Source organism: Heterocephalus glaber, unplaced genomic scaffold (genome assembly GCF_053883595.1).
Source record: "Heterocephalus glaber isolate CG9 unplaced genomic scaffold, H.glaber_assembly_v1.0 deba00001662, whole genome shotgun sequence".
NCBI lineage: Eukaryota > Metazoa > Chordata > Mammalia > Rodentia > Bathyergidae > Heterocephalus > Heterocephalus glaber.
The window spans coordinates 8,402,188-8,474,276 of NW_028258403.1; the positions used below are offsets into that span (position 1 = coordinate 8,402,188).

Consider the following 72,089-nt stretch of genomic DNA (forward strand, 5'->3'; position numbering starts at 1 on the left):
CTTTTTCAAACTTTGGTGACTCCATATTTTGAGAGGTAAACAAACTGCATTTACAAGTTCAGCAACTGATGTACTCTTCATGGAAGATGCTCAAAAGTTGGCAGTGTTGAGTCACATGATGGTATTTTCTACCTAAATATAAAAACAATCCAATTATTTAAACAAAACCATTTGATTCTATGTAACCCAGTACAAAATGCTGCTATATATTCCAACTGTAATATTAATCTACTTTGAATTCACCAAAATGTTATAATAGCTATATGTTAAATATAAAATTTATAACACTGTATTTACTAGTCAGAGTTGTACTCAATTTAATATACTAAATGAAAGGTCACAGAGCCAGTCCCAGCACCCGGAAGGAAGCTCCCCTGCTGCCATCCCAACCTCCTAGGGCACAGAAGGTGGGCCGCATGGGCACCAGAAGCACCCGCCCACCCCGTGGAAATGAGAAGACACAAAAACAAGCCTCAAAAACAGATTTCCAGATCACCTACAGCAACCCCAAAGGGAAATGAGATGACTCTCTGAACTGGCAACAAAAGAGGATCTGGGAAAAATTGAATCAGAAATTATTACTCAAATAACAACAAAGATTGTGCTCATGGTACAAGACATGATTAATAAATCTAGAGAGGACATAGATAAAAAAAAATAGAGGATCTGAGGAACAGGATGGAATCCCAACATAGGAAACAGATGGAATCCATAAAACAGATACAAACAGATTTCCAAGAGATTAAAAACTCCATCAAAAGTCTGCAGGGCAGAATGAACCAATGTGAGGACAGAATTTCTCATGTAGAAGATAAGATTGCAATTAGTGAGGAGGAAAAGAAAAATTGCTTTAAAATTGCAAGGGAACATGAGAAATCAAACCAGCAGCTGCTAGACAATGCAAAGAAGAATAACATAAGACTGATTGGAGTCAATGAAGAAACAAGAGAGAGTGCAGATGACATCAAAAAACTGTTCACAGAAGTGATGGCAGAAAACTTCCCAAGGAGGGGGAAAAGAACTTGACATACAGATAAGTGAGGCATATAGGACTCCAGCTAACTTTAATAAAAAAAAAATGTACACATAGGCATATAATAGTTAGGATTCCAGAAATCCAATAGAAGAACAAAATTCTACAAGCAGTGAGAGAAAAGAAACAAATCACATACAAAGGAAAGCCCATCAGAATCACAGCAGACTTCTCAATGCAAACCTTCAAGGCAAGAAGAGCTTGGAGTGATGTATTTCAAACCCTAAAGGAAAACAGCCTCCAACCCAGATTGATGTACCCTGCAAAACTGTCTTTCACAATTGATGGAGAAATAAGATGCTTTCATGATAAAGAACACCTCAGGACCTTCATGAATACCAAACTGGCACTCCAAAATATTTTAAACAATACCCTAGGAAAAGACAATGAGGATCACAACCCCAGGAAGCCCAGCAGAATGAATCCACTGGGCATGACAAATTAAATGCAAAGGGGGAGAATCCAACAAAAAGAAAAAGGCACAACAAGGCTTTTAAAACTTTTGACTTCATCTCCCTAATGAGTGTATATTTCAATCTTATTATTGTACTGATTAGAATTTTTCTGATTCTAGAGTTGCACACCATTCCTTGTGCTCTACTGGCTATTTATCATCTTCTTATGTCTACATTTTAATTGGGTTGTCTATTAATGAGCTCTAAGAATTCTTTATATATTCTGGTCATAGGTTATATGCATTGTAAATATGGTCTGTTTAAGGACTACTTTTCATTTTAATGATGTCATTTAAAGCTCTAAATTTTGATGGAATCTCATTTATCAATTTTTTTCTTTTATACATCATGTCTTTTGTATCCTAGGTAGTTCTTGCCTACCCTGAATTCATAAATATTTTCCCTTATAATTTCTTCTTAACGTTTTATACTTTTAGGCTTTCAGATTTAGGTTCATAGATCCCTTCAAGTTATTTCCATGTATGGAAATAAAAGTTGAGTTTAATTTTTTATATACAGATACCAGGTGTTCTAGTGCCATTTGCTACAAACACTATCTCTTCCTTGGATCTTGAATTGAGTTTATATTCTATAAAATGCTAATGTTAAATAATCTTTCAAAACTCAGGGGACCATATATATGTGGTTCTATTTCTAGATTCTCTGTTTTATTCAAATGATCTATATGTCCTTCCTTACACCAACACTGTCTTGATTACTGTAGGTTTAGAAGAAGTCTTAAAATTGGGTGCTAAACATCTTCCAACACTTTTTTTGTTTTTGTTTTTGTCTTTTCTGGGTCCTTTGTACTCCTACATAACTTTTAAATTTCAATATCCAGTTCTTCATTTATAGCAAGTATACACAGACCTGAATTTTCATATATATCTTGTGTTTTTTAATCCTCCTAAATTCAAGTACAAGTTCTAAGGGCTCCTAGAGATTTCTTAGTATTTTCTCTGTACATGATCATTTCATCTACATATAAAGATTTTGCTTCTGCTGTTTCAATCCTATCCTAGTTGTGTCATTTAATTGCCAGACTATTTGGGTTTAGACCTATGTTTCAAAGTCTAATGGACAGATGGAGAGTAGGTATATATGCCCTTGTTCCCCACTTTAGGGAGAAAGCATTGTATTGTCTCCATTCATAGAATGAGTTTTTTTTGGAAGTATGGAGTACATGTCTTTGATCTGTTGAGAAGGTTCTGTTCTACTTCTAGTCTCCTGATAGCTTTTACCATGAACAGCTGTAGAATTTAGTCCAATACTCTTTCTCCAACTAGTGACAGGATCATATGGCTTTTTCCTTTCCTCTGTTACAATGATTACTTTTGGGGGTGGATCTTCCAATCCTGCACCAACACTGCCATCCCTATAACAAAACCACTTTCTACATGCTGCCAGATCTGACTTCTAAGAGTTTGTTTTGTTAAACAAATTTCTATCTATGTTCATACTTTTTTCTTCTATTTTCTTTATCCAGTTTTAGGATTAGCACAATGTTGTTTTCCTAAAATGAGGGGAGAAGTGTTCCGTCTTTTTTGTTCTTTAATTGTTTGATATAATTATCAGTTAAAATGTTTATGAGCCTGCTGTTGTCATATAGGTAGGTTTTCAAGCTAGGAATATACTTTCTTTAATAGGTGCTATTCAAATTTTATATGTCCTCCAGAGTTAGTTTCATTAATTTGTCTTCTAAGTTGCTTCTTAGAAGTTGTCAAATTTATTTCAAAAAAGATTTTTGTAATATGCTTTCTATATCCTTTTAAATTTTGTAAAATCTGTGGTAATGTCTCCTAGATCTTAATATTGTAATTTTAAAAATATATAACTGATTTTGTGTAACAGGAATAAAAGGTCTAAAAGAGCAGGGGAATTGGGAGGGGTAGGGGAAGGGAAAAAAGGGAAAGGAAAAAATATGAGAAGAGGAAAAAAATGGAAACAAGGTCTTTGCAAATAGGGAAGGGTGGAGGAGGTGAAGGGAGAGCAAGGGATGGGGAAAAAAAATAAGAACCAAGAGACTCGTAATGGTACAAGATCCCAATCATGAATATAACTGTATTGTATACCTAAAATGTACCATAAAGTTAATGGGATAAAAAAAAGAAGTTCACAGATTATTGACTGTGCTGTGAAACTCACTGTAGGTCTCCAGTGGGCCGTGCAATATTGGAGATACCATAATTTTATGCAGGTGAAACTATTAATTCAATCTGCATTAAAACTGTTGTAAAGATGTGCAACATTTTCAGAAATAATGTGCAGACTATTAGAGTGATATAATATATAAGGTGCAATTTCTGAAAATATTTTGTCAAGATCATTTTCTATGTCTTAGCCACAAGCTTCTTCAGTTATATCCAATGATCAGAAATCAAATCACCATCTCAGATTTTGCATGAACCTGAAAGGAAGATTCAAACTCAACACATTCAGAAAGACAAGAGATTTCCATTTTATTCTGTTTTGATTTGTATTCCCGCTAAGAGTAAAATGTCATTTTCCTGTGTACTATTCTTATCCCCATCTTAAAATTTACTAATGCTTTTGCAAGTTATAAGAAAGGCAAAAAGGATAAAATCAGCAAATTTGTCATTTAAAACTGAAGTTTATTTCTATAATTTGCCTATGATAAAAATCCACCCACTTTTACTATACAGTTCAATTAATTTGGATACAATATGAACACACTTGTAACTATCAGCTCGGTCTATATATCTAGATAATTTCCATCATCCCCAAATCTTCATGTTGTCTCTGAACTGTTTTTCTAAACCCTTTCTCCCACTGTCATTTACCTTAGGTGACTATTCATTTGATTTCTATCATCATTAATTTTTTGGCCTATTCTAGACAGTAAAAGAAATGGAATCACAATTTTGTGATTTGTATCTAGCTCCTTTTGCTTAGCAAGGCATTTTGAAGATTCATCCATTATTCTGTAGGTACTGAATATTTGTTTGTTCCTTTGAATTGTTGAATATTTTAAATGTATCACAATGTGGTTGTTCAACCTTGTCATCTACTGTTTCATATAAATATAATCTTGTTATCTCTTAATCTTTCTTTCCCTTTCTACCAGCATGAGTTTTGAAGGAAAAAAAATCCTTTCTTTGCAGTCTTTTAAAAACTTTTTTTAAATAATGGGAATAAAGTGTGCTTAGTCTAGTTACATTAGTCTAGTGGATCAATCTTTCCTCAATAAACTTTAGCTTCAATTCTTTCTCTCAATAATTTCCTTATTGAGAGACTTCAAAAGTTCCCTTTTTTGTGTGGACATGGCTTCTTTGTCAAATTTTAGCTAAAAATCGTATTTCTTGAATTTAATGTTTAACTTTTTTGTTGTTGTTTTTTAGATGGAGTCTCACTATGTAGTCCAGGCTGGCCTTGAACTCACTATGTAGCTTAGGATGACCTCAAACTCATGGCAATTCTCCTGCCTCAGCCTCCTGGGTGCTGAATTACAAGCCTATGTGGTGATGCCAATGAATTTACTCTTTAATGATCTTCTCTTGTCAAAATTCACCTATTATCCTGTATCCTGCTTTTTACTCATCCCACCTTTTGACCATCATGTGATTATTAATGCATTCCCTTAATGTCAATATTTTCCATACAAATATGTCTATCATTAAGGGAAATCAGTATGTTCGTGTCACTCATTACTAAACTCATTGCACTTAGTAAGGTACTGACATTTATGGGCCAGCAACTGTTGAATTAACTATGATAGAGAAGAGTATTTGCAATTGGGTTGTTTGCAATTGGATACAATCAGTCAAATGAGTATTGCAATCAGTGATCTGAGGACAACATGGAGAGAGAGAAAGAAATTAAGAAAGAGAGAAATACATAGAACATAATGTGCAAAGATAGAGCTCCTGCTCCAAAAGAAAACAAAATCACACCCATTTGTTGCACTCATTAAAGGAGGAATGATCCAAAGGACCAATGTGAAAGCACCCCCAAGCCCTGTTATACTAACAATGAAAGGCAAAAGTAATGCTTTTAGTGATTTTTAAAGGATAATGATGTAGTACTTTCTAATTAAAGCATATAAGATAGAAATTCATTCTCTAAGTAGATCATAGACATTATTTTATTTTGAACTATAAAATCAGAAGAGATGAGCATCTGGTTTATTTAAACCATAGCTTTGGTAAATAGATCAGCTTATGCAACATCTTAGATCTGGTACTTACTAGCTATGTGATCTATCACCATTATTTTACTATTCACTAAGTTTATTGGTCCATTTTAGGTATAAAATATGATGACATTCATCATTGGGAATTTCTACCTTTACATGATATATCTTGGTTCTTATTTTTCCCCGTTCCCCTGCCCTCCCATCAACTCCTCCACCCCTCCCTATTTACAGACTTTTTTTCCTTTTTTTCTTTTTCCCATATTTTTTCTTTGCCCTTCTTTCCTTTCCCAAACCCCTACCACTTCCCCTTCACCACTGCCCCTTTTCTTCTTATTTCACATTATCTCTTATACCTTTTACTCCTTATTTATACTTTCAGTTTCTCAAATCAGAGGAACTATTTGGTATTTACACATGTGTGTCCTATTTGTTTCACATAACATTATGGTCTAAATGTGCATCCATTTAGCTATAAATGTCTCTAATTTCTCATTCTTTATGGCAGAGTAGTACTGCATTTTACATTAAAAAAAACACATCTTCTTTGTTCAGTCTCCAGTTGATAGCCAATTGGGGTTTCCATCTTTTAGCTATTACAAACTGTGCCTCCATAAACATGGGTGTACATATGTCACTGTGTAAGATTCTTTTGGGAAGATATCCAGCAGAGGAAAAGCTGGATCAAATGAGACATCTAATCTTTTTTGAGATATCTACACACTGATTTCCATTTTCCACAGTGGTTGCACCAGTCTACACTCCCACCAGCAGTGGAGAGGGGTTCTTCTTTCCCCACAACCCCACCAGCATTTGTTATTGGTTGATTTTTTGATAGCAGCCATTCTTTCTGGAGCAGGTGGAATCTCAGCATTGTTTTCATTTTCATCTCTCAAAGGACCAGTGATGTTGAACATTTTTTCATATGTTTATTTGCTTTCTCTTATCTTGTCTGAGAAGTGTCTGTTCATTTCAGATGTCCATTTTTGGATTGGGTGTTTAAATTTGGAAGACCTGATTTTTTTTAGTTCTTTATATATTCTAGATAGTACAGATTTGTCTGAGGAACAGCTGGTAAAAATTTTTTTCCCCACATTGAGGGCTGTCTCTTCACACTGTTGGTGGTTACTCTTGCTGTTCAGAAACTTTTTAATAGGAAGAGATCCCACTTGTTGATTATGCTAGTTCATGGGCAACTGAGATTTTGTTCATAAAATCTTTTCCTATATCAATGTCTTCAAGAGTTCTACTTAATCTCTCTTCCAGGCATTTTAGAGTTTCTGTTTTAATATTTAGATCTTTGACCCATTTTGATTTTAGTTTAGTGCATGATGAGAGATATAGGTCTACTGTTAATCTTTGGGAAGTTGAAACCCATTTTTTCCAGCACCATTTATGAAAGAGGCTGTCTTTTCTCCAGTGAGGATGTTTGGCTCCTTTGTCAAAGATGAGGTGGCTGTATGTGTCTGGAGTTGTTCTGCATCTTCTAACCTGTTCCACTGATTCTCAGATCTGTTTCTTTGATAGTACCATGCTGTTTTTATCACAGTAGCTTTGTATTACACTTTCAAGTTGGGGATTGTGATACCACCTGCCTTGTCTTTGTTGCCTAGAATTGCTTTTGCTGTTCTTGGTCTCTTCATGCTCTAAGTGAATTTTTGGATTGTTTTCTCAAGCTCTTTGAAGCATGCTTTTGGAATCTCAACTGGGATTTCATTGAATCTATATAGCAGTTTTGGAAGAATGGTCATTTTCACTATATTTGTTCTTCCTACCCAGAAGCAAGGGATGTTTTTCCATTTTCTGATATCCTCTTTGATCGCTTTTTCAGAGTGCTGTAGTTTTCAGGGTGAAAGTCTTTAATTTCTTTCATTAGGTTGATTCCAAGGTATTTCATTATTTTTTTGGATGCAATTGTAAAGGGAGTTGTTTCTCCAGTTCTTCTGTTTTTCATGTACAGGAATGCTATTGATTTTTGTGTGTTGACCTTGTATCCAGCTACTTTACTGAATTTGGTTATTAAGTCTAGAAGACTTTCGGTGGAGTTTTGGGGGTCCTTTATTTAGAGTATCATGTTATCTCCAAAGAATGACAATTTGACTTCTTCATTTCCTGTCTTTATTCCTTTTATTTCTTTCTCTTGTCTGATGCTATGGCTAATGTTTCCAGAACTATATTGAACAGGAGTGGTGATAGTGCACATCCTTGTCTTGTTCCTAATTTTAGTGTGAAGGATTTCAGTTTTTGACCACTTAGTACGATGTTGTCTGTTGGTCTTGCATAGATGGTTTTAATCAGGTTGAGATAAAGACTGTCTACTCCAATTTTCTGTAGGGGTTTTATCATGAATGTATGTTGGAGTTTGTCAAATGCTTTTTCTGCATCTACTGAGATGATCATGTGGTTTTGTCCATGGCTCTGTTAATATAGTGCATTACACTTATTGATTTGCATATATTGAACCATTCCTGCATCCCTGGAATGAATTCCATTTGGTCAGTTTGTATGATATTCTTGATGATCTTCTGCATTCTGTTTACTGGTATCTCATTGAGGATTTTTGCATCTATGTTCATTAGTGAGATTGGCCTGTAGTTCTCTTTTGGGTTGGGTCTTTCTCTGCTTTGGGTTCAAGTTGATGCTTCCTTGCAGGAATGAATGTGAGAGTATTGTTTCACTTTCAATTTCATTGAAGAGTTTAAACAGTAGTGGCAGTAGTTCTTCTCTAAATGTCTTTTAGAATTCAGCAGCAAAGCCATCAGGACCTGGGCTTTACTTACATGGTATGTTTTTAATTACACTTTCAATTTTATTGATTGATATTGGGTTGTTAAGAATTTTTAGGTCTTCTTCGTTCAACTTTGGTACTTCATATGTATCTAGAAATCTGAGCATTTCCTCTATACTTTCCATCTTATTGGCATATATGTTCTCAAAGTAGGTATTAATTATCCTCTGCATTTCTGCAGGGTCCATTATAATGTCACCCTTTTTGTTCCTAATTGCATATATTTGGGTCTTATTTTATTTGATAAGGTTGGCTAAGGTCTGTCAATTTTTTTTTATTCTTTCGAAGAACAAACTCTCTGCTTCATTAATTTTTTGAATGGTTCTCTTAGTCTCCATTGCATTGATTTCTGCTCTGATCTTTATAATTTCCTTCCTTTTATGAGCTTTGGTTTCATCCTGCTCTTCTTTTTCTAGAAGCTTGAGGTTCAGCATCAGATTGTTTAATTGGGCTAACTCTATTTTCCTAATATTAGTATTTACTGCAATGCCTTCCCCTTGTAAGATTGCTTTCATTGTGTCCCATAAATTCCAATATGTTGTGTTGGGGTTGTCATTTAGTTGTAGAAACTGTCTGATTTCTTCTTTAATCATCTCTGTGACTCATTGGTTGTTCCAGAGTTTGTGGTTCAATTTCCATGTGTTTATGAAATTCTTGTAGCTTCTTTTGCTATGATCTCCAATTTGATCACACTATGATCTAATAATATACAGGGGATAAGTTCAGTTCGCTTGCATTTACTTAAACATGTTCTATAAGCAAGTATGTGTTCGATTTTGGAGAATGACACATGTGTAGCTGAAAAGAATGTGTATTCTGATTTTGAGGGTGAACACTCTCTAAATATCTGTTAAAGTCATTTGTCCAAGAGTTTGGTTGGTTTCTAGTATTTTGTTGTTTATTTTTTTGTCTAGTTGATCTATCTTTTGTGACGTTGGGGTATTGAGGTCCCACACTACTACTGTATTAGTACTTATTTGATTTTTCATGTCTGTTAATATTTGTTTTATATAGTTGGGTACACTAGTATTTGATGCATATATATTCATGATTGTCATCTCTTCCTCTTCCTTTACAGGGATATAGGGACCTTCTTTGTCTCTCTTAATCAGTGTTGATTTGAAATCCATTTTATCTGCAAATAGGATAGCCACTCCTGCTTTTTTTTGGGTACCTGCCACATGGCATATTGTTTTCCACTCTTTAACTTGCAATCTGTGAGTTTCTTTTGAATTAGGTATGTCTTGTAAGTAGCATATTGTTGGACCTTGCTTCTTGACCCATTCTTCCAGTCTATTTCTTTTGATTGATGAATTGACCATTAATATTAATGGTTGTAATTGACATGTGTTGACTTATCCTTCTCATGACTTATTCCTGTTGCTGGATTCTCTCCCTTTACATTTAGTTTATTGTCTTACCTGATGGATTCTGCTGGGCTTTGTGGGGTTGACCCTCATTGTCTTTTCCTAGGACATTGTTTAAAATATTTGGAGTGCTTTCTTGGTATTCATGAAGTTTCTCAGTTGTTTTTTGTCATGAAATTATTTTATTTCTCCAACACTTTTGAAAGACAGTTTTGTAGGGTACATCATTCTGGGTTGGAGTTTGTTTTCTTTTAGGGCTTGAAATACTTCACTCCAGGCTCTTCTTGACTTGATAGTTTGTGTTGAGAAGTCTGGTGTGATTCTGATAGGCTTTCCATTGTACGTGATTTTTTTCTTTTATCTCACTGCTTGTAGAATTTTATTCTTCTGTTGAATTTCTGGAATCTTGTCTACTATATGCCTGGGTGTAGATTTTTTTTTTTTTATCATGGCTAGTTCAAGTCCTATCTGCCTCACTTATCTGTATGTGAGGTTCTTTTCACGTCCTTGTGAAGTTTTCTGCCACTACTTCTGTGAACAGTTTTTTATGTGGTTTGCACTATCTCCTATATCTTAATTGACTCCAATCTGTCTTATGTTATTCTTCTTTGCATTGTCTAGCAGCTGCTGGATTGATTTCTCATGGTCCCTTATTATATTAAAGAAATTTCTCTTTTCCTGGTCACTAATTGCGGTCTTATCTTCTGTATCTGAAATTCTGTCCTCACATTGGCTCATTCTGCCTTATAAACTTTCAGTGGAGTTTTTAATCTCCTGGAAATCTGTTTGCAACTGTTTTATGGATTACATTTGTTTCCTATGCTGGGATTCTATCATGTTCCTAAGCTCCTCTATTGTTTTTTTAATCTGTGTCTGCTCTAGAGTTATTAATCATGTCTTTCACTATGGACACAATCTCTTTAGTTATCTGAGAAATTATTTCTTGTTGGGAGCAATGCTACATAATTCTAGGGAAAAATCATTTGAGTAGGCCTAGTTCTCCTGCCTATAGCCCAGCTAGGACATTCCAGACATAATTGCATTTTGGCCTAGGGTCACAACTGAAACCTCAGTGATCCCTGGATGCTGTAATGCTCCAGGACAAGACCACACCTGTGGGAGATGCCAGAGAGGAACCAAATCTTCATCTGCATAGTTCCTCATTGTTCTTAGATTTCCACTGCCCCCACCCAGTCTTCTGTTACACCTTGTTTATCCCAATGTGAAGTACTGAAACCTACATATTCATTTGTTACATCTGTTTCCCCATGTATTAAATAAAAGGTTCTGCAAGCTAGGGGTTCTTGTCTTTGGCGCCCAGAGCAGCACTGATCAGACCCAAAGCTCAGCTTCTTCTCAGTCTCATTTGTCTACCTTTCCTGTAATTTGCCTTGTGCTGCCATGGCTTGCAGGAGACTAGGACTTACTGCAGAGGTTCTGGTAACATCCCCTTCCCCTGTTCCCTACAATTTCTGATTTCATTTTTTCCAGATCGTCTTTCATTGCCATTTCAGGGAGTCCAGGTTGTTGAGTTTCTGATTGTTGCATCTCATTGTCCCTTGGAGTTGCCTTTGGTGATCTGGTTTTGAGACTTGTTTAAGTGTCTTCTCATTTCAACCAATGCAGTCTGCTCCACATTTATTGAGATGACTCTTTGCTCTCCCAGTGGGCTTCAATTCTCAAGAAGCCTCAGAGAGACCTTCTCTCTGCTGCTCACCACTGCACCAATATCTAGGTTCAGAATGATGGCCTTCTTGATTACCATGTTGGGCTGTTCCCTGGTTGGGCTTCTGGCTGATGTCTGCATGTACTTACTGATGTTATCGGGCAGGCCTCTAGCTGGGGCCTGCACTCCTGCTCAAATGTTTTCCAGGTCAGGCGTTCGCTGGGGCATGCATGCAAAAGCTGCTGGTGTCTGGGCAGAGCCCTGGCTGGGGCCTGTGTACCCATGCTGCTGTTGTATGGGCGGGCTTCTGGGTAGAGTCTGTGTGGACTTACCAATGGTCTCTGGGCAGGCATTGATCTATCAACATTATTAAACTTAGATGCAGTTTAAAGATTTGTGTAAAATGTTATTTATTTGATAACATTGCTTACAAGGCTTACGTAAAGTAATATACACATACTAAGACAACAACATGGAGATTTTCACACATGTACTTATAAACACAGGATTACTGATGCACCTGCTGTCATCCCTGGTATTATTATGGATACTGTATTATGTCATCACTAGAAGAACACTTAGCTAAGGGTTAAGTTGTCCTTTCTTAAAAATGGAAGAAAGAATTCTTGGGTAAATGCATAGATCTCAAATTCATGATTATATTTGCCAAAAATAAAAATTAAAAAGAAATAGTGATATCTGCCTTGTCAATATAATTCTTGTGAAAACCCAATTAGTAAATGAATAGAAACATAATTTGAATGTTGTACCTTGTCATCATTAGGATCAACCCACAGCTTGGATCACTAATTTGAAGCCAAGTTTCACTAAGTACATGTTTATACACTTAAATCATTTTATCTGTCTGAATGGGTATTCTTTTTTTAATTATTATTACTTAAATTCTTCTATTGATACATTTTAGGTATACAACACATTTACATTTCTCATTGGGAACTTGTACCTTTATGTGATGCTTCTTGGTTCTTATTTTTTCCCCAGTCCTAGCCCTCCCTTCACCCCCTCCACCCTTCCCTATTTACAAAGACTTTGTTTCCATTTCTCATCATTTTTCCTTTCCCTTCTTTCCTTTCCCCTGCCCCTCCCACTACCCCTACCCTTTTGGACCTTTTCTTCCTATTTTGGATTATCAACTATTCATTCTAATCACTGGTACATTTTAGGTATACAATATAATGGCATTCATCATTTGAAATTTGCACCTTTACATAATCTCTCTTGGTTCTTATTTTGAATGGGTATTCTTGATGGGTAAGTTGCCAATGTGCATGATTTTCTAGATCATATAGTGAAGGTGTTTTTAGAAATGTGCTTCATGATTGGCCTAATCTACAACTGTTTTGAGCAATAAAAAGTGTTATCATGGAGTGCCTTTATTTTTTTTGGCTTTAGGATGCTATCAATGACCTACATTATTTTCTATGATGATTTTCATATTCAGTGTATAAGCCTTCCTCAAGGATGTGCATGTCAACCTCAGTCTCTGTCTATTGCCTGGTCACCTTTCTGACATCTTTGAAAACTTGTTAACAACTTTTGTATTTTCCATTTTAACATAGTGCCATGAATAGTGCAACATTTATACAGTTTGTACATGGAGATTTTTATAGAAAGGAAAAAAGTAATCTAATGTAGTTAAGGCTATTACAGAATTTAATCAGTTTTACATACAACCGCTTTACTTATTCATGAGAGACATTGTAATACAGTAGAAAAATATAGACCTTGAAGTCCATGGAACCTGGGTGTGAATACTAGCTTTGCCACTTAATGGTTTTGTGACCTTGGGGTGATTATTTATACTTTAAAAGCTTCTGTCTTTGTGCTTGCTTCAGCAGCACATATACTAAAAAGCTTCTGTCCTTTTACTAGTACATAATAACCACATTACATTTAGATACAGTATTATAGATATAAATGAGATACTGTGACACATTGAAACATGAGTGCCACAGGAAGTGAGAAGACTCAGGATACAAGAGAGGTAGATTCCATTTTATCCTTGCTTTATAGTATATGCCTTGAGAAATTAATGGTGGACATAATCTTTTTATCCCTATTTACTTATAGTATAATTAAATGTAAGCACAGTGAGCACTGGCTCTTTTGTACTGAGGATGAGGAAATGAAACTTCACTTTACCCAGCAAAGCTGAGTCCACAGTGCAGGGGCAGAGAAAAAGGTGTTCTCTGACATACATACAAGTTATCTGAATGCAAGACAGATAGTAGGGCTGCTTGATCTAGCTAAATCAATATTTGTATAAAGATTAGGAGCAGATACATTAGGTGTTATAGTTTCAGTCTGCAGTTTATAATTTCACATATATTGTCAACTTACTATTTCTAAGTGGGAAGGAGGTCTATGGTAAAATGTTTTATAGTAGTACCCAGTTATTAGGACAAGTCCCACCTGTTCTTTGCAGCTATGCAGGTGTTTAAAATATCTGTCTGCTTTAAAAGTGGGAAGGGAAAAGGAACCCATCTTGTGGATAGACTTTGGTTAGTTTAGGGCAGTGGATACTATTGGAAATTAGATTTTCACCTTCATATGTGGTGACGATTTTACTTTGTATCCCAGAAGGTTTCTAGAAGTAAAGGACATTGGTGTCCATACTATTTTGTTAATGGAGCACTTCCGCTATGCCAGGAACAGTGCTAATTTTAATGAATTTTATTAATTCATGAAGCTTATACAATATTGTTGTATATTTTTATATACATATAAACTGAGGCTTATATGAAACAGTTTTTCACCCAAAATTCACATGGTGAAATTCAGAGAAGTCAAAAATTTGCACTTGAACAGCTTGGGATGAAATTCAGTTTTCTTATGCATGACTTCTGCGGTAGGTCTCAAATGGCTCTGAGAAATTCAGTCTAAGGTAGAAAGGAACTGAACTGGGATCAACATCAGGGGTTTGCTGTCTTTGGATACATTAAGTGACAATTTAAATAAATTATAGAATGTATATATAGTTGTATGACATAATACCTGTGTATGTATTGATTTTGGTTAATAGAGAAACTATTTTTTAAGAAAAAATAGAAGATGCAATTTCTTGTTAAAATTTCTATGAAGCAATATTTATGTGTTTGTGTGCTATTTATGGAAGTTTATGTAACTTATATTGTTACTTGTTGAACTTTACTGTGTGTAGAGTAGAGGGGCAGGGAGAGGGTGCAGATATTTTTATCTCAGTTTATTTTTATATATAAGACAGTTTAGCCTAAAATAGTTTTAATAAAGAAAACTATATCTTAAGATTGAGAGAGCACTCTAAACCTTATCTCAAAGTGTTCTACTTTTTCAAAAACTTTTGTGTTTTTTGCCTGAAAGAAGATTAGTAATATGGGTAGAGACAGTATTGATTTATGCATACTGCTATCCGTTAGTATTCTAGGTAATCTCTTGTTTTATTCTATCTCTGTCAGCAGAAAGTGTGATTAGCATTTAGTCAAGGTATTATTTTTCATCTAGAAATTGAAAATGTGAATTCTTTTTAAGAAGGAAAGGAGAAAGCACGCACCTATTTTACCCAAGCAATTTACACTTTCAAAGTGCTGAACAGGCCAGATTGATGGCACTGAACTTGTACATCAAAATAATTAAGCTTTAATCTCCTATTCAAAGACTGCAGTTTAGGGGTCACAAAAATTCAAGAAAACTTTTTCTTTTTAATCAATCTTGGATGATTAGCAACTTTGTGGAATGATCATTTTCCAACACCAGTGTTAAAGTAAAATTGGGGGAAAAGATTAAGAAGTTTAATTTACTTGACATGTTATTATTATGTTTATTAAAATACTAAGAATTACAGCAAAACTTTATCATTTGTTAATATTACTTTTGCCTCACTGGGGGTTATATTGAAAAAGCAATATTCTAGACATAAAGGCCACTGCCAAGCAATATTTTAAATGTGTTTTTATTCTTCTTTGTAAAATTACTTCCTGGGTACTTAAAAAGAATCTATTTCTTTGTTGAAATGTAATTTTTCTCCCACCCTTAATAAGTTTTCAATTTCTTTCTATTATTACAGTGTTGTTTAAAATAAAAAGACATGTTTAGTATACTGATATACTAATCAGCATATTTCATAATATAATAAATGGGATAAAGTGAACTGTGTTTTATATCAAAAGGTATTGTATTTGTAGAACTCCACAATGTGGGCTCCTCCTTCTGGATTTATCATGAAATTAATTGAATTTATGGTATACAAAAACTGTTTATTTAATATAAATTATAAATGTTAAATACAGAGAAAAAATAGCCCCCTCAAAATAGAATTTGAGCTTTGCTCAAGAGATTGATGGTTGTTAACTTACCAGGGCTCTTATGTTTGTCTTTCTAATAATCGGTGCTGTCTTTTTCATAATCAATAAGTAATCTTATGATTGGAGATATGAAACTTGGTAGAAAGTTGGTTGTCACAAGGATGGAATATAAATTCCAAGGAAATTCAGGCAGTTTTCTAAGTCTTTGTCATGATGGTGTATTATTTAATAATATCTAATGATGGAAACTCTCTTTGCTATGAAAAACACTGTATTGTACTTAGAAAGGACAAGTACATATTTATCAGGGTCAAAATAATGCTTGGTGGGACTTTTTGAAAGTTAAAAAAAAGTACTAAACAATTCAGATGAAGATATATTCTGTGCTTCCAAGCAGCAGCTTATCTTACCAGCCTCCTGAGATCTATGCCCTGTGTACTAATATCCATAATGTTTTTGCTGTATTGAGAATTTCATGTTATGTCCTAAAACTATGAGACATACATCTTTTAGTGGATTAATTACCGTTGGAATTCTTAGAATCTCCCAAAGTACCCACAAAGACAGTTTGCACACTGCAAAAAAAATCATATTGCACAAACTGACAAAAGTAACACTAAAATATAGGACCTTAAGGACTGCTACTTAAATTGTCTGTTGCTTTATTCACAATACTCATAAAATAATCATGGTATGAACTGTAAAGGATCCAGAAATCATTTTTAAACAAACCTAAGATGACTTCTGTATCTTCACACACTATGAAGGCACAAGAAATATTATGTAAAAATTACTGAGCTCACATCATTAAATAAGATCAGAATATGTATTATCTACCTTTAGGTTAACTCAATATAATTCTCACAAACATACTTATATGTACAACATAAACACTTCACAGTTAATTTGTACCAAAACATATATGCACATGTTAAAAATTCAATCACAATCCAAAAATAAGTACATACTTCTCTCCATAACTCAACAGAGAAAACCATTTCCCCTTCTCTTTCTCTTAATCACTTCAACTTCTCTAAATTATATAGGTGTATTATTGTTTCTCTATTATGTATAAACATCTATTGGCATTAATATTCTATTTTCCCATATATTTTCCTACTTTCTAATTTATTATCAAAAGTTTAATAATTTAAGTATTGCATGTTTGAATTCTACCATGCATATTATTTCTTTATAATTTAAATTTTCATATAGTGAAATTCACTGTTTTTTGATACGGAGTTTGTCCATGAGTTCTAACAAATGCAGAGAGCCACGTGCCTGCCATATTCAGGGAGGTATCGGGCAGTATCATAAAGCAGAACATTTTCTAATCTTACTGCATTGAAATCAAATTGTCCCTCAGACCTAAAACCTGGCATTTACTATCTGTTCTCATTCTCTATAGTTTCATTTTTTTCAATGGTACGTAAAATTGGGATTATGCAACATGTGGGCCTTTAAGCCAGGCTTCTTTCACCTATTTAATATATTTTAAATTTATCCACATTACTATTTGTATAATAATTTGTTCCTTTTTATTACTGAGTAGCAGTCCACTGAATGGATTCACCATGGTCTATATGTTCACTAGGTAAAAGGCATTTAGGGGCTGGGGATTTAGCTCAGTGGTTTCTCTGCCTGCTGCTCAAGAGCAAGGACCCAAGTTTGATCCCCGGTACCAAAAAAAGAAAGTTATTTAAGTTGTTTCCAGTTTTTGGAGCTTGTAAGAACTTTTGAAGCTACTTTAAAAATTCATTTACAGAATCTACTATGAACAAATTAAACATCTGGGAGATGGATTGTTGTATCATAAGATAGGTGCATGATTACTTTTATAAAAACAATGCCAAATTCTTGGGTGTAGCATTTTTGTATTCTCACCAGCAATATAATAATATTTCTGATTACTTTCCAAGCTTGCCAGCACATGAAGCCTTGTCATGTTTTAGTTGCTGTTTGCTAATCTAATGGACATCTAGTGGTATCTCTTCATGGTTTATGACTAATGATCATGAATATCTTTTCACATGCTGCTTTGATGCACATTCATCATCTTGGGAGAAATATCCACTCTAATCTTTTGCTCATTTTTTTTTCAGTGCTGGGGATCGAACTCGGGACCTTGCATTTGCCAGGCAGATGCATGCCATCGAACTAAATCCTTGCCCTTTTTGCTCATTTTTTAATTGAGTTGTTTTCTTATTTTTGAGAATTCTTTTTACATTATGGATACACATCCTCTGAAAGAAACTACCTTTGTAAATGTATTTTTATAACAATATCTTGTGTTTTAATTATATTAAATGTTTTCCAAAAAATAAACATTTTAATTTTTTCAAGTACAATCTATCAACATTTTTCTTGAGGATCATACTTTGATATTATGTTTATGAACATTTTAGTAATCCAAGATTAACTAAAATTGTTTCTTCTGTTTCCTTTACATTTAGAGTTTTACATTTTAGGTAAGTATATGATCTGTTTTAATGTAATTATTATATAAAATGAGAAGTCTGATCTGAGCTTTATAATTTTAATTTTTAAAATATTCACATGGATATCCAAATGTTTCAGCAACATTTGGTGAAATGACTAGCTTTTCCATTGCCTTTCCTTTGCACATTTGATCAAAATTAATTGGTATAATGGTGTTTCTCTATTTCCTCTACTTCACTGATCTCTGTCAGTTCTTTTAAAGTATCTTGCTGTTTTGATTCTTGCAGGTTTATATCAGATAGCATGAGTTCATCAACTTCACTTTTCAAAATTGTTATTCTGATTTCTTTTTTTCCATTCCAAATTTAGAATCAGATTGTCAATGTTTTCAATAATCCTCTGGTTTTTAGTTTTATAATAAATTCAGGTATCAATTTAAAAGAATATATACCGGGGATCGAACTTAGGACCTTGCACTTGGAGGCAGGTGACAGAACCACTGAGTTAAATCCTCGGCCCTATTGAAATCTTAATATTGGGTGTTCTGATCAATGAACACTATTTATCTCTTAATTTTGTATGTATATATTTTCATTTTTTTGTGTGATTTTTAACATACACATCCTATACATATTTCTAATTATAGGCTTTAGTATTTTATGCTATTGTAAACTAAACTGTTTTAAACTTCAGAATTATACTTTATTATTATTAGTGTATATAAATACAACTAATTTTTCTATACTGACTTTGCATCTTATAACAATGTTATACTCATTTATTAATTCTGAGAGATTTTATTGTACAGTCTAAAGTATTTATAACATAGATTGGCATGTGGCTTGAGAATACAGAAAATTGAAAACTGACACTGGAGAAAAATGTATTGCACAGAAACTACAAGCCTATGCTCAAAACCAAAACAATGGCTATAAAACAGTCTTCAAGGCTGCAAAAGTGCATAGAAAAGCAGTTGGTAGCAAAAGGTGAACAAGGCTAGCAGAGTACCCTACATGTGCCTTAGATATAGCTATGCAGGTTAAGGTAAAAGTTAACAACCATATAAAATGAGATGCTAGATCATCATAGGGATTTTTTTGTTTTTTTGGTCAAAGAGAAAATTTACCCAAAGTCTTTCTAATCAGTCAGGGTAGATGGAAGGCTCAATGGCCCTCTTGTAAGATTTTCTTATGCTCTGGTCTGGTCTTGCTCTTTATTCCGCTTATTATTTTCTTGTGTAAATAAAAATCTATGTTGGAGATACCTCTTAATTATAAGTTTTTATTGTATTTTTCTTTCATCATGATGACTAAGCAGAGTTCTTCATTGAAAACTGAAGAACTGACCCTGGCTCATAAAAACTTGAATAGAAATATTGGGCAGATATAACTTGGAAAATTAACTGAATGATAAGATATTTGTAGTGTGAAACTACACTAATTGTAGAGGGATTCAGCAGCTAGAAACGATGTCACTAGCATCCATTGATTACTGTACATTTGTATTGGCCCACCCACCACTGAAAACATGGATCATGGCAATGGTAATTGATACTATACTGCTCCAGTGATGACTTGTAGGGTGCCTGAAGTTACTACATTACCCCAAGTGTCATATATTAAAAGATTTCCCACGAAAAGGTGGTTCAGAGTAACCAGTATCTCTGTAAAGACAGGCATTGCATATGGTGAGTGTAGGATGCCTTGTTGAAAGCCTACTTGCATAGAAAGGTTTACATTACTAAAATGATTTCTGTCCCATTCAGAATCCCAGACCATGGAGCCACTGTTACTGAGGTTGGGTTGTTTGGAGTTCTTGTTCTTTTATGGAACAGAATTGTTCTTTAATACCTTTTGTTGCCTCTCTTGCTACTGGTGAGTGTGTGTGTGTGTGTGTGTGTGTGTGTGTATTTGTTCATCCTGTTCCATCTATTATTATGATCATATCTACCAGTCTTTGTTTTCGTCATCCAGATATGTGTTTGTTTTATGTTTAAAATGTTTATCTGCTATTTCAATAGGCTTTAGGTAAGGAGGGGGGGAATATATTGCTAAGTTCAGTATCTTATGCCAGAAATATAAAGATGAGTTTTGCTATCAACTTTTAATCACTCCTTAATAAGGAATTAGTAGAAATCTTTGGCTGAGTGTGACAAATGAACCATTTCTAGTGGGGAATGTTCCTAAATTTTCATACTACATTAATTTTTTCTGTGTCTCATTTTCATGCTTCCTACCTGTTGTTACAAGTATAGATTACATTATATCATTCTATCAGCACTTGTCTTTCCATTTCTAATTACAGAAATTTCTAATGATCACTCCCAATAATTCCTTTTTCACTGACTTAATCACTTTTTTAAAATTTTATTGCTACATTTTAAGTATACAATACAGGTACATTCATCATTGGAAATTTGCACCTTTACACAATCTCTCTTGGTTCTTATATTTTCCCCATTCCCCTGCCCTCCCTTCAACCCCTCAAACTATCCCTATTTACAAAGACTTTGTTTCCAGTTTTTCAATTTCTCATATGAATTCCATTCCCTTCTTTCCTTTCCTCTACTCCTCTCACTTCCCCTTCCCCTTTGCCCCTTTTCTTCCTAATAGATATAATTATCTATTATACCTTTTAGTCCTTATTTACACTTTCAGTTTCTCACACTAGAGAAACTATTCAGTATTTACACGTGTGTCCTATTTATTTCACTTATGAGTATCGCCTCAATGTGCATCCATTTAGCTATATGTGTCTCTAACTTCTCATTTTTTATGGCTGAGTAGTAAGTACTCCATTTTATAAAAAAAACAAAACAAAAAAAACCACATTTTCTTTATCCAGTCTCCAGTTGATGGGCAATAGGGCTGCTTCCAAGTTTCAACTATTACAAACTGCACTGCTATGAACATGGATGCACATATATCACTGTGATATGATTCTTTCAATTCTTTAGGGAAGATCCCCAGCAGCTGGGTCAAATGGGACTTCCAGTCCTAGTTCTTTGAGGTTTCTCCATACTGATTTCCACAGTGGTTGCCCCAGTCTACACTCCCACCAGCAGTGGAGCAGGGTTCCTCTTTCCCCACAGCCCCGCCAGCATTTGTTATTGGTTGATTTCATGATAGCAGCCATTCTTTCTGGATGAGGTGGAATCTCAGTGTTGTTTTCATTTGCATGTCACTAATGACCAGTGAAGTTGAACATTTTTTCATATGTTTATTTGATATTTCTACTTCTTTGTCTGAGAAATGTCTGCTCATTTCAGATGCCCATTTTTGTATTGGGTTTTATATTTGGGAGGTTAGATTTTTTTAAGTTCTTTATAGAATCTAGATAGTAGACCTTTGTCTGAGAAACAGCAGGTGAAAATTTTTTCCCACATTGTGGGTTGTCTCTTCACACTGTTGGTGGTTTCACTTGCTGTGCAGAAGCTTTTTAATAGGAAGAGATCCCACTTGTTGTTTGTTCATTCTGGTTCATGGGCAACTGAGGTTTTGTTCATAAAATCTTTTCCTACACCAATGTCTTAAAGAGTTCTACTTACCTCTCTTCCAGCTGGTTCAGCATTTCTGTTTTAATATTTATATCTTTAATCCATTTTGATTTTAGTTTAGGGCTTGATGAGAGATATAGATCTATTTTTAATCTTTGTCAAGTTGAAACCCAGTTTTCCCAGCACCATTTATGAAAAAGGCTATCTTTCCTTCAGTGCGGGTGTTTGGCTCCTTTGTCAAAGATGAGGTGGCTGAGTGTGTCTGGAGTTGTTTCTGCATCTTCTAATCTGTGCCACTGATCCTTAGGTCTATTTCTTTGCCAGTACCATGCTGTTTTTTTCACAGTAGATTTGTAGTATGGTTTCAAGTTGGGGGCTGTGATATCCCCTGCCATGTCTCTGTTGCCTAGGATTGCTTTTGCCATTCTAGGTCTCTTGTTGTTCCAAATGAATTTTTGGGTTGTTTTCCCAATGTCAGTGTAGTATGCTTTTGGAATTTCAATTGGGATTTTGTTGAATCTATATAGCAGTTTTGGAAGTATGACCATTTTCACTATGTCGATTCTTCCTACTCAGGAGCAAGGAATGTCTTTCCATTTTCTTCTTCTTCTTCTTCTTTTTTTTTTTTTTTTTTTTTGCTTAAATTCTTTTATTGGTACATTTTAGGTATACAATACGTTTACATTTATCATTGGGTACTTGCACCTGTACATGATGTATCTTGGTTCTTATTTTTTCCCCATTCCCTGCCCTCCCTTCACCCTCTCCACCCTTCCCTATTTACAAAGGCTTTGTTTCCATTTTTTCCTTTTCCTATAATTTTTTCTTTCCCTTCTTTCCTTTCCCCTTCACCTCCCAATTCCCCTAAACTTTTGGACCTTTTCTTCCTATTTCAAATGATCAATTATTCATTTTAATCCGTATTTATACTTTCAGTTTCTCACATCAGAGAAACTATTTGGTATTTCCACACATGTGTCCTATTTTTTTCACTTTAGTGTATGGCCTCAAAATGCATCCATTTAGTTATAAATGTCTCTAGTTTCTAATTCTTTATGGCCAAGTAGTACTCCATTTTATATAAAAAAAACCACATCTTCTTTATCCAGTTTCCAGTTGATGGGCAATTGGGCTGTTTCCAAGCTTTTGGTAGTACAAACTGTGCCGCTGTAAATGTGGGTGACCATATTTCACTGTGGTATGATTGTTTTAATTCTCTTGGGAAGATACCAAGCAGGGGAATAGCTGTGTCAAATGGCACCTCTAGTCATTTTTCTTGGAGGTATCTCCATACTGATATCCACAGAGGTTGCTGATATTCCCTTTTTTCTCTTTTTTCAGAGTGCTGTAGTTTTCAGAGTGAAGGTCTTTCATTTCTTTCATTAGGTTGATTCCTCAGTATTTCATTAGTTTGTGGATGCGATTTTGAAGGGAGTTGTTTTGCCAGTTCCTCTGTCAGTGAGTCTGGTGTTCATGTACAGGAAGGTTATTGATTTTTGTGTGTTGACCTTGTATCCAGCTACGTTACTGAAGTTGGTTATTAAGACTAGAAGATTTTTGGTGGAGTTCTTGGGGTCTCTATACACTATCATGTCATCTGCAAATAATTACAATTTGACTTCCAGATTTCCTTTTATTTCTTTCTCTTGTCTCATTGCTGTGGCTAATGTTTCCAAAAACTATATTGAATAGGACTGGTGACAGTGGATATCCTTGTCTTATTCTTGATTTTGGTGTGAAGGTTTTCAGTTCATTGATTTTTTGTTTCATTCTCTTAGTCTCCATTGCATTGATTTCTGTTCTGAACTTTATAATTTCCTCCCTTGTATGAGCTTTGACTTTTTCCTGGTCTTCTTTTTCTAGAAGCTTGAGGTTCAGCATTAGGTTTTGTAATTCAGCTCACACTGTTTTCCTCATGGGAGTATTCACTGCGATGAATTTCCCTTGTAAGACTGCTTTCATTGTGTCCCATAGATTCTGATATGTTGTATTGTCATTGTCATTTAGTTGTAAGAACTGTCTGATTTCTTCTTTAAATTCCTCTGTGAACCTGTGGTTATTCAGAAGTGTGTTCAGTTTCCATGTGTTCATGAAATTCTTGTGGTTTCTTTTGCTATTGATCCCCAATTTCATTGCACTATGGTCTGATAGTATACAGGGGATAGCTATTCTTTTGCACTTACTTAAACATGTTCTATGAGTGAGTGTGTGGTCTGTTTTGGAGAACAACCCATGTGCAGCTGCAAAGAATGTGTATTCTGATTTTGTGGGCTGGAACACTCTGTAAACATCTGTTAAGTTCATTTGTTCAAGAGTTTGATTGAGTTCTAGTATTTCATTATTTTTCATCTAGTTGATCTATCTATATATGACAGTGGGTTACTGAATTTCCTCACTACTGTTGTATTAGTGCTTATATGATTTTTCATGTCCATTATTTTTTTTATATAGTTGGGTGCACTAGTGTTTATATATATTAATTATTGCATATATATTAATGATTGTCATCTCTTCCTGTTGGATTGTTCCCTCTACAAGGTTGTAGTTTCCTTCTTTGTCTCTCTTGATCAGTGTTGGTTTGAAATCCACCTGATCTGCAAAGAGGATAGCTACTCCTGTTTTGTGTGTATGTGTGTGGGGGGAGTTTGTGTCACATGGAGTATTGTTTTTCACCTTTTAACTTTCAGTCTATGAGTTTCTTTTTGAATTAAGCATGTTTTTGTATGCAGCATATTGTTTGATCTTGCTTTTTTTTTTTTTTTTTGACAGCAGGGATTGAACTCAGGACCTTGTGCTTGCAAGGCAGGCAGCAGAACTACTGAGCTAAATCCCCAGCCTGGCTCTTGCTTCTTGGCCCATTCTGCCAGTCTATTTCTTTTTATTGGTGTATTGAGACCATTAACATTGATGGTTATAACTGATATGTACTGACTTATCATTGTCATGACTTTTTTCTGTTATATTCCCCCCTTTCCATTTAGTTTCTTGTTGTGCCTGATGGATTCATTCTGCTGGGCTTCCTGGGCTTGTGATCCTTATTGATTTCTTCTAGGATATTGCCTAAAAATTTTTGGAGTGCTGGTTTGGTATTCATGAACTTCCCAAGGTGCTCTTTTACATGAAAGTATCTTATTTCTCCATTAATTTTCAAAGATAGTTTTGCAGTGTCCATGAATCTGGGTTGGAGGCTGTTTTCCTTTAGGGTTTGAAATACATCCCTTCAAGCTCCTCTTGCCTTGATGGTTTGTGTTGAGAAGTCTGCTGTGATTCTGATGGGCTTTCCTTTGTATGTGATTTTTTTCTTTTCTCTAACTGCTTGTAGAATTTCGTTCTTCTGTTGGGTTTCTGGAATCTTACCTATTATATACCTATGGGTAGATTTTTTTTTTTTTATCACAAGTAGTTGCTGTCCTATATGCATCACTTATCTGTATGTCAAGTTCTTTTCCCTTCTTGGGTTATTTTCTGCCATTACTTCTGTGAAGTGTTTTTATGTCATCTGCACCCTCAGCTGTTTCTTGATTGACTCTTATCAGTCTTATGTAATTCTTCTTTGTATCATTTAGCAGCTGCTGAATTGATTTCTGTGGTCCCTTAGTATTTTAAAGAATTTTTTTTGGTCACTATTTGCAATCTTTTCTTTTATGTCTGAATTTCTGTCCTCATTTTGGCTCTTTCTGCTGTGTAAACTTTCCGTGGAGTTTTTAATCTCCGGGAAATGTTTGCATCTATTTTATGGATTCCATTTGTTTCCTCTGTTGGGATTCCATCATGTTCCTCAGCTTCTCTATTTTTTTATCTGTGTCTTGTCTAGATTTATTAATCATGTCTTCCACTATGGGCACAATCTGCTGTTATCTAAGAAATTATTTCTGATTTCATTTTTTCCAGATCCTCTTTTGGTGCCAATTCAGGTAGTCTAGGTGGTTGAGTATCAGATTGCTCCATCTTGTTTCCCTTTGGGGTTGCTTTAGGTGATCTGGAATTCTAGTTTTGAGACTTGTCTTCATTTCTTCTCATTTCAGTGGAGGGGAGGGGTGTGTTCTGCTGGTGCCTGCACAGCTCACCGGCACTGGAGGGGATTCTGCTCCTCTATCCTGGGAGCAGTGGTTTGGCCTCCCAAAAGGCTCAGCTACTCAGCACTGGGGGCCTCTGCTCCTCTGCTTTGGTGGAGGTGGTATGGCGGCCCATGTGGCTCACTTCCTCAGAGGTGGGGCCAGCTCTTGTCTTAATCAATTATATTTGATCCAGCTGATAAATAAATAAACACAAGAAAATTTTTTTGTGAAACCACTAGCAATATAGTAAACTTTAAAGAATTTATTTCAACTTCACTCATTTATATTTCTTGAAATGGAGGTATACATGTTATTCAGCAATAAATGCTTAATGGTTTATATTCACATTTGCTTTCTTTGCTGATACCTGAAATTCGCCCCAATGAAATGAAGAAAATATGTAGAAAAATTTTTCGTTTTGTTCTTACAATTCAAAATATATTAAAATAACATTTTTACATCACCAAAAACCTTTAACAAAAAATTCACAACTATACTTCTCTAAGAGTAATAAGATGGCCACATTTAATTATCTTGATTATTAACACTGAAAAACATATGGTGACTCCTAAAAAATGTAAATTAGTAACTGGGAGAGTTTTCCTTCTAGGCGCTCAAAGTGCTGCCCTGATTATTATTTTTTATGTCATCTTCAAACAGAAACTTTCATTTTAAATAACAAATTTGATTATTATCTCAAATTCCCACTATATGGAATGAATCTTTGAACAGTAACATTGATGAGGCAATTTTGGGAAGAAATTTAACACCTTACTAGCTCATATATACTAAAATTTTTTCATGTGCTGGGCATTACTTAATTACATAGCCAAAAGTCAAATACCAGAAATTGATATATGAAGCTTTCATTCTTTTTTATTTTATGAAAAAATAAAACACATTTTCTTAACCAAATAATAAGAGAATAACAACAGAACCTTGTGTTTTTAACTATTATAATTTAAGGTTTTGCTTCAAATAATTTTGACATATGAAACAGTCAATGAAGTGACTGTTAATTTTATGAGTTTAATTTTATGAAGTCAATTTTATGAAGTGTGATCAAGAAATACAATGGATGGTGCTGCCCAAGTGCCCTGCTATGTAAAGGCAGGGATATTTGATGTGAGAGATGGTGTACTGGACTTTAGTATCAATGTGTGAGAAGTTTCAACTTATTTCGTACAGTTAGTTGGTTGTGAGTATGGTTGAGAAAGGTTGTGTTTAAAAGGTGACATGAATCGTGGATCACAAATAATAAATTAAAATAAAATATTGTCAATTTCACTGGAGCTGTGCAATTGTGGTTCCAGCTTTTTAAGAAATGTCCTTGTAGGAGATGAAGCTTGGATGTATGGTTGTGTACCTGAGATCAAGTTTCAGAGTTCTCAGCGCAATTCACCCAGTACTCCTCTTGCAAAAAAAGTGTGTCAATCAACATTCAGTATCAAGATAATGCTGAATTCTTTTTTTTAAAACTTGGTGGAATTGTGTAAGCTAATTTTGTACCTTGAACACTCTCTTGACCTTTGCATACTATAAAGACTTATTAATGCATTTATGAAATGCTGTGCATAGAAAATGGCCTGAGAAAGGGATAAATAGTTTCTTCCCCCATCATGGCAACACTGTCTGTCACACATCACTTCTAGTTTGGCAATCTCTATTAAAATATTACATTGTATTCTCATCTACCATATTCACTGCATCTAGCACCAGGAAACTTCCAACTTCTACAAGTGCAAACCACCATGAAAGGCAAACATTTAAGGCATCAAGCAGCCACAACAGCGCAACTAAAGACACTCATGAAAAAGGTCTTCTACAACTTCTTCAGAAAATGGTAAGCATGATTTGATAAGTGTGTTTAAGTAAGGGTGAGTATTTTGAGGGGGATTAATAACAATGTATCATTTATTGTGATAAAATTTAAAAAATACATTTATTTCATTGGTTGATAATGCCTCTGATGCATCAGCCTAACACACAGAAACCTGCTAAAGCTTTACATCTGGGTGTGTATCAGTCATCTTTCTTATCACTTGGAAAAAATACTGAAAGCCTGCAACTTAAGGGAAATATATTTTTGCTGATGGTTTGAGTGGGGTAAGTCCATGATTGGCTCCCAAGCAGAAAAGGTGTGGGAGAAGTGCAGGCAGAGAAAAGCTACTCAACCCATGGAAGCCAAAAAGCAAAGAAAGAAAAGTGGGAAGGTAGGGACAGGTATACACCCTTCCAGGTCATGCCTCAGTGACTTACATCTTTTGATCAGACCTCACCTCCTAATACCACATCCACACAAGAACTCAGCAGCGGCTCAATCTACTGGTGAGTATAGTGCTCCATGATCAAATCATCTGCCAGATGCCTTATGTCTGAACACATGAGACTTTGCAGGGACACTATAGATCTAAACCATAGTGTTTCATACCTGGCCCCCAAGAAGGCTCAGGTCAGTCTCACTGTGTAAAATGCATTCATCATCTCTAAGAGTTGCTAAAGTCTTAGCAGTTCTAGCACTGCTCAAAAGTCCAAATCCAAAATGTCCTTTGCGGTTCAAGGCACACTTCCAGCTGTAAGTGCCTTATCAGTGTGTTGACTCACTGATCAATATTGCATCTCCATGGTCCCATCACCTTCCAAAACCCCCATATCTGAACACATGAGACTTTTGGAGAACATTTTATATTAAATCCTAATGGTATTTCCAGAAGACACTAGGATTTGAATTGAGAGACCACATGTAAGAGATTGCCTTTTCTCATGCAGGTAAGCATTATCCAATCTGTTGAAGGCACAAGTAGAACAAAAGGAAAAGGAAGGGAAAATTCACTCTTCTTGCTTGGAGTGAGATATCAACCTTCTGCCCTTGAACATCATCACTCCTGACTCCTAGGTCTTTGACTTTATGCTAGAATACATACATTCTTTGCCCGTGCCTCAGCTTACAAACAGAAGATAATGGTATATCTCAGTTTCCAATAACTCAAGCCAACCAAAATCTTCTGATAACCTCTTTCTATACATCTACACATATCATATTGATTATTTGATGACAGAACCTTGCCTAATGCAGTAAATCAGTCTTCTAAACTTCCTACCTTACTATTCAGTAATAGCTTAAGGACAAGGAGAAAGCATATAAATATATGAACTCCTGGGGACTAGAAAGTACCATGGTGCAGCTCCAGCTCAGTCTTGCTTTGCACACATGCTGATCATAATTCTAGACATTATATGATGTGTTTAAATGCTTTATACATAGAAGAACTATAAATAGGACCCATTTTCCTCATTCTCATCCCCAATGTTTTTCTAAGACCTCTGCTTTTTATTTTGCTCCTAAAAAAAAGAAACCTAAGAAAAAATTACTATACCATACAATTTTAGCTTCACCTGTCTATTGCTGCGTTATCTATTGATGTGCAAAGAAACTAATTCCTAGCAGTGTGAGGAAAGGTGACTAAATTCAGTCTCCTTTTGACCAGGAATGTGTAAATGGTAATATTCTTTTTATATAAAGTATTTCTCATCTAGTGGGTTTCTGAGCAGATCTAGAATCTGTGTTATGTTTACATGTTTTAGATTTTATGAATATACTATTTGAAAATGTTTAAGTAATTAAATAATAAAATGATAAAATACCTTCTGTCAGGATACCCAAAGCACTATGTTACTGTTATACTGAGTTACTATATTACAACATTATACAAATGAAATATGTTAGCATCTATTAAGATAAATTTAGAAAGGAAAAGTTTAGTATTGTGTTATATAAATGTAAAGAGGATTAATTGTAATTCAAAAAATGACTGCAAACATGATTAAATCCAAAGACAAACACACATCATGTTAATCACATTTGTCTTTGGAAAAGGAGTTATTAAAACCTTAGACAATAAAATGAAACTACTTAGGGCCAGGGATTTAGCTCAGTGGTTCCAGCGCCTGTTTCCCAACTGCAAGGTCCTGAGTTTGATCCCTGGTACCAGAAAAAAAAACCAAAACCAAAAAGAAACTGCTTATAAGTCATTTCAAAATAATGACACAACCATGCATGATTTTACTGGTTTTGAAGCTGTGGCCCAGTGCCGTGTATGTGCTTTCTTGTAATGTTATAACCTAATTATGAAGTGACCAAATATGAAAGTGCTGCTGAGAATCTGTTGCAGCCTCCAAATATTACCTCTGATGTTTAAAACTCTTATAATGAAAATTTCATACACTAACTATCAATAGAAAAAGATTAGATACTGTGATGAGGTGAAGTGAAATAGAAATTGGTTTAACTCCCCATTAAGTCTATGATTGGATTATCATGGACTCAGTGCTTCACTGAAAGAAAATTATTTCTTTCTTTAAACATGTAACACAATAATTGAATAGAAAAGGTTATTCCTGGCAGTTAAGTCATATTTTGGAACCACTAGAAATAGTTACATATTATAGCCTTCCTTCTGTTAAATGCTCCTTTACCTCAATACCTCAACCCTCAATTCTTTTTTTATTTAAGAATAGGAAATATTTATTGAAAGATAGCTTCTGTCTAAGAGAGACAGAAGGGGGACTGGAAAGTGGGTTTTCCCAACTCTCAATTCTTTATGAAGATATTTAAAGTGCTCCAGGAGAAATAAACAGATATATTGGTGTGAATGAGTGTGCGTGTGCATGCATGTGCTTGTGTGTGTGCTGTGTATGCACACCTCTGAAGTACTATATTTGTGTAATTAACAAATAAATGAGATATCTGGGATCTAGTTATTCTGTCTGGCGCATTGTGCTTCCCAGCCCATAGGAAAGCTGTTTTCCAGTTTGTTATCCTCTCTACCACTCATTCTCCTCCTTTCCAGTGCCCCTTTCCAGAGTACTGCACTTTACTCTTCCACCCAGCACTCTCCTTAGGTTCGCACTGGGAAGTCCTTGTCCACATTATAAAATTATAGCATCATCATCTCATCTTTTGACCACCACAATTCTTAAGAGCAAAAACGTTAATAGTGATTATCATGGTAAATTTAGGTACATAGTTATCTAATGAAAGGATATAATTACATAGTCAAATAGATTTATCTTAAGTGATGAAATTTCAGATGTTACATATGGAAGGTCAATCATGGCTCTCAAGAAGATTCAATAACCTAATCCCTAGACTGTGAGTACATCATTTTATGTTTACAGAAACTCTGAAAACGCAATTAAACTTGGTAATTCCTTTAACTTAAAACAGGATTATCTTCATTCATCCAGGAGTGGAGCCTCAACGTGATCATTTATACCTTAGAAGAGCAAGGCAAGAATAGAAGTAAGGAATGATTCAGTGCTCCATTGCTTGACTATGAACAGGGCTATATGTCAAGAAAACAGGTGTCTCAATCTTACAGCCATGAGAAAACAAGTTTTACTAACAGATAGGAACCTACAAAGCTGGTATAGAGCCCCAGGTGAGAAATGCTGTTCTGACCAATAGTTTAACACCACAGCTTCTTTCATTCATTTAAAAATGTTTCTTATTAAGATATTGCCATTTAAAAAGTAAATTAGATAAAGTTCCTACCCTTAAGAAATTTCTGTAGGAATGAAAGCAAAAAGTACAAACAATTATATGGAATGCTTGAGTGACTTTTTTCATAAAATGTATGAATAAATTGCTTTGAGACTTCAGAAAAACACAATATTACCAATAGCTGAGGACATGTAAGGTTTCTTGGAAGAATTGGCAACTAAACTGAGTTGATTCAATTTTACTCTTTTAATTTCATAGTAATTAAAAGTGAATTGCTGTATCATTGGTTCATTCAAGATCATATTTATACTTGATGATAGTTTAATAGTGGCAGTTGTTATTTTTCTTTGTTGTACATATTGATCTTCTATTTCTGTCCAAATATGTGAACCTAAAGCTATTTTTCTTACTCGTGTATACTTGTGTTTCAATAGTACAGACAGTACAAGTATTCTAGGGCTAAGTGAATATCCAAGATGGTTCCCACCTGTATCTCTAACTTCCATGTTGTATCCCAATAGCTCACTCTTGACACCTCTGCTTATCTTTTCTGAATTTGTCTCTAACATCTTTTTCTTGTGCCTCATTCCATATTGTGTCTTTTGTTGTTTAATATTATCTTGATCATTACATTTACTCAATTCAAAAATATATAATGAAAGGTCTAAATGTAGAATATTTTAGATAGTTCATGAGAACTAATCTATTTATTTCCCAGTATCATCTTTACATGTACTTTTGGAACTTTGTCACTTTGCTGTTTAGCTGGGAAGATATAAACAAGATCTGAAGCAAAGTGTGTTTACAGAATATAGAGTTTTCATGCTGTCTGTCTCTCTTCACTACATATTTTCAAATCTTATGCCCCATCTACTAAAATCTCTCTCAACACAAACCTCTACTGTGCAGCTGTGTAAATCATGTGTTCCTGTGACCAGATGTGCCAAGGGTGACTGTGGAGACAGCACTGTTAAGACATCCTCCCACTACAAGACATACTGATAGCATTGATTTTCAGATGTTGGCAGACTTGCTAGATTAGGAGCTAGTCAGGCTTAAGACTGTTCCAAAATGTTTTCATTTGAAGCATGAGAGCTAACAGTGTGCTGTAAGCTTTGGGAACAGTGGGAACACCTCCTTGTGCAAGAAGTTAATGTTACTGGGAGGCATTTCCCTCTGCAGAGTTCAGGAATTTTTAGCAGGTGGGCAGCTCTTACCTTGCCAATACTTTCCTGGTTTATTACTGCTGTTGAAAAAGAAAGAAACCAAATTATAGATTTTGTCTAAAAAAGCACCAGTTACTCAGCATAATCAAAGAAAAATACTGATTAATTAATTGATTGATTATGGGGCTGCTCTGAATTTATTGGTCTTTATGGAAGGTGTTGTTGTTTGTATTTTTTGGTTTAGTTTTACAATATGACTCAAATGATAGCTAGCTGTTATAACCACACTGAAGGGAAGAAATAACACCTAGAGTTGAAAGAAAATCACCGGCTTTTATTATTAAAAAGAGCTATTTATGTCGGTGTCTTCTTTCTCTGAAGATCTAATAGGAAACATGGTGTTAGAGCTATATTTTAAATCAGTGCAGCAGATAACTATGTATTATTTCATCAATTTGATGTTCAGACATATATTACATACTTACTTTTCAAATGAGTAGGGAAGTGATGAATGTCTTTTCTTTTATTTTCTGGATATGGTAATAACACATTTTCTCCTGCATTCTTTGTAATAGTGTTTACTTTGAAATATTAAGAAGTTAAAAAGAAATAATGTTTTACATGGCCTCCTTCAAAAATAGCAAATTGACACCAAAAAGTGAAGAGTTTGGACTGGTCAACTATGGAAAGAAATCTAAAACATTAGTTTTGTATTGGTAACAAAGTTTAGGAAATTAAAACGTGTGATTGCTTATATTGCTTATTTTACTTAAGTAAATTCTTATTGGTGAATTTACTGAAAAGTCAATTTATTATGACTTTTAGCAACTCTTAGCAACTACTTTTTTAAAATATTATTTTATGGGTACATTTTAAGTATTCAATATAATGACATTCATCATTGGAAATTTGCACCTTTACATAATCTCTCTTGGTTCTTATTTTTCCCCCTTCCTCTGCCCTCCCTTCCTTTCAGCCCCTCCATCCCTCCCTATTTACAAAGACTTTGTTTCCATTTTTTCATTTTCTCATATTAATTTCATTCCCTTCTTTCCTTTCCCCTACCCTTTCCACTTCCCCTTCCCCTTTGCCCCTTTTCTTCCTATTTCACATTATCTATTAGAGCTTTTAGTCCTTATTTACACTTTTAGTTTCTCACACTTAGAGAAACTATTTGGTATTTTGCCCATGTGTCTTATTTATTTCACTTAAGAGTATGGCCTCAATGTGCATCCATTTAGCTATAAATGTCTCTAATTTCTCATTTTTTATGGTTGAGTAGTACTCCATTTTATAAAAATCCCACATTTTCTTTATCCAGTCTTCAGTTGATGGGCAATTGGTCTGCTTCCAAGTTTTAGCTATTACAAATTGTGCTGCTATGAGCATAGGTGCATATATATCACTATGGTATGATTCTTTTAATTCTTTGGTGAAGATACCCAACAGGGGAATAGCTGGGTCAAATGGGACATTTCTCAGACAAAGAAGTAGAAATAGCAAACAAACATATGAAAAAATGTTCAACATCACTGGTCTTTAGAGAGATGCAAATGAAAACAACGCTGAGATTCCACCTCACTCCAGAAAGATTGGCTGTTATCATGAAATCAACCAATAACAAATGCTGGCGGGGCTGAGGGAAAGAGAAACCCTGCTCCACTGCTGGTCAGAGTGTAGACTGGTGCAACCACTGTGGAAATCAGTATGGAGATATCTCTTAGCAATTACTAATACCTATTATCAGACACACAATGTTGTGAGAGTTAATGAAATTATTTCTACCAAGTCATTTGGTTTACATAAAATGGGCTGGGTTAATACAAGGAAATGTTATTGTTGGTCATGACAGAGATTTTTATTTGGGTTTTCCTTGTTTTTGTCCTAGTTTTGTTCAATTTTTCAAAAATATCTGTGCTCTCATTTTTTTCTTAGTATTAGTTTTTTATGGTCACCACAAATCAGGGTTAGACTAGATTCTTGTCTTATAACTCTATATCTGTTTTTGTACTTATCATTTCCTATTGATATTTTCTCATCGTATAGGCATCAAAATGTTGTACAAAGGGGCTTGGAAAAATATTTTCCTGTGGTCCTATTACAACTACAAGTGTGTGGAATTTCACTCAACTTCTACAACACGATACATGGAAAACTAGAATTAAGTTTGTAGAAATGGTAATTTTTAATGACAAAATTTCTCTTGACTTTTATTTTGTGAAATAATCATACAATAAATAGCTAAGTCATGTACTTCCCAATTCATATTTACCAATCTGTATCTTAATTTGTCTTTTTATAGTCTTGGTTGTAATTCATGTTGAGAAATGATGATATTTTTGTTTTAATGATTTGTTTTCAATGTTTATTTAATTAAAATTAAAAATTACAATGTACTTTTGGGGAAAACTAGGATCTTTGTAATTACAAGAATTTGTAATTGTAAGAATATCAACCATTTTATTATTTGTATATTTCTTTATTCACTTTTTTGGAGTTGGGAAATTGAATGTACTGTGTAAGTTCTTTCATTGAAAACCTTAGAAGTAAACTCCATCCATTCTTTCAAACATATTTATCAAGTTCTTTTTATCTATATTTTAGGTGTAAAAAACAACCTTTTAATATACAAACTGATATTTGTAATTTATGAGTATTTGTTATAGTAACCAGTTGCCTGTGATCCTTTATCTAAAGACAGGAGATTGCTTGTTGGGCTAATTCTAAAGAAATATATTGTTCATGTGGATCCCCATCTGTATCATAAAGAATTTCTTTGTAATTTTTTAAAAGTCATAGTTCTCCCATGTCTCCCCATTGTCTCTTTTCACAAGAGCTGTAAATGCACATCTGTAAAGGATGTGATTGTTGTGGTGGTGCAAATTCTGGTAGTGTTCCCTGCAATAGCATGAGGAGAAATTAGGAGCAGGTACTCAGATATGACATTTGCTTTTGTTCATGAGCACCATTGTATTAAACTAGATGACAACCATGTCTTGCTGAAATGTGTGTCACGGAAATATCTCACGTTATCTAGGCTTTATATAAAAGTCAAGGGCAACTCATTTTGCCGTCTTTTTTCTCCACAAAAGCACTAACTTTAATAATGGCCTTTTTTGCTTATCAAGTGCATAATTAGACAGGAATATAGAAAAACAGTACATTGAGGCATTTAAAGTTATCTACTGCCAAATAGCTTATTCTGAGACTATCAAAAAAAATCTAATTTGAGATTTCTGCCTAATCTGATATGCATTAATCTTAACGTGGACATGGCATAGATTAAATGTTCTTCCATATGATAATAAGGATCACAATGCAGATGATGATCTGTTCACATTTAGTGGTGTTGATTTTTTTGTTTTGTTTTGTTTTGTTTTCAGTACCAAGGATCAGTAAACTGAAATTTAGAAAACTTCATTATTTGTACAAAAATAATTTATAGCAAACAGAGGAACCAACTTGATTTACTGATCTTCATTTCAGTAATCTTTCCACACTGGGTTTAAAGTCCTTAGCAATCACTGGTCTTCAACAATCTGTTGATAAACACTGGATGGTGGAAAAGGGAGGTAAGTTAGGAAAAAAGAAAGTAAGTAGGGTCAAGAATATATATTATATATGTATATATATATTATATATAATTGGACATATTATATATATAATTGCAAACATATACTAATAAAATAGGAAGAAATAAAAACAAAGACATAAGCTTTGACACTTATTAATTCATTTTATCCTTTCAGTATCCTAGCAGGACTTTTGTTATCATCTCCTATATACATACATTAAAGTAATATTCCCAAAGTCATATAAGCAATACGGAATGAAATGTGAATTTGAGGTTTCACTTTTGCTTGATTTCTAATCTCAACTACATTTAAATCATTATGTTAACTTCTTAAGTTTTATTGAGAAGGTTTCATAACCTTCTGCAGGGCACCTTCTTTAAGTCTTTGACATTGTCTATACCAGAGTTGGCAATAAAGATCATTATAATTTAGGGTTATTTTCTGATACTGCTCCAACATGTCATGAACTGTGATTCACACTAAGCTATATGCAATAATAAATGCTTGGGCCATATATACATATAGATAAATTAAGTTTTGTACGATTGATTACTTCAGAATCAACTGACACGTTATTTCATCCATTGAGCTCAGTTTTATAAAATCTCTGTGCATGCACACACAGGAGAATTGTACTGATCACCTTTTTACCCTATCAAGAAAGTCTGAAATGCTGATCCAAGGCCAAATGAACAACTTTTTCTGGAATCTTATCATCAACTTTCAGAGTAAAAAGTTGTCACTAGAGGTTTCTCAATGCCTATCTATTGCATTTCTGAATTAACAACAAATGCAGATTTGTCTTTGATGGCTCTTTTATAGCTGCATGCAGCTGGAGAAAAACCAACCGCCAAGGGAACTCAATTTTCTTTATCATCAATTTGACATTGGTTAACAGATGGTTTCTGGATACCATGGTAGTCTTAATTTGTCTCTTTATATAGTGCTGCAAACATCCTTGGTTAATTGCCTGATTGTTACATTTAATTCCTTGTCAACAATATACATCCTTCTTTTGGAACATATCCTAAGAGATATGTCATAAAAGGCAAGGATTTGAGGATAGAACTGCTATCATGCCTTTGCAACATAAAGGGGCATACCTGAGGGTAGGCAAATACGTCGAAATTTCCCTGGCCTTGAAATTCAGTAGGCTTTCTCTGAAGCACAACATTTTCACAGAATACAATGGATTATGAAGAGCTAATGTAATGTTATACAAAGGACAGAAGAAAGAATATAAATAAATGAATAAAACATTAAAAGTAAATTATGTTTCCTGTTGGGCATTTATTTTAGACTAAACACAATCGGTCTTTTTTTTTTTTTCAAGTACGATTTAAATATAAAATCAAGGAGAGTGAATATTTTTTCCAGTTATTTCAAGGAAACATAAACACACAATTTCTAATTTATTGCATCTCCCTTGAACTCCTTTCTCTGCTTTGGAAATCCAAAGAAATGAATAAACTTTTAAAGTCTATAGTTGGAGAGATAAGAGTCATTCACAACAAAATATATAGTACTACATGTAAAATTACACACACATATACTTTCATATATACAAAAAGGAGTTATCATTACTATGAAATCACCCCATGTTGTCTGTATTATATTGATTGGTCAAACATATCAATTAAGATGAGTATTAATCTTGATTTTTAATCTTAGTTTTTATTTTCACTTTTTCATTGTTAGATGATAAGGCTGTCAAAACTCATGTAAAATCATGGTCATATTTCTTACCAAAATAAATTATTCATTCTTTTGCTGTCTTGACTGTTTTAAATAAATTCAAAAGACAGATTCAATGGAGTCAGAAAACTCTGAGAATAATATTTTGTCATTATTATAGAAGATCTAGCTAATATTATTAGAAATGACTATATTATTGAACAGTATCCTGCCAACTATGAAGAAATAAACATTCTTAATAATTATTTCAAGATGTAGATATTACTCTTGCCAAGTATGAAAGAAAATAGAAACTTTTATGTGGATTTTTGCTACTATTTAATTGTCAAAGGAAAGTTCATTTGGAGAAATCTATAAATTCTTTTATTGTTCCTTCTAAATTCCAGATTTGGTATGTGCCTATAAAAATTGACCTACATAATCAACAAGTCTTAATTCTATACAATGCATAGAGTGTCAAAGTCTAGCGTTTGCAATCAAATAATAAAGAAAAATATACTGAGTTGATTCTATTCATTGTGTAATTTTATGAGTTAATTTAATAATATCTCTGTACAATGTGTTTATATTCCTTTCCTTTCACTTTTGTCTCTTTTACCATGTACTGTCTTGTTTAGATTTGGAAATAAGTAAAACTGAAATAAGCCAATAGTCTGCCAATGTACTATTAGAGTAAAACAGAAATAGATTTTAGATTAAAAAAGGTCAGTGGTTAAAAATCATGTTGTAACACTTGCATATGGGGAAGGTAACCTTGAATATGGGTCTTCATCAGAAAACGGGACTGGTAGTATCTTTTTATAGGAATATCATAAGAAATACATGTGTTTCTTACAGAGCTAAGCAAAGTTCTTGACAAAAAATAGATTCCAAATAAACATTTGTTTTCTTTCAAAATATATTCTCTGTGGCTTGGCAGCTCGGAGCCTTTACAGCTGGTCACGCCAGCCTCCCAAGACTGGCTGGTCTTAACTTCTGTGCTCCTGGTGAGTGTCCTCTGGATAGGTCTCTTGGCGGCCTTCTACCAGGAGTCTAACCCGGCCTACCTCCGCCCGGATGGGACCGCCTGAGTGCTCTAAAGTCTTCAGGGATTATTGAATTGCTGAGGAATTGGGAAAAGACAAACCGAAACTCTCATTCCATGGATCCCTTGGGTGCACCTTCCCAGTTTGTGGATGTGGATACCCTGCTAAGCTGGAGGGACTCATGTGAAGATGAATTAAATTCTTCTGATACTACTGCTGAAACATTTCAGGAAGATATTATTAGATCACCTTTTCTTTATAATAAAGTTATCAATGGAAAAGTGGTTCTTTGGAAAGGTGATGTGGCATTATTGAATTGTACAGCCATTGTGAATACCAGCAATGAAAGCCTCACAGATAAGAACTCTGTGTCAGAAAGTATCTTCATGCTTGCGGGGCCTGATCTGAAGGAGGACTTACAGAAGCTGAAAGGTTGCCGAACAGGTGAAGCAAAATTGACAAAAGGATTTAATCTAGCTGCTCGGTTCATCATTTGCACAGTGGGGTCAAAGTACAAGAGCCACTATCTCACAGCAGCTGAGAGTTCCCTGTATAGCTGCTACAGAAATGTACTTCAGCTAGCAAAGTATGGTGTACTCATTTCCTGGACTAGCATGACAAACATTGTTAAAGGCCAGGATTTAACAATGAAACCTAGTGTGGAAGTCAAATTTTGAGGGACTTATGTAATTTAGAGGGCAGTCAATGTCTTCTGTTGGATTCTGTGCCATCAATTCTGCAAATCAAGGTTATCCCTTAGAGGATGCAACACACATGGCACTCCGTACTGGAGGAGATTCCTAGAGATTCATGGAGATACCATTGAAAAAGTAGTATTTGGTGTCTCTGAGCTTGAAGAGGCAACTTACCAAAAGCTGCTACCTCTATACTTCCCAAGGTCATTAAAGGAGGAGAGTCTATTGTTGTCATACCTACCTGCAGACATTGGAAATGCCGAAGGGGAGCCTGTGGTGCCTGAATGACAGTTCAGAATAAGCGAAAAACCCAGTACTCCAGAGGAAACCAAGAAGAAGAGGATGAAGGCTTGAGAGATGATCTGTCTTTCATTGGCTCTCATGCCTTTGCTCAAATGGAAGGAGATACTGATAAGCAAAGAAAACTAATCCTTCAGGGACAATTATCGGAGGCAGCCCTGCAGAAGCAGCATCAAAGACATTATAATCGGTGGTTATGTCAAGCAAGATCTGAAGCTCTGTCTGATATTTCATCTCTGAAAGCTTTATACCAAACAGGTGTGGATAACTGTGGCCTCACAGTGATGGTAGTAGTTGGAAGAAACATTCCTGTCACACTGATAGATATGGATAAGGCTCTCTTACATTTTATCCATGTAATGGATCACACTGATTTGAAGGAATATGTATTAGTGTATTTTCACACACTGACCAGCGAATACAATCATCTGGACTCTGACTTCCTGAAGAAACTCTATGATGTTGTTGATATCAAGTACAAGAGGAATTTGAAAGTTGTTTATTTTGTTCATCCAACATTTCATTCAAAGATATTGACATGGTTTTTCACCACCTTTTCTGTCTCAGGACTGAAGGACAAAATTCACCACGTGGACAGTCTGCACCAGCTGTTTTCTGCCATATCACCAGAGCAGATCGACTTTCCTCCTTTTGTCCTTGAATATGATGCCAGGGAAAATGGGCCTTACAATACATCTTATGCTCCATCACCAGATTTGTGACCTACCATCTTCCAGCGCTTCTTGGTTCCAAGGATGCCACTTCAGCCATGAATCACTGCCTATTGAAGTGATGTTCATTTTTGCTGTACATATCCAGACAGCCTTTTGTCCCCACCTCTCTGATATTTTTTTATTGACTATGTATTTTCTGGCACATAAGCAATCTAAAACTGGTAGGCCATTCTGAACTGTACATTTTAAATTTGTATATTTGCATCAAATGGAACGTTCATTTGTAGAATGTTGTTAATAGAAATCAGGGGGCAACTTCTGAGTATCTTTAGTTTCCTGAAGGACCCTAGCTTCTCCATCACACAAGTCACCAACACTGTTCACTTCATTTCCTAAACATTGCATGATCCCTTTGTATATTTAAATGTTTCTTGAAACATATAGAACCAATGGATGCTGAAAAACAAAACAAAATATATTCTCTGCTTAGTCAATAAGATTCCACCGACCCCCTCAAACTAAGCCATATTTCATCTGATTAGATTTGAGATAAAGGAGTAGGCAATCTGGGTTAAAAATCAGAGAGATAAAAAAGATCTTATTTAATATGTCAGAGAGTGGAGTTAACAGATTCTAAAGTGGTACCCATGATCTCCAGCTGTGGTATTCTGAGCTTTGTGTAACTCTTTCTCCTTGAGTATAAGGATCTAAGACTTTCTTCCGAGAGCAGAGTATGTTAAAGGTGATGAGATGTTATATCTAACATTATATTATACAATGTTTACATGCTGGTTTCAAAGATGTGAACAGGCATGTTTGGAGTCCAACTCACCAATTCTGTGATCTCTTGCTTTAGTAAACTTGGAATGTGGTGAAAGAATCTATTCACAGGTGATTCTAATTAACTTGATTGGAAAACAATAATGTATATATTTTCATAACACACATTGAACAGTGTGTGGAAGAATATGACCTGAAATTTACTGTAAATCATATGACAATAACAGCAATCACTGCCGCTATGGACTATGTAAAAAGTAATTGAAAATGAACATAACTTAGGAAAACTTCATTAACTTTTTCACTTCCTACTCCTTTCTCATTTGCTTATCTACTTACTTTTGTTCTGAAGTTACTTTGATATCCATGACGACGTTCATCTTTTTGTATCATAACCCAAACCCTTGGTGCTTTAAAGACATGAGGGTTCTTTGGAACTGTTCAATCATGAGCCAAAGTCGGAACAAGTAGATGAGGTTTTTTGCTTCCTTCTCTGTTTTTTGGCTTCCTTTTCTCCTTGGTGGCTGAAACTTGGGAACTGATAGTTTCATCTTGTACCCTGATATAATTCAGTTCTTTAGTCATATTTATTATTCAAAAGCTGCTTTTGGGACTTCTCATTTCTAATTGATGTTAGTTTTTTTCACAAATACATTAGTTAAAAAATATTGAATGTAGTTTGTTATTAATAATGAAAATTTTGAGATATTCATACATGACCAAGAAATGAAGGAGGTAATGGTCCATTCTATGGTTGTACAGACTGAATCATAAGAGATTCTTACTTAGAATATGAGACTAGAGCTATCTTCCCCTCATTTACTTAAATCTAAGTCTTTTAGCTAAATAGATGGATTTCTAGCTAGATAAACAAAATTCAATTGTCATAAAATTTACATTTTTGAAGTGTAAAACCCATATTTTTTATATTATGTTTCTGTATAACTTTCAGCAGTATTTAATTTTAAAACATGTTTATCACCCAAAAAGGAAATTCCATACCTACAAGCACCCACTCTCCATCTCACTTCCCCATCTGCAGTCCACCACTGATATACTTACTGCCGCCATGTGTTTACTTACTCTGGAAATTTCATATGAATTGATCATGCAATATACAGTTTGTTGTGACTAACTTATTTTACCTAATGTGTTAAAGGTTTATAGATTTTGTAGTGTCTATTGGTACCTCATTCCTTTTTATAATGGACAATAATATTGCACAGCTATACCACAATTTGTTTGGTCATTTATTAATTGATGACTGTTTTAATGTTACTATTATTCAACATTAATGAAAGATGTCACTATAAACTGTCTTGTGCAAGATTTTGTACTGGCATGTTTCCATTTTGGTTGAGTCTTTACCTAGCAGTAGAATTAATTGATTATGTAGTAATTGTATTAGTCAGTTTCCCATCACTATGACATAATACCTGAGAAAATCATTTTAAAAGAGGAAAAGTTCATTTGGGTTCATGGTTTCAGAAGGTTCAGTCCGTAGTCTCCTGGATCCATTGCTTCTGGGCCTGTAGTAAGACCAGTTATGTTAGGGAGGACATGCCTCTTCCAACTAGGATCCACTTCTTAAAATTACCACCACCTCCCCCTAGGCCAATAAGTTATATGAATGAATTAATCCATTGAGGCACAGATATCACAAAACCATCACTTCTCAAAGGTACTACCTCTGAAGATTGTTGCTCTGAGGAACAAGGCTTCCATACATGAGCTTTTGGGGGGGCATTTTACATCCAAATCATAATATCAACTCTATGTCTAACATTCATATAAGACTGTACTGAAGATTTCAATTACTCCATGTTCTTGTCAATATCAATTATGGACTGATTTTTAATTTTAGCCATTTTAATGTGTGAAATTTGTACCTTATGGTAGTCTCATAATTATAGTCTACTTCTGTAACCTTATTGAAGATGAATACTATTTAATTTCTGATTTGAGTAATTTGAGTCTACCAAGTTTCTTCATTTTTTAATTCTCTAATTTATATACATTCTAATCTTTGCTATTACATTCATTTCCTTTGCATTCAGTTTTCTGTATAGAAATTTTTTTATAATTTCTTAATGTGAAAAGTTAATTAGGTGTCTTCATTTTTAGTTTTGGGCATTCATAAATATAAATTCCTTTCTAAATACTAATAATGTATTCCTTATATTTTGACATGTTGTTATTCAACATTATACACTTCAAAAAATTTCTGATTTTTCCTTTTGACCTATTTTTTAAAACAGTGGAAATTTGACTATATTTCTTAATTTCTGGATATTTGTAAAATTCTCAAATTTGCTTCTAATTTTATTTCATTTTATAACAAACCTTTTATTTCTACCACTGAACTTGTGTTATAGTATTTGAAGTTCATTCAAACTAACTTTTTAGTTATATTTGTTATATTTTCAATTGAGAAGAATGAGTTTTTCTCCATTTTTAGGTATTATTTGCATGCCAATTTCATGTTCTCAGTTTATATTAATTTTAAATCTATGTCCTCACCAATTTTACCTCTAGTTCTTCTATCCACTACTAAAGTTTGGGCTCCTGATTCTTTCAACCATCATTGTTGAATTTTCCATTTATTCTTTAATTCATGCTAGATTTGCTTTATGTAGTTTATTTAACTTTCATTGTTTAGTTGATCAATGCTTATCTCTTTGTGTTACTATAATAAAATACTTATATTGGGTAATTTATAAAGACCACATATTATTATGTTTTTAAAGCCTAAGATTTCTAATGAATTTCTATTTCAGAAATCATACTTTTCAACTAAATCTTTTGGTCCAATTTTATTAATTTTGTCTCGACTTATTCTACTCTTGTGGTGAGGCATTGTTCTCATATTTTCATTTGATTCTTCAGATATGGATTTCCTTTTTATTTTTTATCACACTTATTATAGCAGATACTAGATATCTGATATGTCCAGCATCTGATTTTCAAGGATAGTTTTCTTGACTGCTTTCTTTATTGTCTAGGATAATTACTTTTTGTTTCTTGGCATATATAATTTGTGTGTATATGTTTATGTGAAAATGTGCATGTGTATAAAAATGACTGTTTACAATAATCTAATATGGAAATTTTAGAAGACAGATTCCTGTGTCCCCTTAGGTTTTGCTGTTGGCACCATTTGTTTTTTAAGTAACTTTCTTAGGCTAATTTTTAAAGATTTTATTTTTTTTCTTGTGTGGCCAGAAAAGTAGCTACTTTAGACACTTTAGTGATCAGATAATATTAGAGAGAGATTTTCTTAAATATTTTGGACCAATATGTCTAAAAAGTTTTATAGCAGGGCTTTTTGTATGTTTATGTTGGTGCATGATTTCATGTAAGAGTTTACCATTATGTTTATTCTTCACTTTCAGTTTATGCAGATCTCAAGGTCATCTAGAGGTAAGAGACTAACAAACTTGTAAGCGTTTCTTAGCATAAATGCATACACATGTGCCCACATAATAAATCAATAATAATGGCTGGACTCCTAATGTATGAAATATTATGGACATTTAAATATGAAAAGAAAATGAAATGCTAAAAACATTCAGGAACAATATATACATATATATGTATATGTTTTCTTCTAAAAGTTTATTTTATTAAAGATAGCTTATGTATATAAATTATTACATTCTTCAATAAAAAGAGAGAGAAAAGTCTCTCTTTGGGAGCAAAGTGGAGAATATAGTACCTTAATTAACATCACATGATAATAGGCATATTTCATATCTCATCTCTATAGACAAGCATAATGTTTTTTTAAATTGTTGATTTTTATGTGGAAGGATTGAGCATGTTCCAGCCAGATCCTGCTACTATAATAAAATACCATAGCCCAGATATCTTAGGGAACAGTTAACTTATTTCTCACATTCTGGTCCCTGAGAAGCTCAAGGTTCAGATTACCATAGATTTTTGTCCTTGTTGAGTACGATTTTTGTAGATTACAAAGAGTTGCCTTTTGCCTGTATTCTTGCATGGGGAAGAGAAAAGGAATAACCATCTCTTTTTATTCTCGTAAGGACTCTAATCCCATCTTGAAGGCACCACCCACATGACCAAATCTAAACCTAAATGCCTCCTAAAGATCCTTTCTCCAAATAATGTCATATTGGTGACTAGGTCTTCAATACAAGAAGGGACAAAGACATTTAGTCTATAATAAAGCATAAAGGACATAGCATCTAGTTTTATAACTGAATACAGGGGATAATTCCTGAACTTGGACAGTTTACAACATATTGAAGGGAAGAGAAATTAATCAGACAAAGAAGTAAATGAAAGATATCAGCTTAGTCACTGAGTTTAGTGTTCCAATGGAGAAATAGAACAATCATGAAACCTAGTACCATATGCAAACCACAATATTAACATAGTTATTTTTATCAAGCCTATATACAGTATTGCAGTTCACTTTTGTTAAGAGCATGCTTTCAAACTGTTACCCAACTCCCTCCAAACCAAACACCTTCTCTTAAATACAAACTTCTTATCTACATGGGAATGTATTCAAAATGAATTATTAAGTACTTTTTAAAATATTAAATGGATAGAGTGCTTGCAGTCTTTTTCAATGTAGATTTGTTAGAATTATTTTTATAACTTTAAAATTGTTTGATTTTTTATTATTGTATTCTCTTCCTATTCTCTGAACAATATCATAAAATACAAAATCACATTGGTATATTAGTTAAGTATATTTCTCCTTTGTTATTTAACATATGCTTTATTGTAGGTCCTCATGGAATCTCAGTTTGTATTTATCTTACAATACCTAAACAAGAGAGAGTTTCTATGAGAACATTTGGAATGCAAACTCTCATCAAAATTCCTCCTTTGTTAATTCCCTTCTGATTCAATGAAAAACATAATCTTTTAAGAGGAGTTGTTTAAAACCTCATAGTTTGGTATAAGAATTTGCTGTAATATAACTCTATATATGTTTTGTTATATAAAATGAAAACAATCCAGGAGTTAATGATACATTTCTGGGTTTTCATCATGAAAATTCATATAATATTTAAGATCTTTATGACAACAGCAGTTTTTTAGCTAGCTACTGAGTCCATGTTTTGATATAATGTTATCTGTAAAATGTAACAGTGCCTCCAAACTCCATTTTAAACATGGAAGAAAATCTGACACGTGCTGTGAAAAAACTTTGATTCACTTTATTCTTGTACGAATTGCCCACAGGCTTTTATTTAATTTGAAATATGGAAAGAGAAGTTTAAGGAACCATGGTGGAACAAAATCATGGTTCACTACTACTTATTAACTGCTCTAAGTGATGAGTGTGAAACTTAATTTGTATTAATCAATGTGAAGTGAAGATAGCACAAATTAATTTGACATGCACATTTTGTGCTTTAAAAATGATGCTGAGAATATTCTGGGCTTGTAGATACAGCACATTCACCACAGAAGTCAAGAGACCAAGTTATGTCCAGCCTGTAGTAACAAAGTCCACATCTTTAAGGGTGAATTTGGTAAAACATCTAATATAGTCCGTTTGGACTTTGTAATAATAAACTGATGAATAAAAACTGACCTCTTACCTCATAAGGGTGAAGTGTGATTCAGTATATCACACCACAGTGGAAAAAGAAGTTACACTTTGTCTAGTAATAGTTCTCAAAGTAAACTAAACCTGAATCTTTTCTCACTACTTCTGAGTCTTTAATGCATGCAAATATATCTCTCACTTCCACAGTTCTGATATTTGCAGTTATAACAATCCTGAGAGAAAAGTTATTTTTCTATAATGAATAGATTATTACATTAGTAATTGACTATGTATGTTGGTTTGTGTTGTACTTGTAAAAATAAGTTCATGTGTCCCGTCTTCAGAGCCTTCAGTGTTTTTAAGTTTCGATTTTGTTACAAAATTTTTCAAGTATTGTATTAATACTTCTGTTTTCCCTTTTGAAAACATAGATTGGGGTAGAAAACAAATTGGGGAGAAAACAGACCCATCTAATATAATTGTTCAGTTAACAACTATTTATGATAATAGTTCCTGAATGTGTATTATATTTTTGACAATATCTTCTTTTGTTCCAGAATGGTGACTTTTTCAGTTAAAGGCACAAAAATTAATATACTATGAAAGGTGATACTTTGACATTATAATTTCAGGCAAAAATACACTCAATAATTTACTTGACAAAACAGTTCTTAAAATCATGAAAAAAAATTGAATTATGTTCCATATTTGGGTGAGCCCACAATGTTTTCCATCTGTATATATGCCAAGTAAATGAGATGGAAATATAACAGATTTTTTAAAATTTGCATTTCTTCTACAAAAACTATTTCCATGTGGTTCAAGGTGCTGTACTGATAGATTGGCTTTTGCTTTCCTTGACTCCTTTAAGTGAAGTTTGAAAATAGAGTAACAATAAACCCCCCAAAGGGTAAAATGTTGGTGAAGAAATGCTACATGAAGACAATTGACTATACAAAAATAACTTTGCTTCATATCTTTCTCATCACTGAAATTGAGTCTTTTTCTTCTTATGATTAATACATATTTATTACATCATTTTTATGTGCTGTGTATATTCATTTTCAATTTTTTTATATAATATCAGGTTTTCTAATCAAGTGATACTTTTATATCTATGAATAGAATATATTTTTTGTATATGAAATATGAATCAACTTTTCATTTAATGCTGGGGTTTCCAGCATTGAATTAAAGTTTTTAAGAAAAGAATGGCGTTCAAGGCATAGTTTATTGGTAGAATACATGCTTAGTGTACATAAAGCCTTGAGTTCAATCTCTAGCACCCCACATCTTAGCAAAAATGAGTGATTTTCCAATAATCATAGTGCAAACAATGATTAATTACTTTTTATCATTATTCATGCTTTGAGTAACAGTCAGAAAGAAACCTTATGAAGAATTTAGAAATACAGGTGCATAGAATTATTGAGCCACATCAATTTTGATTAGTCAGTCAAATGGCAGAATAAAATTTAAACATGTTTTAGGTGATGCTTCAGATCCTCTACCTTTTAAAGCCAATATAGTTAAAAGATACAGAGGAAGCTTTAAACATATTTGTATTCAGTCATCACAGCTTTTTCCTCACACTCACTATGCTAACACCAGTCTTCCCAGTACACCAGCCTTGAGAGAGGATGGTGTCCAAATAGTCACCCTCCTTACCTATAATGGTGGTGAACACGTGGGGAAGCCAATGGGACTCTACCCTCAGGGTCCATAGATGATGAGATACATTAAAGAGACTCTAGTATTTCTTCAGGAGGGTTTTATAACCTCATTAGTATTATGAATAATATTTCCCCAGAGAGTATCAGGAATTTTCTGGTTCTCCAATGTATAATACATCTTTCTGCATAATGAACAATTACTTAGGTCTATTCATTTATTTAATTACTTAGGTCTATTCTATTTATTTATTCATTTATTTATCCCATAAAAATTTGCTCCTTGATAAAAATACTAAAAGATGGATTATGAATCTTTGGTAAGTACGATTGTTTGACTTTCACAACTGGTAAATTACAAAATACTTGGTTAATATATTGATAAAATAATGTCATTAAATGAATGGATATATACATCCCATTATAGTAATGTGAGGTCCATTTAAAAATACCTAACTTACAATGAATATTTCCTTATCCTGGACACAATGTATATGTGTATGATTGTCTAATTTTCTTCTCATAAAAATGTCCCAATAGAAATATTACACCCTTTCTCTGAAGGAGAGAATAGAATCTCGTAGTGATTAAATGTACAAAATCCTTTTGCTGATGCTTTGTGAAGGCAGATGGAGAATTATTGATTTTGTAAAACTCTCATCCAATATATCGCACATACCAAGACTCATATCAGGTATGTAATATTAATTCTGGCAATTATTTATTCAAAATTATTTATTGAGTACTCAGGAAGTACTCTAAATGGTGGGGATGTATAAATAAATGAGATAAAATGACATGATTTATATACAGAATATCCCCCAAAGGACTCATGTGTTCAGAGTCAGGGCTTTTGGAAGGTGATTGGATCATGGGAGTACTGTCATCATCAGTGGATTGATGATGCCCGTGCTGTGGATTTGGGACCTGCTCTTAAGAGGTGGGGAAGTGGCAGTGTAACTGAAGGGAGCATTTCCCTCTCTGGCTCCTCTCTCCTGTCTCTGCTTTCTGGCTTCCATGACCTGAGAAGCTTTCTTCTACCCAAGTCCTTCTACCAGGCCATCTCTTCCTTGGAGGCAGCCAACCAGGAATTACAACCATGAGCTAAAATAAACCTCTTTTTCTAAGTTACGGGTGTCAGGAATTGGGTGTCAGTGAGGAAGAAAGTGACTAAGACACAAAAGTATTCCAGTTTTCAATAAAAAAGAAAATACCAACTCTTAATAGGTGCAGAAAACAACACATAAAGTGAGATAAAGAATGACTGTGTGTAACAAACTAATTTTTAATCATATTCTATTGTTACACCTTTTTTTGCTTTTTTATTTCTATCATGTTGATGTCATCAGGATTTATTTTCTTGATATTTCCATTTTCACATAGTCTAGTTCCATATCCTTTACTCAATTTCACTTATTTTTCTCCTCCAATATAATTTCTGTAACATGACATGCCCATCATCTTCTCCTTTTTCCTTTTTCCTAGTATGTGCTTCCTTTTTATTTAACCTCTTTATATGCAACTTTATACTAAAACTAAGATTGGTTTTCTAGAAAAGAAATATACTTTGCTGACTGAGCTGCTGAATTGTATCATCTCTACCTTGGATCTTTAGCATTCTTGAATCATGTTTGTATTTGTGTTTGATCATCTCTTTCTTTCATGGTTCCATATAGCTACTGAAAAAGATTATTGCTTTTCTCTTAATTCCTACCCTTGCAGCTCAAAATAACTAACTAATCATTATGGACTTCACTATGAAAAGAAACAGTAAATATAATAATAATAAATAATTATGTTAATGAAATCCTCAGCATTAATTTCCATCTCCTTTTTGGTCTTTTTGACTTCATTTCTTCTTTTAATTAAATGTAATTGGAAAGGCATGTGGCTTGAATGACCTTAGTGCCTGAGGCTGTAGAGATTTGCAAGCCAGATACTTCTGTTGTCACTACTGGGTGGAGTTTGTGAGGCTGACCAGAAATTTGTGTCTGCTGGCCAGGGTCCACCTCCCTTGGGCAATGCTGAAGGAAAACAGAATGACCTCTGTTTCTTGGCTGACCCTTTCATAGCACCACCCCTTCTTCAGAGTAGGTACATTTGGTAATTTAAACCTTTGCTAAACTGAATTGTTCCTAAATGTCCAGGCTCATATATTTATAGAACATCACCTTATGTGATATAGAACAATAACTTTATGCATAGGTATTCATCCATATAAGAAATGATTTTATTCCTGTTGGCAGTCTTAGCTGTAGTTTATTTATATTTTTACAGATAGAAAATTTGAAATAATGTTCATACATCAATATTTACTTACTAAATTTCCTGATGGACACAGGATTTCTATCTCTCTTGCAATGACCAACTATTCAATTGTGAAGATTACCTCTTGTATTAAATGTCTGCTCTCAACACAGACTTTTATCTTTTTGTAGCAATCTATCTTTCCTCTTTTAATTCAACTTTTATTTTTTAATGGTATGTATTTGCAGTACATAATGGTCAGATTCCTCTGAGGAGTTGGTGGACGTGAACACATCTCAGTTCTTTTTTACCCTCTCCTTCCCCCTCACTTCCCTCCTCCCCCCATTTCTTGACACCCTTCCCATTTGCTAAAGATCTACCTCCATATTTCTTATATCTACCTTTTATTTTGCTCTTTATTTATATTCTGGGTTTCTCATATAAGAGAAGCCATGAAATACTTAAGCTTTTGTGTCAGAATTATTTCACTGAATATTATGGTTTCAAGGTGCATCCATTTCCCTACAAATGATGCTAGTTTATCCTGTTATAGCAGAGTAGTTCATTGTGTACAAATACCACATTTTCTTTATCCATTAATCTCTTGATGGACATTTAGCTATTATGAGTTGTGCTGATATAACCTTGGGTATGCATGGATCACTGTAACATGTCTTTAGCTCTTTTGAGAAGATACTTAGGAGAAGAATAACTAGGTTGAATGGAATTTCTTGTTTTAGATATTTGAGGACTCTCCCTACTGACTTCCATAATGATTGTATTTGTTTACATTGCCATCAACAATATTGAAATGTTCCTTTTCCTCTGCAGCTTCCCCAGCATTAGTTATTATTAGATTTCCTTATCACGGCCATTCTTTGTAAAGTAAGTTGTATTCTCAGTGTTTTCTTATTTTTTTTTTTGTTTTGTTGATTGATTCATTCAAATATTTATTGAGCAGCTAAGAAATACAAAGGTAATTAAAGCAAGAGATGAGGCATATGCACAACAGAAAGCATTATGTAAGGTTCACTGAATCACAGCAGTCAAAAAAGTAAAGAAAAAAAGATGCTTTGGGAAAAAGATTGCCTCCTCCTTGGAAGAGGGTCTGAGTGGCAAATCAAGAAAGGGGATGATTGAGATTAAAATAGAAGACTTCAGTCTGGATTGTTGATGATACTCAGAATGGACTATTATTTATCTCACCTTTTCCTTTCTCCCCATCTTTGGGCTTAAATTTATCAGTAGTGCCCAGGACTGTTCAATGCGCCTTTTCTATACTTGCTTGCATTTTTGCTTTAATATCTTCTGCAGGACTAGGTCTTTTGGGTGTTTTAGGAGTCTTTTCTTGTTTTTTGAAGGATTCTTGACCTTTTGATCTTGGTGTTGATGGTTTTGAGTCTTTTCAATTCTGGTTTGATTTTTGTGCATTTTTGACTGGAGTATCTCATATCGATTTCTTCACTGGTGCTTTCTCTTCAGCTTCTTAGTCATCAAAATCATCGTCGTCATCATCTTCATCATCGTCGTTGTCATCATCATCATCTTCATCAGCCACTAGTTTTACTTTTTTCTGTGGAAACTTGCTACCACTTCCAGGGGCAGATCGCTTTCCAGATATACTTAAGAGTTTTACATTCTCTTCCACCTCATCATCGGATTCTGCATCTTCCTCCACAGCCACTAAGTGCTGTCCACTAATATGCACAGGCCCTGAACCACACTTCAACCTTAAGCCCAAGGGTAGTGTAATTTCAAAGCCCCCAAGGGAAACCGTTGACTGTACAGACATTTTCAAAGTTGCTAGTGTTACTTTAATTGGACTGCCTTCGTAATTCATTGGCTCTGCTTCCACAATGTGCAATTCATCCTTTGCACCAGCCCCTAAACTGACCGTTCTTAATGACAACTGGTGCTCATTTTCATCATTATCCACCTTAAAGTGATAATCTTTGTCTGCCTTTAGTTCACAACAGAAAAGATAGTTCTGGGGCCTCAGGGGGCTCATGTCCATATCCATCGAATCTTCCATGGAGTGGTGGCACGCACTTAGGTGGGAGAGAACGCGGACGGAAATAAACAGCTACTGCCCCCAGAGAACAGACGCGCAGGAAGGAATCACTCCAGGCTCAGTGTTATTTTAATTTGGATTCCCTGTGGCTCATGGTTTCTAATGTTGAACGTTTTCTTTCACATATTTATAGGCCATTTGTATTTCTTTTGAGATGTCTTCTCTTCAGCTACTTTTGGAATCTGTCATTGTCTTTGGTTCCTATACTAATATCAATTTGCTTAGTGTCTATCCTATTGGTGTGTTTGTCTTTCAAATCTATGCTCTTCCTTCTGAAACACTATAAATACTTCCTTAGATATTTTCATTCTTCTCCACATTTCTTCATATCCCTTTAAAATTGTAATTTATCTTGGGGTAAAATCTACAAAAGTTCTTCAGATTTAGTTTTCTCTTCACCATTTCCCTTTTTTACTTATATCTATTCTTGAGTGTTGCTCTGGTTTTCAGTTAAAGAATTTTAAAACAATGTTTTGTCATTTGAAGCTTTTATTTTGCTTTTGAAAGTTTTAAAATTGAAGAAGTTTCTTTATTTTGTTTCCTTAAACCATGAACTCTTGATTTGGGGAAATATATCTTTACTTCTAAAAATTCTGACATACCTTTAATTATGCTCCCCCTTTCATTTTGTCTGCATCAAAAGAGAGCAGATTAAAAGAAAGATAGCAGATGGAATTTTTGAAATTATTTTTTATGAATCTTAACTTTTTTCAGTTATATTAATCACTAGAATATTTTCCTCATCTTAGGTTTTCAAAAGCTATGATTAAGGAAGGGGCTTCATCTTAGTGGTAGAGCATTTGATCAGAGTACAGGAGGCCCTGGGTTCCATTCTCAGGACCACAAACAAACAAAAAAGCCAACCATTTAAAATCTCTAAATTACTAATTTTATTCAGCTCTACCTACAGTATTTACGTTTAAGTTTTTTCATAGTTTTAATTTCAAAATTCATAATCCTTTAGATTTAATGTTCTTTTTAAAAAAAATTTGTTTATTATTTAGTTTCTTTTAATTTTCATCATTTTTCTAATAGCTATTTTCATTGTAAGTATTCCTCATTTTTGAGTTTCATGTTCTACTTACAATAAACTTTGTAAAATAATTTGGCTTATAGTCATTTTTTTAGTATTTCCACAGCTTATTATTTCATATTCTATGAGTTTTTAAATTCCTGTCTCAAAAAATCGTGCAAGTGGTGAGATGTGTTAGCAAACACCAGAGACTGACCTAAGGCAGGAGATCTCCTAGCTCTTCAGGGACCTGAGCATTGGCCACATGTCAGTGCAGACTGATGCAACTTCTGCTTCAGCCACTAAGAAAGGGATGTTTGTGACTAGCCTCTAAGATATACATTAAAAAAAAGTCTACCCTACATAACTCATACTGGTTTTCTCCATCTCTCTACTCTGCCACCATTGCTTTACTTATTTGTATTTCAGGTTTAGTAAAAATTTATTTTTTACAGTTAGAATTATAATTTTGTAATCCTCTGTCAATTTGATCTGTTCTTTTTTAGTATGTCTTCACTGTAATATTGCTAAGGACATTTAATTGACCATTTCTACAATTTTTTGATTTTCTTAAATGCCAAGTGCATTTAATTAATCTTCTTGTTTATAAAGATTCTTCAGACTTTCTTTTCTTTCATGTGAGTTTTAAATTTTTCCATTTTAATTCTCTTTTATTAGTTTGTTTGCTTTACTTTAATTGCTAGTGCTTTTTTCTTGAATATTTTTTCCTCTGAAATTTTTCTCCCCACCAAAGAATGATGAAAATTCTCAGAATTTCATTCTTCAATTGTTCATCATCATTTTTCATGCTGATTTTGCATTTGGCAGTTTGTTCCATATGTGCAAATTATCTATTAAATATAGATCTTAATATCTAGAGCACCTCAAACTCAATATATAATCCAGATTATTATCCATTAATCTTCAGGATTTATTTTAAAACATATGATTATGTTAAAACTTCCAATTTTTAAACTTTTATTTGTATTGTAGACACTGAGATTATGAATATTCTTCTACAACTATTAACAACATAAAAACAAAAAACAAAAACAAAGAGCTAAAATAATGTTATAATGGTCAATATCTAGGGAGTTCATGAAATTCTTTTTTCTAGAGACTGAAACTGTCTCACTCTGTAGCACAGAAAATGACTAAATACTTGTGTTCGGTTTTCACAATGGAAACTATTCTTATAATATTTCAGGTATTAAAAAACTACAAAAATCCTGCATACCAATGATAAATATTAGTCTAAATAATAATGTATATGCCTTACTTTGGTTTAACTCTTTGAACTTTGTCCTTGAAGGCAACAGTAACTTGAAGACATGGATTCAGTGCAGCTGTATTGATAGGAGTGTTTGTGTATGACAGATTACACCTCCTTGAGCATCTTATTCTTTACCCAAATGCCATCCAAGGTATTCATCCTTAGTGGCCATATGATCCTTGCGTGTAATCTCTGCAACTCAGCAAAGTATTCTTGGTGGAGTTCTCAGGAACACAGCACTGCTACTCTTTTGATAAGAGACACTCTCATTTCTGAGTCGCTGCAGTTTTCTCTTCTCTCTCATCATAAGCTGTTTGCAATTTCTTTGGGCAGTGAGCCATTCCTGTGTGGAGTATAATTTGTTTTGTTCAGTGGTATCTTATCATGTATAGATGAAGTGCCTTTTTTATCACTCATTTAAATTATTGTTTTCTTCTGGTGATGGGTTTTTGCAGCTTCTTTGTTTACTTTATTGCTTGTGAGAAGGCATGTTTTTCTATTGGGAACCCAGGAGAGGACTGTGTTTAGTGTTACTTCATCATCATGCAGCACTACACTCTGAGCAACATCAAGATACAAAGGAGGAAGCCTTAGTCTACAGGTTACTTTTGCTGAAAGCCTCAACCTGCATTGCAAATGATTTTAGACTTTTACAACCTATATTAACATAGATAATTTATTTTCTGTGTGTAATATTTCATATGTTTATGCTTTTGCTTTAACCAGAAAGAGCAAAGCAATAAAATGACATGAGCATTTTTCTTCCCATCCTTTCTTTCCAAATTCAAATATCAATGTAAAATTTTTATGAAATGTCAAATTCATCCCTGAAGATTTAAGTGAGTGAATAAGTGATAGAATTTGGAAATTTCTTTAAGTCAGTGGAGGTTCTCTTGTACTCCTCTCTCTCTCTCTCTCTCTCTCTCTCTCTGTGTATGTCTCTCTCATACACACACACACACACACACACACACAAACAGAAACAGAACAAAAATGAAATCACAGTGTGAAGATATTTCTTAATAATTGTATTTTCTCTAAATTTTCTTTTTAGTTAATTTCAATGGACTCAAATGTCAGCATTCATTCATAAAATGAAAGCATTAGAATGCAATTTTTGGTAGTTTTTGAATTTTGGCCTGTTCTCCAGAGAGAGCCACTTGGAAACTGGCTCTTGGAATGTTTCATGTTTGTCAAGATCTCTCAGGACAAAAGTTCACTTCCTTAGTTACCATTCTCCATTTATCATCTCCTTCTCTCAATATTTCCTTAGGCCTAGCCAAAATCCAGATAGTGATATGTTTACCCTTAGAAGCAAACATAGCATAATTTTTTAAAATATGTAGTTGTTTCAGTTTCTATGAAACAGGAATATTTGAGCCAGACACTGATTTTAACATCATATAATATTTTACACATCTAAGAAAGATAAGAATTAAATAAATGTACAAAATAATTTATGGCAAATAATACACTTATAGTTGTGTCATTATGCAGAGAAATATTCAGTTTTGTTCAGCTGGATAATAAAAGAAGGGGTTTCAATACTGGCAACCTGTTAGTTACTTTCTTGTTCCTGGGATAAAATACCTGACACCCAAAGTTAAAAGAGATGTTTATTTTGGCTCTCAGTTTGTAGAAGTTTCAGTCCATAGTCAGCTGATTCCAAACCAGGGTGGCATGGCAGAAGGGCATGACAGAGGAAAGACAGTTCATGATGTGACAGGCAAGAAGTAGAGAAAGGGAGAAGGAAGGCTATATATATGTACATACCCTTTAGGCTACACCCACAGTTACCCATCCCTTCCTACCAGGCTCCTCCTCCCAACATCATCCCCAGCTAAAAACACCTCAGTGGACTAATCCAGTGATGAGTATCACACACATATGACTCAGCCACCACTCAAAAGCCCCACCTGAAGCTTTGGGGAACATAGTAGATATAAATCACAAAGGGAAAGATGTATGAAAGCCAGGATTTTGAAATACACTAAGATTTTTAGATCCCAAAGCATAAATGTGAATCTTATTCTGGCAAGTACAGAGCATAAGTTTATTTGAATCCAAGTTCTACCAGCCTTATAACTTTAGAAATTCTACAGAAGCATCTGTAAACTTTAGTTTCTTACCTATAAATTAATAGTAACAACATATTGATTTCTACGTCTTTATGGGGATGAAGTGAATAATTCTATTGTTAATATTAATATTGATAATTCTATTCTAAGTGAATAATTCACATTGTTTACTATACCCCTTGGCATATAGAAAAGCAATCAGTATATAAAAGAAAATTAACATCAATGGTGACAAATGCAATAATGGAATGTGACTACTGTCATCTTTCAAGTAAATTAATCCAGCAATAGTATGCGAATATGAAGAATGGAGATATGGGCAGGGCACTAATTTCATGAAAAATAAATATTCTAGATAATGTAAAAAGTATTGATTTGAGAATATAATAACAATGAAGGATAAATATAGGGAATATGAGGAAGACAACATCAAATCAGAGAAATGATTGTTGTTTTGTATCTAGATGTCCCCCCCAAAACCCTCATGCACTCATAGATGAGGCTTTTTGGAGGTAGTTGGATGTAGGGTGTGTGAATACAGATTAAGAGACTGTGGCACTGAATTAGTCCACTAATTGATTTAACAAAGTCCTGGGTTTGAATAATGGGAAGGCCCACCCTAGGTGTGGGTGGCACCACCCAAAAGACTTGTAGCCTGGTTTAGATAAAAGAGAAAGGAAGGCTTGCTGCTGTTTTGCTTTACTGATTCATTTTTGTCATATCCTGGACTATTTGTCCTCTGCCATGTCCCTCTGCTATGTTGCCCTGCCTTGGAACTAGCCCACTGTGGACTGAAACTTCTACAAATTGGGAGCTAAAATAAATGGTTTCTTGCTTTAACTTGTGGAAGTTGGATATTTTGTGTTAGCAATGAGAAAAATAACGAAGACAGTGGTTTTCACATTAGGCAGAGGGATGCTTTATATATTTATTTCATCTTTGGTGCATTTATTTCACAAATCTTTTCTTTCTTTCTTTCTTTCTTTCTTTCTTTCTTTCTTTCTTTCTTTCTCTTTCTTTCTTTCTCTTTCTGTCTTTCCTTCTCTTTTTTCCCATTTGAACCTCATTAAAGGTTCAGATATTTGGACTGCATCTCAAGTATATAATTTAATCAGAGTGAATTCTGGGACAGGCATGGGTGTCAAAAGTTCCAAGATGACTAAGCACCTTGTTAATCATTCCTGTTGATCTCATCAAGAGACTTCCGGATTGGGGTGCACACCTTTTAAAAGCCCAAACCCTCATTTGTCTGTGTGCTTTTTATTTTCTTATTGTCCAGACACCACTTTTCTGTTTTGTGTACCACATTCTTATTTCTGTTCACATCGACCTGCCCTGAGCACATCGTTCCATTATCTTCCATAAATTATAATTGCTTTTTTTTTTAACCATTGAATACTCACTTGCAATTTTTTGTTCATCATACACAAAAACCTGGTATCTATTTTTTGGGTCTATCACATGTTATCAAGGTGATGACAATATAATTTTTACTTAGCTTCCATATATTCAAGAGGCCACATTTCTATTACTTTGATTGTAGAAGAACTTTTTTCTGGAAAATTCCATTACAAATAAGTATTATACATTTTGGGAATTTGTGCTTGTGAATTAAAGGGTCTGTGTTCAATTGGAAACCATCATTTACTGAAGATGCAACCATAGGAAAAATACCTATTCATCTATATCTTATTTTATTAATTTTGTAAATTAGAAAAAATGGAAGAACTCAACTTATAAGATTGTTGTGAAGATTAATTAAAAATACTTATTTACCATATTGCCTGGCATAAAACAATACAATATTATTATAATTCTTATTAACACTAATATTAAGCTTTAAGTACAGTGATACCTCAGTTGACGAACACTTCTGTTTGTGAATAATTTCGTTCCCAAGCAAAAGCATTCAGAAAAATTTGGTTTTTGTTTGTGAATTCTGCATCAAGTGATGAATACAACTGTGACCATCTTTTCTCCAGGAACATGAAGGTGGGCATTTTTTCCAGAACTCCTAAACAAATTAAATGCATGGACCAAGGTACCACTGTAATGGTGTATAATTTTCATGCATCATGCATGAATTGTTTGTAATCTTATTTCTCCTATTTATTTTAATTTTAACTACAAATTTGCACAGAATAAGAAATAAACTGTCTTTTGTGTCACTAAATTTGTTTGCAGAGAGGCTCAATTTAAAGAGCATGTGTTATTTCTCGCCAAGATCCAAGACTGTTGAATTGAATAAATATCTAGAGCTCATCAATCAAATTTCTTCCATGTTGATGGCTAGAAAAACTTGAAATGATCTTATAACAAGTAAATGAAGTTTTCAGACATGAACTCAGCCACATTCCAGTTCAACTCTTGTTCTCTTTCCTGAGAACAAAATATGAAATCATTGTTATTGTTTTTAAATCCATTACTATTCTTTCCCTTCTGACTGCCTTATTCTAGTTTAATTTCTAGATGATCATAGCCCAAGAACGTGTACTGGTTTTCGTACACAAACAATTAGAATTATATCAAGCAGGAGGGCCTCTCAAACATATACGTACATAAATAGTGTCAAGTAGATGGCAGAAACTACATGATTTCCTTTCATAGTCTGCTCTTAAACTTATCTTCCCTTACTGTCTGAAATCTGTGTCTATCTTGTATCTCTCTAGCTGCACTTTAAACTAATTTAGTCTTGTTCTTTCAAGAACATCTGGTAATCATCTCTTTGCTAAGCATTTACACAATTTAAGACTATAAATAAATTATAACAATATTTTTTCTGGTAAGGTAATTTATTTCAAATATCTCGATCTTATCATTACTCAGAAGACCTATCTGCCAAACTCCTTAATCATTTTTATGACTTGTGCAAATTCTTTTATTTTTTTCATGCTCACTTAAAACTAGAATCTTAAAAAATACAAGATTTCCAAAACATGATCATCATCGCTGATAAACATTTGGAGAAATTAGTTTATGCTCCAGAAAAATTTTAAACTGTGATCTAAAATATACTATTTTTTTATTTCCACAGGAACACCAAAATGAGTCTTTAATAGAACATGTACTAGAGCACAGAAAGGTCAATGCTTAGGTGGAAGCCCTCCTAGACTAAAACTCAGTAAGTGACTAGGGTGTTCTGCTTATGTACCTATACGTATATGTTACAGGCTTGTTTCAGTGAGGAGCAGAGTGGAAAATCTGCTACAAATCTTGGGATGGAGATAAGTGGCTCAGATCCCTCCCCTCCTGATTTTAGACACCTCAGGATCTCCCTTCCCTCCTTCAGCATGTATTTCTATTATTTCTACATTCTCCCTGAGTGTCACAGGCTTTAAGCAATACATCATCTTTATAGTTAATGACACGTATGGGAAAATAATGTTTAGTTCATGTCAGTGTATAAGTTTCATAATATTCAATTCAAGAAATTGAAGAAAAGAGCAAAGGTACTCATTAATTAGATGTATACATATGTGCTCAGATTAATTGGTCTAATCTCAGGAAGAAAGCACAACCCTAAGAAAGTAGGATGCAGCAGAGTTTGGTTTGGATGAGTATGAGGTGGGGATAAAGATATGTGCAGGAGAGGAAACTGGCTGTCCTTTCCCATTTTAGTTACCTTGCATAGCAGGAAACCCTAGATAACAAGCAAGGTATCTCATTCTGAAATAGAGTCATCACTCTCGGGGATTATCGGCTCTGTGGGGTTTTAGGGTTGGGAAGAGCCCTATTGAGCTGGTGAACACAAATAAAACTTTAGCAAATACTTTAAGAGTGAGTGGCTTTTTATCTAAAAGTCAACATCATGATTTTTTAAATAGTCTTCGTGTTACAATGCCTTTGCTTACAGCAACTTTCATGCGACAAATATCAAATGAAAAGTTCTTAAATTTACATCAGTACAGAGCAAGTCCCTTCACTTTCTAATCTTTTACAAGGAGGCTACACAACTTACCTTATTTACATTTTGTTTCTGCAGGCAAGAAATGCAATTTTCAGTAATGTGCTTATAATACAATAGCAAAACTGTGATGCAATTATTTTGCAGTAAGTAATAATAAAAATAATCTAAAGCATACTATATGCTGAATTCGCAGTTTTTTAGCAACTCCAAAGAATAGAAAAAATCTTATCAAGTTTATAAAATAGAAATTCAAATTAAAATATACATTAATGTAGGTATATGTGTGTATATGTATGTATATGAAATGAGTCATGGAAGTGGTATGTTAAAATAGTACTCCACTAAGAATTAGGAAACTCAAGTTTGGTCAGGAATGTCACTGATTATTTGTGACCTCCCACACATCTCTGAGCTTCCCTGGGCTTCACTTTTCTAAGGAGAAAACTAATTTTGTGAATACTTTTTAAATGTTTACAGCCTTGAAAGCACATAATCTTTACTTTCCCGTTTCCTTCAATATCTGTGTAAAATGGCCTTGTGTTCTGTTGCTCCTTCCATGGAAATGTTTTCACTACCATTTTCCTATTTCTGCTATGAGCACACACAAATAGACTCTCGGGCTGGGGAGTTAGCTCAGTGGTTTTGCTGCCTGCTGCACAAGCGCAAGGACCAATAAAACAAACAAACAAAAAAAACCTCTCATATTATATATGAGATTGCAGCATTGTTCTAGACCATTCCCTTCCCTCCTTCCATGACTGTCTCTCTTTATTCCATAAACATTGATGCCAAGATGGGCTTTATGGAGCCCTAGTTCTCCTCCAGATTGCCTTAAGGAACTTATTATAATCCTTCCTATCACACTGAAATTTGCTTTTATCTATTGAAACTTTTTTGAACCTATTTTAACAGAAACTGCAAGTTGTGTTCCATATATTTTTTCCCTCATCTCTTCTTCTCTGATGCATGCTTGTCAGTGTGACCAATTGAAAATACAATAGCATTGAATGTGACTTCCTGAGTGTCTATGTGACACGATTTTGACTTGGAGGTGACTATGTGACATGACTTTGGCTAATGGAAAAGATGAGTTTACCAGATGAGGAGTTTGGGAAAGCTAGATTTTTCTTTGCCCCTCTTCTGCTGACAATCTGTGGTAGTGCAGGAACTATGTTGTAACAAGCAACACTAAAGATTAGACTCACAGAGCAGAAAAAGAAAAGGATCCTGGATCTAATTCTGCATTAGAGTTGCTATTGTGCTATCCTTAGTGCTCCACCTCCAGAAGCTTTGTTTGTGGAGAAAAAACAAATCTGATCTTTGGCTAAACAGCTATAGTCTAGTCTCTGTTACATACGGTTGAACATAAGAACAAATTGATATGCTCTACTAATTCTGCCTTACTTCTCATTAGCTCCACTCATGCACATATGACACTAGAATTCTCTTTTGTCATTTTCTGTGTTTTGGGTTTTGCACTTTCACCCCATAATGCTGGCTCTGAAGAAATGCTCTTGCTATTGAAATAAACCTCTCCATAGCCTAGACATTCTTTAAGCCAATTCACATCTCACCTTCTTCATGAAGCCTCTTTGAACAACCAACCAGGCTGAATTGTCCAGCATGCTTTCCACTGCACTACCATAAACAGATATTCTTTCCTGTAATTTTACTAGAGTTAAATTTAGCACTTTAGCCAGATTACACATTCTCTAAGGACTGGGACTTCCTCAATTTATTAAGATATAAGTTCTTAAAAGGTAAAAACAAGTTTTATTTGTAATTCTCTCCATTTCTCTCTTCTATAAGCACCTTTAAGCATCACAGCCACTATGGTCTGATTCCACTTAAAGAAATGCATATATCCAAATTTTAATGCCCATAGTCATAGTATTAGGAGTTGAAGACATTGAGAAGTAATTAAGTCAAAAAGGCTGGATATTCATGTTTGCAACTAACGCCCTTAGTAAAACAACCCCAGAGATCTAGCTGGCTCCTTCTTCCACATGAGCACACAGCAAGAAGGCTTCATTGATGAACCAGAAAATAGGCTTTCAGCAGACTTTGAAACTGTCTTGCTTTGATCTTGGACTTCCCAGCCTCTAAAATTGTAGGAAACACATTTATGTTATTTATAAGTTTCCCACATTATGGAATTTTGTTATACCTACTCAAATAGACTAAAATAATATATTTTCCAAAGAACTTTTGATAACACATACTTTGGGTGTGTGTACATCTACATTCAGAGACCTATAAAATTATTTTGATGTAGCAATTAATGATCAATGAGATATTAAAAAAATTTATCCTTAATCAAGAAATTACCCTGAAGTGGCATCCTTTAATGGGGATGATCTCACTCTAAAATCTTTAGCAATTAATTGAAACATAAAAAACCTTTGTGCTAAACTTCTTCCTATTATAAGTGTATAGGAATTTTGTGAGGGACCATTTAAAATGGCTGAAAAACTTACCCTTTATGTCTACTTATTGCCCAAAATGAGGAAAAACATGATAGAAAAATAATAAATTATGTATTCTTTCCATTTATGTCCTTAATTAATCACATTTGAATAAAGAGATACTTCTTTGGAGAGCACAGTAGCTGCAACATATATTTCCTGGCAATCATAAATATTCTCAATAAAGAATCTTCTATATTATTTAAAAACTCTAATCACTCTTTCTCCTAGGTCTGGGTGAACTGCATATGTCAGTATTAAAATCACAGCAGTCATTCTAACATAAAAATCACCCAGGGAAAAATGAAGATATGAATGCAATAGGATTTTCTTCACACTCTATAAAGTTTTCCTCTTGTTAAGCTTTAAAGATTTTTCTAGTGTTTGCCCATATTAGCACTATTTCTAAAATATATGACAGTTGTTAGACTACCTAGAATAGATGTAGCACTGAGGATAAAGGTTGTGCCTATACTAGCCATTGGAAATGAAATGGATTTTTAAAAAATAGAATTATGGCTGTAAAGTTACTTGTGGTTTTATGTGGTTTGTAGTATGCAACTTTGGATCCTTTTTTTTCCATTGAGTCCAATCATTTTTGAAGCACATTCCTGCTCATTTTGGGAAGAGATATATCTGAGTCTAGGGACACTGCTTACCTGAGCCTGCATCATACCACATGGGCCTTACCCTGGTTTCCTGACCAATCATCCATGAACTCCAATTCACTGTTTTTCCCTACATCCATCTTCTCTATGTGACCTTTCATGTTTGTGATAGATTTAAGCATACACAGCAAAGTTTTATTGTTGTGTTATCAGCTTGATGTTTAATTCTGTCTTTTTAGAAAAGTGTCACTTTGGTTCTACAAGTCGTTAAGGTACTAGAAAATTATATGATGTTTTCCCCAAAACAACATACCAAGAACAGTTGGCAGCAAAGAGGAGAGAAGTGTTGAGCTTTGTTTCCCAGCTGGCCCTCAGTGTTGTTCTAGGGCTGAGCATATGTTCTCTATGGAGGTCAAAAATCAGAATGGTCCAGATGAGCCACATCAAAGTCTATAACAGTTCTGGTTGGAAAAGCTTCTTATTATTTGTCTCTACTTTGGAATACTGCAGCAAAACATTTATCTATTACTTCAATTTTAAGTTGTGCCTACTTTTAAAGTTACTTACACCTCCATATAAATATTTTCTTACAGTTGTAATTTAAGAAGATGATTTTAGGAAATACATAATCTTTAGGCTGATTTTCTAAATTTAAATGTTTAAATGGTCATATGGTATTACTTTTTATCTTGTCTATTCATGATAAGTAAGTAACAGGACAGTGAGAATCTAATGACAAATGATACTCAAGTTCAGCAGATGTAGGTTTACCAAATTCTGGCTCAGGAAGTGGAATTTGGATTCATGACTCCCGTTATTGAAGTGACTCTATTCAGAGAACATATATTCAGAGCTATCTAATCAGACACTGAGAAACAAGAATTTAAGGCCAAAAGGAGATTTTTTTTCTTCTGTTGTATGTTTAGAGCATAAAGTCAGAGAAAGAATAGCAGCAAGACTTCAGTTTTTAAATAGAGTTAAGTATATCCACTGTATGTATAAACATAATGGATTTTGAGAATGAGTATATTTGAAGTCAAAGTGATGAAAAATCAATGGCAAAAACTAGGTGTGTGTATGTCTGTGTGCTTCATATTTCCATATATGAAAGTGTTGTGCATGGTTTTGGGCTTTTGAGTGCTTAGAAACCTTGACAAATATGTAATTTGAATCAAAATGTATTTTACAATGATATACATTTTGTTGATAATCTCTTTTGGAAAGGATGATATTTTAAAATAACTTTAATTCACTAAAAACAAATTATTCATGTGAAACTCATAAGTTTCCTCTGATTTTTAAGGGTATATAAATCATTGTCACTATCTCTATAAGGTGCTTCTTGAGGTCAAATTCTGCTGCAGAACATCAGCAGAGACAGAGTGTTTGGCAAGCATAGCTGTAATCTTAAAGCTACACATATCTTTAATGCTTTTCTTTTGCTCTCTTTGTTGGTGACCATTGTTGAAAGTGATTTCTTTCTTTTATCAGTTTCTATTTGTATAGTAAACTTTGCGTTCTTATCTTTCCAATTTACTAACCACAATGAGTTTAGCTTATTTGCTGATGACTGCACAATTTTCTTACTTCCAATAATGCCATTTATGATAACAGCAATGATCGTGAAGATCTCAAGGTTTTTCAGTAACTTAAAAAAAAAAGGAATCCTTAACTTACTTGTACATTTAGAGCTTTACAACTCATCCATTTCTCTTATTTTATTTCTCTCACATACTGCTGGCAGAGTCTTTACATTGATTTGTTTTTTAAAAAGTTTATGTTGTGAATATGAAACTCTTGACTTCTTTGAAGTGCAAGCATCTCAAAGGTAAATAATAGTGTCTTTGGTGTGGGAGAGGTCATATTAAATCTAGATACACTGATATTTTAAGAGCTAGATTTAACTCTTGTCAAATGATAGTAACTGGAAAGGATCCTAAAATGTTCTGAATAAAAAAAGGAAAATAAACTGTTGTTGTTTTTATTGTTCATCATTGTTTTATAATAATACTGTCTACTACTGATGTACCATCCAAAATCATCTCAAGACAAAGCACATTTTAAAATTTTCTATTTCCATTCATAGAACATGGACCTATGAAGTGTGAATCACATATAACCTGCTGATTTCAGATAATATAAATTACCTCTCTGAAATGAAAATGAAAACAAGTACATAGGCATAGAAAAAACTTACATATAAAAATAGGTCATAGAAAAAAATGGTGGAAAAATACCAGGGCAAACATTACTACAATTTATCTACAATTGGTAATTCTTATTTTCAGGGGCATTTCATATTTGGTGGGGCATATTTTCAATTAATAAAAATAATGCACACTACCTATCAATTTTGCCTTGTATAAACATGAGGCTAAATATAGCTAAGTTTCAGTAATTGTGTGAATAACAGCAATTACACACGTAAAATCCATGGTATGCATATGTGTTTCCAACTTACAAACTTATAAATTGCATTATTATCAGACTTCTAAATTATTATTATTATAATTTAGAAAGACAGTCTCATAATCATATTGCTGTTCAAACCATTCTCAGTCATTCTTAGAGTCTGAAAACTTATAAACAGCCCAATTGCCCAGCAACTGATAACTGGATAAAGAAGATTTTTAAAAAATAAAATTGAGTACTACTCAGCCATAAAGAATGAGAAACTAGAAACATTTGTAGCTAAATGGATGCACATTGAAGCCATATTCTTAACTGAAATAAATAGGACACACGTGTAAATACCGAATAGTTTCTCTGGTGTGAGAATCTGAGAGTGTAAATGAGGATCAAAATGTATAATAGATAATGTGAAATGGGGAAAAAAGGTATGAAGGGGAAGTTGGAGGGGTTTGGGAAGGAAAGAAGGAAAAGGAATAAATATGAGAAAAGGAAAAATGTAAACAAATTCTTTGTAAATAGGGTATACAAGCATTTTAGAATTCTGTATATAGTAAAAAAATTCTGTCATTTTTCTCAGGAGTGCATGAATTTATAAAATCTGTGGTTCTTGAGAGTATCTAATTTGACTTTATATGGTAGAATAATCATGTGTCTACACTGACTCTTTGACTGTCTCTTTTCCACTGGCAATTGTAATATACATTTCTACGCTATGAACTATTTCTTTTACTTTAGCTATATCCAGTTAGTACCAATAGTTTAATGAAATTCTAACAAATTCTTATTACATCCATTACATCAATTTTACACGCAATCATTCATTTTATCTTTCATCTCTATTTCTTCACCATTAAAATATAAGGTATGAATGCAAAACTACACCAAGAAGATTAGTTGTTATGGTTTGGATTTCAAATGTTCCCCAAAACTTAGATGGTAGGGCTTGTTTGGAGAAAGTAGGCCTTTGGGAGTATGCTCTTGGAGGATATAACCATTAGTCATGGTGTGTTGGCTGGACTGAACTGAGCAATGTCTAGCAGACTAGTGAAGCACAGTTCTGGGTGTATCTGTGGATGACTGACACGTAGGTCAGCAAACTGAGGTGAGGAAGGCCAACCTCAGAAGTAAGCAGTACCAATCAGTGGGCATATAGCTTGGACAGAATGAAGGGGGAAAGAACTACAAGTGGCCCTCCCTGTCTTGGAAGAGCTCCAGTCTACCATTGCCTTTGGACACGAGACTCCAGTTTCCTCGGCAACCCAACACACACACCGATAGGTGGGAGACTCTACTGTGCCCTCCCAGGTCTTCAACTTTGCATGGGTACAGCATCTTCGATTCCTCATTCCAAAGCTCCATCTTGTTGAACTGAGCAGCTACTGGAGCATTTAGTTCTCCAGTCTGCAGAGGGCCAGTGCAGATTCTTCTGCCTCTGATTCTGCATGTGGCCATTGGGAACTCTCCCACTTCTGATCCTGTAAGCCTATCTAATAAAACTAACTGCATAATCACACATATATATTCTATTGATTCTGTGCCTGTAGTGAATTTTAACCTTTTTTATTATGGTTTCTCTATTTAGGGATCTAGAATAGTATTTGATTACCCAAATTATTGATATAATGTTAGAGAATATTTAGTCTGTTCATATATTCACAAGAGTTTTATTTTAATTCAACCCTTTTTCATGAGCTGATCTTAACGTGTTTAGGTCTGTTAGGTGAACAGTGATGAACCAGTAAAGAACACGGCCAGTTTGCCTTTGGGGATTCTGGGGGAGATTTACTAGAATAACACTAAAAGAGAGTCCAAGTCCAGTTTATTGAGCTGGGTCTTTTATGTATAGGGTAGGAGTGGTTAGTGAGAAGGGTTTAAGTGAGGTGATGCAAAAGAGTGGTGTGAAGTTGACCATGGCTACAGCAAGGAGTACAGTGACCTAGCAGGTGGGGCAGTGAGTTATGTCCTATGCATTGTTCCCCAGCTTCAGCCAGTTCTGCAGGATGTAGGCACTGGCTCTGATGGTCCTTGGAGCTCAGGAACTCAGGAGGCTGGGGGGAAGTAAAAAAAGGGGTGAGATTCATCAAGGTCCATAAAGACCATAGAGACAGTTGAATAAGACCCTTTTTTTCTGACAGAACTCGAAATCAAATTTCACTTCTTCATTCAGAATATTATGAATTTAGTATCTCTCCAGGTGGCCCATTTCATGCTTAGAATGCACATACTGTGCTCCTTGGTTAGAAGCATATTTTAAACTGCTTGCTGATGAACTGAAGTACATACAGAGAAATGTGACCAAGATGCTGATGAATAAAAGCAACAGCTGACAAAACAGGGGATGATGATCCTGGAAAACAGGAAATGTGACAATATTTCTCTTCAAAAATGTCTGAAAGAATGGCACATAGAGGAGACATTGAAAATATTCTGTACAATTCTGAATGATCAACCTGAATGGAAGATAAATGTCACACAAAAGTAGACTGGCCTCTTGGCAAGGAAATTAGACCTTTCTGATCATGCTGCTTCTTTCCAGTCAGCATAGATGCTCGAGTAATAAAGCCTAAGCCACCATCTGGGTTTCTTTTTTAGTCCCAAGAACAAGGGGAGAGAGTTCTACTGTATATCAGTGGAGATGATTTCTTAGTATTCTTACTAATTGGCATTACCTACATATCTACATAATGTTAAGATTCTCTAACATACCCCGCCCTCCACCAGTTATTCTAAGGATGCCACTGGAGGATTTTGAATATCCTTTGGAAATTCTTACAAATTGTCCCTGGCAATTTTACAACATGATCAACATAGAAAATTAGTTAAATCTGAATACTTGTTATTAATGAACAGATGCTAATTACTAGTGATTAATCTTTTCTTACAAGAGAAAGATATAGACACATAATCCATAATTTTTGTTGAGAACTATGATCTGCTTATTTATTTTCAGTTTTCAAAATTGAATTTATTTTTATTTCTGGAAAATGGGGCATTTTTTTCATCTTTCCTTTTCAGACAAGAGTTCTCTTCCTCATGATCTTTGTGTAACAAGAATTGTGGTGGAGGTCCAGGAATGTAGCTCAGTGGCACCATGTCTGCCTGGCAAGTGCAAGGTCCTGAGTTTGGGTCCTGATACTGGAAAAAAAAAAAAAAAAGGAATTGTAGTGGAGAGTAACTCTAGAGAAAGTTTACTTGAAGATTAACAAGTATATCTTATTTCTTTCCTTTTTATTCCTTTTTTCTTCCTTCATTCTTTCCTTCTTGCCATATTCTTTCTTTACTCCTTTGCCTTTGCTTCTTCTCTCCTTCCCTTCCTCCCTCCCTTCCTTCCTTCCTTTCTTCCTCCCTTTCTTCTTTCCTTCCTTCTACCTCTTAATGACTGGCTCCATCTTTTTCTTGAGGTCTCAAGTTAAGTGTCACTTCCACAGGAAGGATTTTCCTGACTTTAAGCAAAGTGTCTAATTATTCTATAAATCCCATTTGTTGTTTTTACTGGATTTATTTAAGGCAATGGTGAATTATTTTTTTCATCCATATCTTCTTATTGGTACATTTTAGGTATACAATATAATGACATTCATCATTGGAAATTTTCACCTTTACATAATCTCTCATGGTTTTTATTTTTCACCCTTGCCCAGCCCTCCTTTGAACCCCTCCATCCCTCCCTATTTACAAAGACTTTGATTCCATTTTTGCATTTTCTCATATTAATTCCATTCCCTTCATTTGTTTCTCCTACCCCTCCCACTTCTCCTTTACCTTTGCCCCTTTTCTCCCTATTTCACATTATCTATTATACCTTTTAGTCCTTATTTACACTTTCAGTTTCTCACACTAGAGAAACAATTCAGTTTTTACACATGTGTGTCCTATTTATTTCACTTAAGAGTATCGCCTCAATGTGCATCCATTTAGCAATAAATGTCTCTAATTTCTCTTTTTTATGGCTGAGTAGTACTCCATTTTACTAAAAAAACACATTTTCTTTATCCAGTCTCCAGTTGATGGGCATTTGGGCTGCTTCCAAGTTTTAGCTACTAAAAGCTGTGCTGCTATGAACACGTGTGCACATATATCACTATGGTATGATTCTTTTAATTCTTTGGTGAAGATACCCAGCAGGGGAATAGCAGGGTCAAATGAGACTTCCAGTCCTAGATCTTTGAGGTATCTCCACACTGATTTCCACAGTGGTTGCACCAGTCTACACTCCCACCAGCAGTGGAGCAGGGTTCTTTTATCCCCACACCCCTGCCAACATTTGTTATTGGTTGATTTCTTGATAGCAGCCATTCTTTCTGAGGTGAGGTAGAATCTCAGCACTGTTTTCATTTGCATCTCTCTAATGACCAGTGATGTTGAACTTTTTTTTCCTATGTTTACTTGCTATTTCTACTTCTTTGTGTGAGAAATGTGTGTTTGTTTCAGATGCCCATTTTTGGATTGGGTCTTTAAATTTGGGAGGTCTGATTTTTTAAAGATTCTAGATAGTAGACCTTTGTCTGAGGGACAGCAGGTGAAAATTTTTTTCCACATTGTGGGTTGTCTCTTCACACTGTTGGTAGCTTCTCTTGCTATGCAGAAGCTTTTTAGTAAGAAGAGATCCCACTTGTTGATTGTTTGTGCTAGTTCACAGGCAACTGAGGTTTTGTTCATAAAATCTTTTCCTACTCCAATGTCTTCAAGAGTTCTTCCTACACTCTCTTTCAGCCAGTTTAGTCCTTCTGTTTTAATATTTAGATCTTTAATCCATTTAAATTTTAGTTTAGTGCATGGTGAGAGATATAGGTCTAGTTTTAGTCTTTGGCAAGTTGAAACCCAATTTTTCCAGCACCATTTATTAAAGAGGAAGCTGTCTTTCCTCCAGTGAGAGTGTTTGGCTCCTTTATCGAAGATGAGATGGCTGGGTGTGTCTGGAGTTATTTCTGCATCTTCTAATCTGTTCCACTGGTCCTCACATCTGTTTCTTTGCCAATACCATGCTGTTTTTATCACAGTATCTTTGTAGTTTGAAAAGATCCAATAGTTGGGCATGGTGGTGCATGCCTATAACCTCAGCATTCAGGCTGCTGAGGCAAGAGAATTGCCACAAATTTGAGGCTAGTTTAGGCTTCCCTGTAAGTTCAAGGTCAACCTGAATTTCACAGTGAAGCCCTGTCTTAAGAAAAAAAAAAGAGAGAAGATCAACAGATAAACAAATAGTAACAGGCTGCCAACAGATAATACAAAAAATCAGCTAAAGCTTTCAAAGTCTTATTAAACACAATGCAGTATAATGAACAAATTTTAAGCCACTATGGTATTTAAAAATGTTTTAGTTCACCCAGGAACAAAACAGTTAAAAATCACAGGAGACAAAGCATATTCCCCAATGTGATTTAGAAAGACCAGAAATTTTCACAGGATTTTTTTTTGCAGGGGTACCGGGGATCAAACTTGGAACCTTGTGCTTGCGAGGCAGGCAGCAGAGTTTCACAGGATTTTGACACAATTTGTCACAACAGAGAGCTTTTTTATTTTTCCACAATCTTTGGGTTTTCATCCAAAATGTATTAACACTTGTGCCCAATAAAGCATTTTGCTCATTTCTTCTAGTGAAGGTTTTTCTCCATACCATGTTACATCTGTGAGTCAGGGAAGATGATAA

General features: G+C 34.3%; 3 pseudogenes; 2 read left to right on the forward strand and 1 right to left on the reverse strand.

Moving 5' to 3' along the window:
* Nucleotides 1-38,833: 38,833 nt before the first annotated feature.
* LOC101709818 (ganglioside-induced differentiation-associated protein 2 pseudogene) lies at nucleotides 38,834-39,394 on the forward strand (annotated as a pseudogene).
* Nucleotides 39,395-39,556: 162 nt separating this feature from the next.
* LOC147822336 (ganglioside-induced differentiation-associated protein 2 pseudogene) lies at nucleotides 39,557-40,526 on the forward strand (annotated as a pseudogene).
* Nucleotides 40,527-51,763: 11,237 nt separating this feature from the next.
* On the reverse strand, nucleotides 51,764-52,720 carry LOC101709463 (nucleophosmin pseudogene; annotated as a pseudogene).
* Nucleotides 52,721-72,089: the final 19,369 nt, after the last annotated feature.